Consider the following 72,089-nt stretch of genomic DNA (forward strand, 5'->3'; position numbering starts at 1 on the left):
CTTTTTTAGATTTGGAGAGAGGGTGGTAGTGTGAGAAGCAAGTGGGCAGCCCTTAGCAAGAAAGCGCTAAAGCTCCAGCCTATATATCTTTTTTATACTACTAGTACTAGAGGTGGAGTAGTGGTAGAGTAGTTTATATTTTCTTTGCGTACAGTACCAGCTAGTCATGCTTCAAAACTGATCAGCACACCATTAAAAAAATAAAGGTCGATAACTAATGCGGCACCTCGGGCCAACGCGGCCAGATCGCATTTTGCACGAGAAATTACACACCATGTTTCGTTGACATGTGGTCCCATTCCAACATATCAGTGAGACGACGGTGAGTAGTAGGAGTATTTCCAAAAGGACGTGTAGGCCGGGGCGCCTCTTCGTGAACCGTGGCAAACTCACAACCGTCCACCGACTCTTCGCCTTTCCCTCTCGATTTGGAACTGCTGTCGCACGCTCTTCCTCACCCTCCTCCATTTTCCTTCAGCCCTTCACCCTTTCTTCTGCCATTGTTTGATCGTCTTCTCCATGGAGGGAACAGGACAGAAATGACCCCGTTATTCTTGCCCCGATCTGAAAGATGATGTGGTGGAGGAACTCATTGATCGGTGCGACGTCATCACCTCGGCTAGCATGGCAGGTTCGTTCAAGCCCATTCTCAACTCAACTAATAACATCATTACAAGGAACCCAAGAGTCAAGGAGCGGTTTGATCTCCCCTATCTTCTTCGCCGTGACCCTGATGACTGGCGCCGGCACGACGGAGGCCTCACCCTGTGCAAGTTGATGCCGCTTGATAATGATACGTATGATGTTAAGATTCCATCACTTGAGGGCAAGGCTTGGGCGGGCGCAAATGGAGATTGGGTTGTTTACATTGGGTCCAACTGCGAGTGGGAACTTGTGAATGTGTACACTCGTGACCGAGTTCCACTTCCAAAAATCTCAGCAGACTGCCCCGAGGTTGAGCACACCGGTATTATACGCACGTTCAAATACGATCATGGTGACTGTCTTCTACGGAAGATAGCAATTTGTTGAGTTCCCAACTGCTCTTGGAATTACAACAACTATGAAGTTGTTGCTATCTTCGACAAGCTTGTTGCCGTCCTTGGTGGTTTGACTCGATTGATATTGCTCAAAAATCAGTTTCTGTACACGGATGGGTACTGTGATGCAATTCAATACGAGGGCCTTGTGTTTGCTGCCACCACTTGTGGAACTGTTTTTGCATGGGATCCTCATAGTTTTGGCATGTTTGTATTCCACCGTAATTATAATTGTTTCATCCACATGCATGCGGGTTAGCAAGTTTCCCTTTACTAATTAACCTTCTTCTTGTGTTTCCAAGGTCCTGTGAACATCCCACCACCTATACTTGAAAAAATTTATAACCAAGGGGGAGATGACGATGGTGATGATCACGAGCATGAGGACGAGCAGCGCCCATATACTCTGTGGCACCTGGCAACTAATTCCAATGGATCACCTCTTCTTGTGTGTATACAACCCACTGATGATGTTACTGCTAAGGAAGCAGGTGTAGTCTCCCATGGTTGCACTCTCCGGACCTATTCCAACACCCGTTGCATGGTATTCGGGATGGATACTAGTGTGCTAGCACCAACTCCTTCTCCCTGGTACAGAATTGATAGTCTTGGAGAAAACTCGCTCTTCCTTGGACAAAACTATCAGATGAGAAGCAACTGCTGTTGATCAGTCCTGCGTTACTAGTACCATTTATGAGAAGCAACTGTGTCTATACCTCGGACATTTGGGTGGTTCCCTACCCTGGTACTGATATAGTAGGCCGCTTCAGCCTGAATGATCAGCCCTGCGTTGGTCTCTAGATCGACAATAGATGGCCCGTCCCAGAGAATCACTTGTGGTTCAAAGCAAGTGTTTCCAACGCCGAGGAATGGTTGAGTTGAAGTTCATTTCATTGCTTGTTATTTGTTGTGTGGTGAAAACTTTAGTATTTATAATGTATCCTCGTTGTCGATGTGGGTTGATGACCTGTTGTATGTAATAAAATGATATGCCTGTGATAAACTTACTAAATTTATGAATGGCTTTCGAGTCGCTTCTCTGAGTGAGTGGTGCGACGAGGCAAAAAAATATTTTCCGAATACATAATTGTACATGCATTGCAACAGGTTATCGGATGAGGCCAATCAACAATAGTAGTACACTATTTGTACTAGCTTCACATGCTTCGCGCGTCGGGCGGGTGTTTTTACTGTAGCCATATGTTAATGTGTTCGATGTACGTAACCAGCACCTCGAATCCTCGATACTAGTACTATATAGTAGGAGTAAGTAGTAGGAGTAGTAGGGTGGCATGGGCCAGAACAAGCATTCACGTCCAGGAGTACGGCACACGCCACCACCACGACATCCATCTGACACCATATTATTTCTTGGAGTCCGTGCTAGAGCAATCTCTTCAACCTCGTCGTTTCTCTAACTTCGGCCATCGCGTGGCGGGCGAGGTGGGGGTTTGCCGATAGTCGGTTTCCTTAACTGCGGTCCCACTTGTAAGGCCAACTCCAACGCACGACCCCAAACGGACCTCCATTTTGCACGAACTCCAACGATAATTTTGACTAGAAAAGCAAGACCAAAGAAAACAAGAACCACAATAATACATTTTACTACTCCTGTAAGTTGAATTAGTGCCTTCTCGATGCATTCATTGTTGATCTGCGGAGGCTCAATCTTGCGTGCTTCTTTATTCTTCGAGGGTAAAGAAGTAGACGTTGCTTCCTCGCATCTAGTCTCATGTCTAGCCTCTATTCTAGTAGGAGTATCAACAAGTGCACTAATCTCATCTCTAGCCTCTGTGCTAGCTAAAAGTGATAGAACATCTACTAAATTGCGCTCTATCAATATATGGATGTACTCTTCTTCCCAATACAAAAACTTGCATCCATTCTACTCCCTCCGTTGCACAATACATTCCTTCTCTTTGTCAAAATATATATGTATCTAGACATGTTTTAGTATATAGGTACATCCATTTTTGGACAAATGGAAGTCAAGTATTTTGGAACGGAGGGAGTACACAATAAAAAATTTAAGTTAGCACAACTAGTCTAATCCGAGAGCACAACCGAAGATTTGGTCGGGTTCTTCCTCCTTTTGCCGACACGTGGGACATCCAGCATTCAGGTCGTGTCATGAAAGAAAATAGAGTGGTAGTTGAAGCCACGAGATGTGCATCTTGAGTTAAACTGTAAATGGAATCTTACTACTCTTGAGTAACTCCAAAAGCGGCCACCGAAGATCTTTATTGGATTTGTTTTTCATCACCAGCACGTAGAGGTGAAAGATGTGCAGGTTCAGTGGGTCCTCTTGAGTTTTCACTGACATGTGGGGCCGCATGTCAGCAAACAGACGATGGGCTCCGCGCGTCCGCTGGCTGGCTGAGAAGAGAGATAGAGGAGGGCTGAGCACGGACTGCAGGAAATTTGTTCTACATACCTTGATATAGGCTCGATATAGTGGGGTGGCATGGGCCATAACTAGCATTCACGTCTAGCAGTACGGCACACGCCACCCACACGAGTCCCATTCGACACCAATTTTCTTGGAGTCCATGCTACAGCCATCTCGTCTCCCTCCTGTTTTCTCAGCCATCGCACGATGCGGGGTGGGGGTTTGCCGATAGTCGGTTTGCTTAACTGCGGTCCCACTTGTAAGTGAAAATGCAACACCGCACGCATTCCCGCTTGAGCGGCGTGCCGGACCAACCGTGTGGGGGTGCGACGCGAACACGGCAGGATTTTCCTTTTGAACTCGTAACTTGTAAAATTTGGTTCTACTCCATGGCGTGATCGATAGATAGAAAATACCGATTTTGCCTAGAGTAATGAGAAGTTTGGTTCTGGCGCCGTTCATGCATGGAGTACGTACGAAAATTATGAAGTTGATGGGAAAGGTAAGATAATTACTGTAGTATCATATACTACTACATGGATTTGACAGAAAGATAAAAATACATACGGATCCATCAACGACATCCTCACGCCCTAGTGCGCCGGGTCACCAACCGACGTGTGAGGAGCAGTGGCGTTGGCGGCGAGCTCAACGTGCTTATGAACAGTGTCGTCCAAGGTTGCCATGCGGTCCAAGAAGGCCAGCGTCCTATCGTCCTCCTCTTGCATGTAGTAGTCCTTGTGGACGATTTGCGCGAAGACGTGGGTGATTATGTCGATGGTGTCTTGCTGCGCCAGGCGCTGCGCGGCGAGCGCCACCTCGAGGTGGACATTCTCTGGCGCGACGGCGGGCAGTTGCAGGGCCACCAGTGCGTCGAAGAGGTTGTCACCATAGTGGCCGTTGAGGGTGGCGGGCATCGCAGAGCCTGGGCGCGTCGGCTGGAGGCTTATGTCAAAGTCGTCCGCAAGCTTCTTGACGACGGTGAACTTGTCGAGGAAACAGACGAGGACCTCGTCGAACAAGGAGACGAAGCTGTCGTCCAAGCGGCCCCTCGCCCTGGCGGCCTCAAGCAATACTACCTGGAAATATTCCTCGGTGCCGGGCCGCAGGCCGGCGTCATGGACCATCTGGCACAGCCGATTGATGCTCGCGCTCATCGCCTCCATGGGTCTAGCTTAGCTTCTAGTCAACTGATCTTGCGATTCGAGTGATCACTCTTGCCCTTGGTTATCGTGCGTAGGTGCGTAGGATTTCGTACTACTCCTCGGCCCTCTACTGCACCTGCCTTTGGCTGTATGATAGGTGGGCCAGCCACCCCCTGGGCCCATGTGTCATTCACCGAAGGCAGTTGCCGTAAGTCAATGAAGCTGTGTCCCCCTCTGTGCCGGTGCAGTATAGTCATCTCACCGGACCTCTAGTTGGGGCCAAACGAGAGAAGTTTGATGTTTACTGGTTTATTGGTCCCCTTTGCATTTTGTGCCAAGATTTGACCTTTGATTTAACTAATAAAATGTTAATGCATGTAAACAAAAATGTTGTGTAAGTCACCTTACGAAAACCAAATATTCCCAAAATACTTAGGCACGGTGCATTAACTCCCTCCTTGTTTCTTATTTCGTGACATATCAACCAATGAGAGATGTGGGCCGTGCATGCTTTCAATGACTTGAGGCTACCAAACATGACATGCAGTGTTTAGTTCATTGCATGTAATCCTATTAGTACTCTAGTTAGCAAAAAAACATTAAGTTCTCTCGCCAATAGGAATAAAACACCATGTATTTATTTACAGACGGAGTAGTAAATTTTTTGTGACAAGCATTACTAGATATTGCTAGTCAAATACTAAAATCCAGATGGACGTGATAGTACTCCTAAATCCAGACGGTGGTGCTACTAGTACTAGTAGTAGTACTACCAATGTAGTAGTAGGAGTACTAGCACTGTACTACCCGTTGGTCAAATTATTACATGCTGCTCCTCACAGTGAAGTGACAAGACCCTGCGCGGGAGATGACACCTGAGTATAGGCGCCGTGTTTGGCATACCATAGTCAACCTCACCGTCTTCAGTCACTATCATCATGGCTGTAGAGCTAGCCTGCTTACAACTAGCCCTGTTCGACATAATTTCCTGTGCGTAGATGCCCGTGCATTGCACGGAACACCAAGATTGGGGGTGGACGGCACCGGCAGCGGCCATCGCGCCAGATTTTTCCACGGCCTTCTAGATGTGGTGGGGAGGAGATAAGGCTGATTGTGAGAGACAAGGAGTTGTTTGTAAATAGGGAACAAGTGCGGGCATCTTTTTGCAAAAATGGAGAAGCTTGGTTTGTATGCGTCAGATCTAGATCTGACGGCTATTGGTGAAAGATGGGAGGCACAACATCATCACCAACTCAGGACCTGTTTGATTCGCAGGATTTTGAAAACGCAGGAATAGGACACGGCAATATTACAAGTTTCAAACTGATATTACAAATGTTAGGAGTAATGTTGCACCTACGAAGAGGGAATTACTAGGAAGTTTACGTAAGAACTTTCATTACTTTAGGTGGATGCAGCATTATCATACAAACTAAAATCCACCGCCCTGATAAGTCACTAATGGGCAAATAAGTTTTCGAGTCTCTGGCCACTTGATGTTTCAAAAACAAATTCAGCTTTTGCGGAGACTTTGTCATTTAGGCTTAGACGCTTGCGGTGATCAGCACGCCATTCATTATTGCGCCAGAGAATGCCAAACCTCATTACCTTGAGCACACTTGCCTCCAGAACAAAGAACCTAGCCAATTTAATCTCAGATGTGCTGCCTCGGTAGTCGATCAAATCAATTTTTGTAAGATGGAGATCAAGGCATTCGATGAGATTGTTATAGTGTAGCACATTTTTCACTTTCAGGTATTTTTTATCTGCAAAAGAAGAGAACATATTAGAGCAGCTGGCTGCATAAGATTGTCGTGTCATCAAGAGGTACCAGTATCATTCGCTCATACGATAGGGTTGGCTGGCTATTGATATTTTTTCACTCTCTCTCTCTCTCTCTTTCTGTTTCCTCTCATTTAACTAGGAGCACGTGAAGAGCTTGGGCATTTGTTGCCTTCCACTATGTGGCCGATGCCATATTTCACAAAAGTATGCCACATAATACGCATCGATGTCAAATCAAAAGATTTTGGCACCGCTCTTGCGATGTGAGACAGTTGGCACCGCTATGCACACAGACCCACATGTATAAACAAATCAATCAAACCAACTACACCAGCCTCTCACTCTCCCAAACAAGTGTTTATTATTGCCTCGGTCCTCTCTCTCTCCCACACAGTGTTTTTTCATTGTGTGAGTTAATTTGGCACCGGAGCAAAGTAGGTGATCCATATTGGCGCACCAGGTGAGCAATGGAGGGGCATCGATGGCAAATGCATCACAAGTGAATTTGGCACATGTTTTGGCCTACATGGCCCACTTTTGTACTCCCTCCATCCCAAAATTCTTGTCTTAAATTTGTCTAAATACGGATGTATCTAGTTACATTTTAGTGTTAGATACATCCGTATCTAAACAAATGTAAGACAAGAATTTTGGGACGGAGGGAATACTACCTCGTATTTAGTATAAAATTTTGACCATAGATTTACCTAAGAAAATGCCAATGCATGTCACTAAAAATTACACCATTTGAAATTATGTTCAAATATGAATCGAACGATATAGTTCTTAGTGACATGCATTAACATGTTGTCAGTTAAATCTATGGTCAAATTTTGATACTACAAAATTGGAAGAGTAAACCAGGACAGAGGTAGTACTTGCTCTTAGGGTAACCATAGAGTTACTGGAGTAGTCTAAGTTACTTTCCACTATGACTAGCCTAGGCTACTATAGTAGTACAGCATAAAAACGATGCAGGTGATCACGTGAGAAAAAATACTAAAAACATTTCTTTCGGTGCAGTGCGTAGATGCAGTTTTGAACACTACACTTGTCATCGTAATTTGGGAAAATTACGAAAAAATTGAGCTACGTTGTGATTACCGTTTACTTATAGGAAAGAACTTTCACCTCAATGAGTAGCTTCTCCGTGCACAGAAAGCATGTAAGGAATCCAACAACTTGATCCAGATTGGGGTCGATAGATTTTAGTGCTAAGATCTTCACTGTGCGCATAGACTAGGTCAAGCTTGTGGGAATCATTTTTTGGAAGACGGTCGTAAATACATCAAGAAGAAATTTAAAAATGTGAATTTCAAGAAGACGGAGAAGAAGATGAGTGTTGTACTGATACGTCTCCAACGTATCAACTTTTCCAAACACTTTTGCCCTTGTTTTGGACTCTAACTTGCATGATTTTAATGGAACTAACCCGGACTGAGGTTGTTTTCAGCAGAATTATCATGGTGTTATTTATGTGCAGGAGCAAACGTTCTCGGAATAACCTGAAACTTCACTGAACAACTTTTCAGAAAATATGAAAAATACCTGCAAAAGATGAAGGCCAGGGGGCCACCACCTCTCCACGAGGGTGGGGGCATGCCTGCCCCCCTAGGGCGCGCCCCCCTACCTCGTGGGCCCCCTGTTGCCTCTTTGACTCCAATTCCAACTCCATATATTGAGTTTCGGGGAGAAAAAAATCAGAGAGAAGAAATCATCGCGTTTTACGATACGGAGCCGCCGCCAAGCCCCGAAACCTCTCGGGAGGGCTGATCTGGAGTCCGTTCGAGGCTCCGGAGAGGGGAATCCGTCGCCATCATCATCAACCATCCTCCATCACCAATTTCGTGATGCTCACCACCGTGCGTGAGTAATTCCATCGTAGGCTTGCTGGACGGTGATGGGTTGGATGGGATCTATCATGTAATCGAGTTAGTTTTGTTAGGGTTTGATCCCTAGTGTCCACTATGTTCTGAGATTGATGTTGCTATGATTTGCTACGCTTAATGCTTGTCACTAGGGCCCGAGTGCCATGATTTCAGATCTGAACCTATTATGTTTTCATCAATATATGAGTGTTCTTGATCCAATCTTGCAAGTCTATAGTCACCTATTATGTGTTATGATCCGTTAACCCCGAAGTGACAATAATCGGAATACTTACCTGTGATGACCGTAGTTTGAGGAGTTCATGTATTCACTATGTGTTAATGTTTTGTTCCGGTACTCTATTAAAAGGAGGCCTTAATATCCCTTAGTTTCCATAAGGACCCCGCTGCCACGGGAGGGTAGGACAAAAGATGTCATGCAAGTTCTTTTCCATAAGCACGTATGACTATATTCGGAATACATGCCTACATTACATTGACGAACTGGAGCTAGTTCTGTGTCACATGATGAACCGCATCCGGCATAATTCTCCATCACCAATCCATTGCCTACGAGCTTTCCACATATTGTTCTTCGCTTATTTACTTTCCTGTTGCTATTGCTATCATCACTAAAAAATACCAAAAACATTGCTTTTACTACCGTTACCTTTTGTTACCGTTATCACTACTATCATATTACTTTGCTACTAAATACTTTTCTGTAGATATTAAATTTCCAGGTGTGGTTGAATTGACAACTCAGCTGCTAATACTTGAGAGTATTCTTTGGCTCCCCTTGTGTTGAATCAATAAATTTGGGTTGAATACTTTACCCTCGAAAACTGTTGTGATCCCCTATACTTGCGGGTTATCAAGACTATTTTCTGGCGCCGTTGCCGGGGAGCATAGCTCTATTCTTTGAGTCACTTGGGATATATATCTGCTTATCATTATGAAGAACTTGAGAGATCCAAAAACCAAGATTTATCCCTCAACTACGAGGGGAGGTAAGGAACTGCCATCTAGCTCTGCACTTGATTCACCTTCTGTTTTGAGTAAGCTTGCGACACCTACACCTTCTTCTGCTATTCGTTCTGATATGTCGCATGTTATTGATGATGCCACTTCTGCTATGCATGATACTTATGATGAAACTACCTCTATGCCTGATACTACTATGCCACTTGGTGATTTTCTTGATGAACAACTTGCTAGGGCTAGAGAAATTGAAAATATTGAATCTAATGATACTGATGAAAGTGGTGATGAAGAATCACTTGTTATTCCTAAGGGTTATGTTTTTGATCAAGAAGCTTCTTTAGCTATTTTAGCTTTCAAAAATAGAAATGAACTCAAAAGGTTATTAGCTAAATGGAGTGAGCAATCTCTAAATGCTAGAATGAAACCTGACACTGCTTTTGCCACTTCACCTATCTTTGTTACTGATAAGGATTATGAATTCTCTATTGATCCTGATATAATTACTTTGGTTAAATATGATCCTTTTCATGGTTATGAATCTGAAACTATTGTGGCACATCTTACTAAATTAAATGATATAGCTACCCTGATTACTAAAGATGAGAGAACTCACTACTTTTATATCCTTAAAATATTTCCGTTCTCATTAAAGAGTGATGCTAAGATATGGTTTGATTCTCTTGATCCTGGTTGTGTGCGTAGTCCCCAGGATATGATTTATTACTTCTCTGCTAAATATTTCCCTGCTCATAAGAAACAAGCTGCTTTAAGGGATATATATAATTTTGTGCTAATTGAAGAAGAGAGTCTCCCACAAGCTTGGGGGAGGCTTCTCCAATTACTTAATGCTTTGCCTGATCATCCTCTTAAGAAAAATGAAATACTTGATATCTTTTATAATGGACTAACCGATGCCTCCAGAGATTACCTGGATAGTTGTGCTGGTTCTGTTTTTAGGGAAAGAACGCCGGATGACGCTGAAATTCTTTTGAATAATATGTTGACAAATGAAAATAATTGGACACCTCCGGAGCCAATTCCTGAGCCTATTCCTAAACCAACTCCGAAGAAGAGGGGTATTCTATTTCTCAGTCCTGAAGATATGCAAGAGGCAAAGAAATCTATGAAAGAAAAGGGTATTAAAGCTGAAGATGTTAAGAATTTACCTCCTATTGAAGAAATACATGGTCTTAATTTACCGCCTGTCGAAGAAACTCATGGTCTTGATAACCCGACACGGGTAGTAAAGGTAAATTCTCTCTATATATATGATAAAGCTGAAATCCCATTTTCTAAATTTGCTAGCCCATGCTTAGATGAGTTTGATAAATTTATGGCTAAGCAAGAAGACTTTAATGCTTATTTTGGTAGACAATTGAAATACAATTCAAATATGCTTGAACACTTGGGTGATTATATGGCTAATGTTAAAGGTGAACTTAAACTTATTAGTAAACATGCTTCTATGGTTACCACTCAAGTAGACCAAGTACTTAAAGCTCAAAATGATTTGCTTAATGAATTGAATAGTAATGATAATGTTGTTAGAGTGGCTACTAGAACTGGTAGAATGACTCAGGAACCTTTGTATCCTGAAGGCCACCCTAAGAGAATTGAGCAAGATTCTCAGAGAAATAATATAGATGTACCTAGTTCTTCTAAAAAGAAGAAAAAGAAAAATGATAGGACTTTGCATGCTTCTAGCGATCCTATTGTTGAAACACCTGAGAATCCAAATGATATTTCTATTTCTGATGCTGAAACTCAATCTGGTAATGAACCTGAAACTAGTGATAATGTTAATGATAATGTTAATAATGATGCTCAACCTAGTAATGATAATGACATAGAAATTGAACCTGCTATTGATCTTGATAACCCACAATCAAAGAATCAACGTTATGATAAAAAAGATTTTGTTGCTAGGAAACATGGTAAAGAAAGAGAACCATGGGTTCAGAAACCCATGCCCTTTCCTACCCAACCATCCAAGAAAAAGGATGACGAGGATTTTGAGCGCTTTGCTGAAATGATTAGACCTATCTTTTTGCGTATGCGATTAATTGATATACTCAAAACCAATCCTTATGCTAAGTACATGAAAGATATTATTACAAATAAAAGAAAGATACCGGAAGCTGAAATTTCCACCATGCTTGATAATTACACTTTTAAGGGTGGAATACCAAAGAAACTTGGAGATCCAGGAGTACCCACTATACCATGCTCTATTAAAAGAAACTATGTCAAAACTGCTTTATGTGATATTGGAGCCGGTGTTAGTGTTATGCCTCTCTCTTTATATCGTAGACTTGAATTGAATAAGTTGACACCTACTGAAATATCTTTGCAAATGGCAGATAAATCAACTGCTATACCTGTCGGCATTTGTGAGGATGTGCCTTACTATTTTAACGGACTTTGTTATTCTTGATATTCCCGAGGACGATAGTATGTCTATTATTCTTGGAAGACCCTTTTTGAATACTGCAGGGGCTGTTATTGATTGCATTAAAGGCAATGTCACTTTTCATGTTAATGGTAATGAGCATACGGTACACTTTCCGAGGAAACAACCTCAAGTTCATAGTATCAACTCTATTGGAATAATGCCATTGATTATAATTGGAGGTTTTGAATTTCCTCTTCCTACTGTCAAGAAGAAATATGATATTCTTATTATTGGGGATGTGCATATCCCCGTTGAGGTAACATAGTGTTATTCGAAATTTCTCTGGTTCCATGTTATTCGGAATGAGTTCGTTAACAAGACTTGATCAACCTTGTCAGTGGATTCCTTTTATGAAGATTCGGGCATGTGAATTGAGAGGAGATTCACAAGCCTAAGTATAATCTGCCTCGCACCGCGGAGATTCGGGCGTGTGAATGGCCTTCTGATGATTTCTTGAGAGCAGACGGTATTTATGAAGGTTTTCATGAATTGGCTAAGAATGCAGGCCTCACCGCTTTCCTCCACGACCAATGCGATCAGTATCTCTTACTCACAAATACCTTTGTGCAAAACTTTCATTTCCATTCTAGGAGCTCACCACCTATGGTGGAGTTCCATTTATATGATGAGCATAAGGAGATGTCACTTTATGATTTTTGTCGGGTTTGTTTAGTCCCTTTTGAGGGCAAGACAGAAGAACCACATCGCGATGATGTGGAGGGGTTCATTGATACTATCATTGTAGGGGAAACAAGGAAGGTTTCTGATGCACGAATCACTAGCATACATTTTCCTGTTTTACGTTACTTTGCATTATTTGCTAGTCGTTGTTTAATTGGTCGCGGAAACTGTGGAAACCTTAGTATCCCTGATATTATTATTTTGCTCCACGGTTTATATGGTGATAACTCTGTTAGTATGGGCGGCATTATTGATAAACGGTTAAGTCTGAACCGTACAAAGGGCCCCATCTTTGGAGGCATCTATGCTTCACGCCTAGCTGCACATTTTAACATACCTGTTAGGCATTATGAGAAGGAAGAAAAAGTGCTGCCTCGTGTTTATTTAGATTATAAAAGTATGGTGGCACATGATTTTATTGTTAAGAATAGGGAAGGAAAGCTTAAATATCAATTGTTCTTTAATAAACATCATCCTGAGACTATTACCCAGCCTGCTCCTTCTTTGTTTGATTTATTTGTAGGCACGTACCTTGTTCCGTTGAAGGCTATTCATGCCTACCGGAACCCTGCACCAGCCGTGGAGCCAGATCTGGAACCACAAGTTGATCCTTCACGACAGTCTAATTACCAGTGGGATCCGGAGATGATTGTCAGCCAGTGGCAAGCGGAGTCTTCCTCTTCTTCTTCTCAGTACGACCCCAGCTACTATTATGGATATCCGGCAGGCCAGTCGTGGCCATAGACCAACTTAGGCCAAAAGACTAAGCTTGGGGGAGTACGTATTTCCCACCAACATTACATTTATGTTCACACACTCATTACTAGATGTCGGTGCTCATACTTTTTCATTGTATCATCCATGCTAGTTTAATTCCCTTTTATGTTTTCTTCTTGTGTGTTTAATAAACCTTAAGAAAAAACCAAAAAAATAGTTGTAGCTTTTAATCAGTTCAATTTCCATGCTTGTAGTAGTAATTAAAAAGAAAACCCAAAAAGATTTCTTGTTCTTCTTTTTGCTTGTTCGGAGATTTCCCGTGTAAATAGTTTTATTTGTTTTCTTTTCTTTGGGGTCGATAGGAGAAGACCATGATTAAATTGTTGAAGTGGCTCTTATATGCATTATTGTTTATCTGACAAAAGAGCCCATATTGCCTTGTCTTCTCTTGTTTATTGAATGCCTGCAGATTCCAGCTTAGTCCAATGCACGTGCACTATTATTATTATTCACATTGTTTGGTCGTGCAAGTGAAAGGCAATTATGATGATATATGATGGACTGACTGAGATGAGAAAAGCTGGTATGAACTCGACCTCTTTTGTTTTTGTAAATATGATTAGTTCATCGTTCCTGATTCAGCCTATTATGAATAAACATGTTTGCAATGACAATTAGAGATCATAGTTTCTTGCGCCATGCTTGACTAGCTATGAGTTATAATGGTTTACCTTGCGTGCCAACATGCTATTAAAATGGTTATGATGTGGTATGATAGGGTGGTATTCTCCTCTGAATGACTTAAGTGACTTGACTTGGCGCATGTTCACGCATGTAGTTGAAAAAAAATCAACATAGCATTCGTGATATTTATGTTCATGGTGGATTATATCCTACTCATGCTTGCATTCGGTGTTGATTAATTTTAATGCATGTTCATGACTGTTGTCGCTCTCCAGCTGGTCGCTTCCCAGTCTTTTGCTACCCTTCACCTGTACTAAGCGGGAATACTGCTTGTGCATCCAATCCCTTAAACGCCAAAGTTATTCCACATGAGTCCACTATACCTACCTATATACGGTATCTACCTGCCGTTCCAAGTAAATTTGTATGTGCCAAACTTTAAACCTTCAAATAAATATCCTGTTTTGTATGCTCGAATAGGTCATGTATCAACTAGGGCTGTTTGTATCTTCCATGTTAGGCGGGTTATTCTCAAGAGGAGTGGACTCCGCTCCTCACTCGCGAGATAAATGGCTGGTCACTGGAATGCCTAGTCCCATGCTTTATGCAAACTAAATCAAAATAATTACAAACAAAACTCCCCCTGGGACTCTTGTTAGTTGGAGGCACTCGCTGTTTCGAGCAAGCCATGGATTGATGCTTGTTGGTGGAAGGGGGAGTATAAACTTTACCATTCTGTTTGGGAACCGCCTATAATGTGTGTAGCATGGAAGATATTGCCATCTCTTGGTTGTTATGTTGACAATGAAAGTATACCGCTCAAAATACTATTCACCTCTATTTCAAAACCGAGCTCTGGCACCTCTACAAATCCCTGCTTCCCTCTGCGAAGGGCCTATCTATTTACTTTTATGCTGAGTCATCACCCTCTTATTAAAAAGCACCAGTTGGATAGCACTGTTATCATTTGCATTCATTATTGTTAGTTTACATTGAGTATGAATTGACTGGATCTCTTTTACCATGAATTACAATATCTAGTCAGTCCTTGGTCTTTAAAGGTGCTCTGCATTTATGTTTTGCAGCCTCAGAAAGGGCTAGCGAGATACCACCTTGTTATATCATATTATGATTGTTTTGAGAAAGTGTTGTCATCCGAGATTTATTATTATGGCTCGCTAGTTGATTTTGCTATTGATATGAGTAAACTTGAGATCTATGCGTTATTGTGAATGTGGTTAGTTATAATCTTTGCTGAAAACTTGAATGCTGGCTTTACATATTTAGAACAACAAGAGCAAACAGAGTTTGCAAAAGTTTTTCTTTATCACTTTCAGTTTGTCAACTGAATTGCTTGAGGACAAGCAAACGTTTAAGCTTGGGGGAGTTGATACGTCTCCAACTATCTACTTTTCCAAACACTTTAGCCCTTGTTTTGGACTCTAACTTGCATGATTTGAATGGACCTAACCCGGACTGACGCTGTTTTCAGCAGAATTACCATGGTGTTATTTATGTGCAGGAGCAAACGTTCTCGGAATGACCTGAAACTTCACGGAACAACTTTTCAGAAAATATGAAAAATACCTGCAAAAGATGAAGGCCAGGGGGCCCACCACCTCTCCACAAGGGTGGGGGGCGCGCCTGCCCCCCTAGGGCGCGCCCCCTACCTCGTGGGCCCCCTGTTGCCTTCATCTTTTGCAGGTATTTTTCATATTTTCTGAAAAGTTGTTCCGTGAAGTTTCAGGTCATTCCGAGAACGTTTGCTCCTGCACATAAATAACACCATGGTAATTTTGCTGAAAACAGCGTCAGTCCGGGTTAGTTCCATTCAAATCATGCGAGTTAGAGTCCAAAACAAGGGCAAAAGTGTTTGGAAAAGTAGATATGTTGGAGACGTATCATGTACCTGAACGATTACGGATCCAATAAAGAGTTCGGAGAATTTGGCAGACGAGTACACCAACGCTGTCAATTTCAGCGCGTCAATGACCCTGATTTTTGTTGGACCTTCTAGATCTGATACAAGCAATCTCTCAAGGAAAGGTGCATTCTCAATGACCATAACGTGGAACAGCTGGAGTGATCTCTTCCCAATTGATGTCTTGTTGCGGGGCCAGCAAGACACATAAATCCATCAGAGATTCGTCGAGGCGATGTGGAGGCTAATGAACCCGTGGATCTTCTCAAGACGAAGGTACTCAAGCGCAGTACAGCTGCGGAGCAGGTGCTCCATAGCCTTCTTCGAGATGACAACGTCGAAGAGGTCGAGCTACTTGAGTTGAGGGAGAATAAGGGTGGGCGCGGCGTTAATCTAGGGAAGATAGCAGGAGCTGAAGCTGGCGCGGTGCAGCGTTGGCGTGAGGCATAGCGCGGACGGCGGCAGAGAGCGACATCGTCCAGCTTCAAAGCTGAGCTCCTCGAGCTGATCTGGGGCGGGGGATAATAACCACTCGTCGAACTTGGGTTGGACCTTGTAGTTGGTACTGAACATGCGGATGACAAGGCGTCTGGCTGGCCCAGGGTGCGATGAAAGGATCTTGGAGACTGCGGCCATGCATTTGCAATCCCCGTCGCAGAGGCAGCTATCGAAGGTGAGGTTGAGGGGGACGCAGCGCCAGAGGGGGCGCCGCCACCGGGAGAGCAGGGCGGTCCGCATGGCAGATTTTGTAGGGAGGAGGCCGATGATGACGAGCAACATGTCGTTGGGGAGGCTGCTAATGAAGTCCAGGCTCGCCGGATGCGATTTTTGCTCGAGTCGCCTCCGCTTGTTGGCTGCCTCGCCGTCCATCTCAACCGGCGGCGACGCCGGTGTACACGTGTGCTGGTGTGTGTTGTGTGATGGGTGTAAGCGAGTACGTCCTTCTGTGCATGCCGCCGCGCAGTGGTGAATTGTGCGCGAGTGCGTCCTTAGCGCGCAAGAAGTTTGTCCTCAATGCGCCCTCAATTTACTAGTGTGTGTGGTGCTACCCAAGTGGTTTCAACTTTGTTTACTTCACAGCGTGTCAGATGGGCCTCTAGTTTACTTATTTTCACCCACTGCCACATGGGCCAGCACACGAAGATACAGAACACGAGCTGACAAGGCAGCATGTGGATTGGTTGACCGGTCAACTAAACAATATACGGAGCTATACGCTGACACAGTGAGCGTATAATCCGTCGGTATAGAGAGTTTGAGTGAGAGGGGAGGCCTGTGAGAGATAGCAGAGAGAGAGAGAGAAAGAGCTACTCCCTCCGTTCGATAATGTAGTTCCAACATTTTTTAAGTCAAACTTTTGAAACTTTGACCAAGTTTATAAATAAATTACTTATATCTACAATACCAAAGATAAATGATAGTATGAAGTAAGTACATGTTGTGATGAATCTAATGATCGTTCCAGATGTAAATGTTTTTCTCCACATATACCTGGTCAAACTTTTCTGAGGTTTGACTTTTCAAAACATCCATATGCTTATGGACGTGACAGAGTCCCTAACTAGAGAGAGAGAGTGAGTGAGTGAAAAAAGTGTGTGTGCATGTGTGAAAGAGACATGGACAACACACAATAAAAGTAGAGAAAAAAACGTGCGTGTCTTATGCAAACATATCACACATGCATCTTCGACAACGGAGGCAAGGTGAGGAGATAGTGTGTGGTTGTTTGGAACCGAGAGAGCAAGACCCCTAGCACGTGGCCAAGAGGGGTCTGACAAACAAGGGAGAGAGGTCGAGAGAGATGTACGGAGAAAATGCAGACATGGGGAGGAGGGAGTGTATGTTTGTCATAGAGAGATCCCCTGGAGATCGTGATGGGACTACATTGGTGGGAGATCGAGTGACAAGGTGTGTGCGCGATAGAAGATGCCCCGAGAGATATCGAGATAGATGTATGGACGGGAGGAGACAATAGGTGTGTTCCTGATGGCTAGTAAGAGATAATCATACTTAGGAGGGGGAGTGCTTGCGCCTATGTTGGAGTGAGGGATTATGGTACTTAGGGGGTGCGTGTCACATGGAGAGAGAACAAGGGTGGAGAGTGTTGGATGGGTCTATAAGTATAGCGCGAGCGAGACATGTGTATGTGTGAAACAGGGAGATATAAGGCCAGTTTGGCTTGCGTCCTGAGCATCTTTTGCTTGGCCTAGGGTTGTGGCTGGATTTCATGCACACTTGTTTGGTTGCTACCCTGTGAAAAAGAAAGCCCGCCTGGCCTGGGTTCCCTTGCACTTTAATTAGCCTGGCTGAACTCCAGACACTGCAAGTAGTCTGGCCCAGGCGACCGATTTCGAACGCCTGGCCGTTCCTGGTCGTGTGGCCACGAGGCTAACAGCAACATGGATGGATATTAGCATTAAATAATTGATGCATGGATTGATTGATGGGACGTTGATGTTTGCCTGGCCCAGGCATGAACCAAATGCTTCAGCACCACACAAGCCTGGCCAGGCAGAAATATTTTACATCCCATGTCCACACCAGGCAGTACTGGCCATCAAGGCATCAGGGTCTGGTCACGAACCAAACTAACCAATAAACTTTGAGAGAGATTGAGGAGCCCCGATAAGGCTGAGTGGTGCGTCAGATAGCTGAGAGGGGGGAAGAGATATTCCATCCGCTCGATAATGCAGTGCATGTAAATTTTTTAGAAGTCAAACTTTGGAAACTTTGATTAGGTTTACGCAAATGTTATTTATATCTACAATACCAAAGATACATCATACAAAACTACATCTCATGGTGAATCTAATGGTATATGTTTGCCGTACTAGATGTAATTCTTTTTCTCCACGTACATGGTCAAACTTTGTGATGTTTGACTTTTCAATAAATCTATATGCTATGGACCGAGGAGAGTGCCTCAGTCGAGATAGATCAAGTGCGTATGAAGGAGAATGAGTAAGTGTGCAAAAAGAGTACGTGTGTGAAAGAGAAAGTAACAACAAACGATAAATTAGAGAGAGTGTGTGTTTTTTCGTTTCTTATGCAAACATATCACGCATGCATCTCCGAGATGGAAAAGCGAGGCGAGGAGATACACGAAGATAGCTAGTGTGTGATTGTTTGCAATGGAGAGAGACACCCCTGTAGCACATGTCCAATAGAGGTCTGGCCAACAAGGAACAAAGGTCGAGAGGGACACATGGATGGCATGGACGCATGGGGAGGGAGAGAGGGTGTGTTTGTGATAGAGAGATCCCATCGAGATCATGAGGGGACTATATGGGTGGGAGATCGAGGGAGTGCGTGCGCGATAGAAAGATGCCCCGAGAGAAATCGAGATAGACCATGCACATGTTTGTGATGGAGACTAAGATTAGTTATAAGCCGGCGCTTGAAGCGCTCTTGGTCTACGGGATCCTCTGGCACGACGAATTCGTCATCGTCGAGGCTTGCCTCGTCTTCGGAGGGAGGTATGTAATTATCATCCTCTTCCTCACTATCTGCCGCCCTCTCATGAGGGCTGGCTTCTCCATCCTCCTGTGTTGAATCTTGCTGGAGGGGGTTGTCTTCGGCACTGTCCGAGGTGTTATTATCTCCTATGCTGGAATCACCATTTTTGCTTTTGTGGGATTTAGAGCGGCGCCGCTGACGCCGGCGCTTAGGTTGCTTCTTGGAGGGGTCATCCTCCGTTGTTCCGTCGCCATTGCCTTCTTTGGGTGTGTCCACCATATATATGTCGTACGACGAGGTGGCTTTCTAGTGCCCTATAGGCGCTGGTTCCTGTTCGTCTCCTGCATCGTCGTCCATGCCATCGATGTCTTCGGAGTCGAAGTCGAGCATGTCGGTTAAGTCATTGACAGTGGCTACTAAGTGGGTGGTGGGTGGGCAGCGAATTTCTTCGTCATCCGCATCCCAATCCTGCCGGACATAGTTCGGCCAGGATCCTCCTGACAAGGAGAGAGACCTTAATGAGTTCAGTATGTCGCCAAAGGGCGAGTGCTGAAAAATGTCCACGGAGGTAAACTCCACGATCGGCGCCCAATCGGATTCGCTAGGAATGGGCGCAGGTGGTTCGGAGTCCGTGGGCGGAGAAGGATCCGGCAGTCTGACAACATGGCTCTCGTGTAGGGTAAGGTCGATGTTCGGCTCAATCGCCGCTGAGGGTAAGGCCTCCGTGGCGGGGTCTATCCACCCGTCCATGGACGGCACAACTGGCTCTGAATTGAGGGTCGGAGCGGCTGCCGGTGCGATCTCCCGGACGATGTCTGATGGTAGAGCTAAATCGTACTCATCGTGACCGCGTGACGCACAAGGCAGAGGCTCGAATCCGTCGAAGATCAAGTCTCCGCGGATATCGGCCGTGTAGTTTAAGCTTCCAAACCTGACCTGGTGGCCAAGGGCGTAGCTTTCGATCTGCTCCAGATAGCCAAGCGAGTTGGCCCGCAGTGCGAAGCCGCCGAATACAAAAATCTGTACGGGAAGAAAAGTCTCACCCTGGACTGCATCGCTATCGATGATCGTAGGAGCCATCAATCCTAACGGCGATGACACAGAGGAACTCTCAATGAAAGCACCAATGTCGGTGTCAAAACCGGCAGATCCCAGGTAGGGGGTCCCAAACTGTGCGTCTAAGGCAGATGGTAACAGGAGGCAGGGGACATGATGTTTTACCCAGGTTCGGGCCCTCTTGATGGAGGTAAAACCCTACGTCCTGCTTGATTTATTCTTGATGATATGAGTATCACAAGAGTTGATCTACCATGAGATCGGAGAGGCTAAACCCTAAAATCTAGCCTATGGTATGATTGTATGTTATTGTGTCCTACGGACTAAAACCCTCCGGTTTATATAGACACCGGAGGGGGCTAGGGTTACACAAGGTCGGTTACAAAGGAGGAGATATCCATATCCGTACTGCCTAGATTGCCTTCCACGCCAAGTAGAGTCCCATCCGGACACGAGATGAAGTCTTCAATCTTGTATCTTCATAGTCCAACAGTCCGGCCAAAGGGTATAATCCGGCTGTCCGGAGACCCCTAATCCCGGACTCCCTCACCCGGCGTACCCAATGGGTTGTGGACTCACCTTCCTCTTGTTTACAATTAGTCAAGTCCATGATGGACATAGGTTGTTTGCATGTGTCCTTGAGGTTTTGAATGAACCGGGCTTTTAATGCTGCCCATGAGCCGATGGAATTGGGGGGCAATCCTTTTAGCCAAGTGCGAGCCGTTCCATCTAACATCATAGTGAAATACTTAGCCATTGTCACGTCGCTGACCTCCAACAGCTCCATTGCCATCTCATAACTCTCAATCTAGGCCCCAGGCTGCAAGTCGGCTGTGTAATTAGGCACCTTACGAGGCCCCTTGAAATCCTTCGGCAAACGCTCATTACGTATGGCCGGCACCAGGCAAGGGACACCTCCGGTTCTCGTGGCCACTCCTCCCTCAACCGAGGTTGCCAGATAAGCCGGAAAAGTCTGATGAGCCACCTGCTCCGCTGCCAGTTGAACCGCTCGCTCAGCCTCTTGTCGGATCCTCTCCTGATCTGCTAAGTTAAGGGCTCCAGCCTGTACCGGCTCGTGCCTGTGCGGCCGGTTGCGGCGTTGAGCATTGCTTGACATATCAGCTGAGTCCATATGCCTACTATAGCTTGGGCTCCGGCTCGGGCAAGGGGTTGAATGGATTCTGTCTCAACTGTAAGAGTACGCATCCTGCTGCGCGAGAGCTGTTTCAAGAAGTTCTCTCACCCTTCGCGTCTCGATCACGGTCGGAGAGTCGCCTTCCATCGGGAGAGCCGCCAAACGAGCCGACGTAGCAATGAGGTTTTCCAAAGGATTGGGGAAGTGACCCGGTGGTGTTGGCCCATAATGAGGTGGAGCGGTATGTACACGCGGTGGTTCCATGGCGCATGGCTGACCGGTACCTCGGGTGTCGGGTTACTTGGGTCGTCTCCGGGCGTATGGAAAAGGTTCCTAGGATCGAGCGTCAGAGGTAGCCGTGACTGAGTTTTTTGATGCCTTCTTCTCATGACCTCGTTTGACGCGTTCAGGTCCACCGAGAGCCAGAAAGTCTCCGCTTGAAGCTGCTGAGCACGAGCGTCCAAAGCCGCCCGCTCCACGGCCATCCTGACCTCTTCTGCTACTAAATTTTCCTTAGCTTGTACCATCTCTCCACGTACGCGTGCCACCTCCGCGTCGTGCTAAACCTTATCCGCCGGCTCCACCACGGCAGTCAACAGAGCTGTCAACTTATCTGTGAGGTCCATTAGAATCTGAGCCGGGGGGCGCGCGGGGTCTCCTAACCCGGCTGCTGCCGACCCAGTGGTTGTTGCTGCTGCAGCTATGGAGTTCTGCACGGGTTGCGTGCCTGCCATGAAGACTCCAGCCCGATTTGGCGGCTCAAAGGGGTCCGGAATACTGCTGCCGTCGGAACATCCCCCGAGCATGCCATCCTGCAGCTGATACAAAGAGTCCGTCTCGCCCGTTGATGATGTAGCGTAAGAACAGATGGTCGTCTCACCGCCATCCACCGATCCTTCCGAGTATTCACCGTCGTGGATGCAACCTACGAAGGCATGCTTCACGACATATTGAACACGGGTGGACCTCGCGCGTTGAGCCGTTTCGACGAGATATGCTAATACTACCAGGACTGAGTTCATGATAAATTGAAGTTCAATTAATCATATTACTTAAGAACTCCCACTTAGATAGACATCCCTCTAATCATCTAAGTGATCACGTGATCCATATCAACTAAACCATGTCCGATCATCACGTGATATGAAGTAGTTTTAATGGTGAACATCACTATGTTGATCATATCTACAATATGATTCACGCTCGACCTTTTGTTCTCAGCGTTCCGAGGCCATATCTGCATATGCTAGGCTCATCAAATTTAACCTGAGTATTCCGCGTGTGCAACTGTTTTGCACCCGTTGTATTTGGACGTAGAGCCTATCACACTCGATCATCATGTGGTGACTCAGCACGAAGAACTTTCACAACGGTGCATACTCAGGGAGAACACTTTTGTCTTGAAATTTAGTGAGAGATCATCTTATAATGCTACCGTCAATCAAAGCAAGATAAGATGCATAAAAGATAACCATCACATGCAATCAAATATAAGTGATATGATATGGCCATCATCATCTTGTGCTTGTGATCTCCATCTCCAAAGCACCGTCATGATCACCATCGTCACCGGCGCGACACCTTGATCTCCATCGTAGCATCGTTGTCGTCTCGCCAACTTATGCTTCTACGACTATCGCTACCGCTTAGTGATAAAGTAAAGCATTACAGGGCGATTGCATTGCATACAATAAAGCAACAACCATATGGCTCCTGCCAGTTGCCGATAACTCGGTTAAAAAACATGATCATCTCATACAAGAAAATATAGCATCATGCTTTGACCATATCACATCACAACATGCCCTGCAAAAACAAGTTAGAGGTCCTCTACTTTGTTGTTGCAAGTTTTACGTGGCTGCTACGGGCTGAGCAAGAACCGTTCTTACCTACGCATCAAAACCACAACGGTAGTTTGTCAAGTTAGTGTTATTTTAACCTTCTCAAGGACCGGGCGTAGCCACACTCGGTTCAACTAAAGTTGGAGAAACTGACACCCGCTAGCCACCTGTGTGCAAAGCACGTCGGTAGAACCAGTCTCGCGTAAGCGTACGCGTAATGTCGGTCTGGGCCGCTTCATCCAACAATACCGTGAAACCAAAGTATGACATGCTGGTAAGCAGTATGAATTGTATCGCCCACAACTCACTTGTGTTCTACTCGTGCATATAACATCTACGCATAAAACCTGGCTCGGATGCCACTGTTGGGGAACATAGTAATTTCAAAAAAATCCTACGCACATGCAAGATCATGGTGATGCATAGCAACGAGAGGGGAGAGTGTGTCCACATACCCTCGTAGACCGAAAGCGGAAGCGTTAGCACAACGCGGTTGATGTAGTCGTATGTCTTCACGATCCGACCGATCAAGTACCGAACGTATGGCACCTCTGAGTTCAGCACACGTTCAGCTCGATGACGTCCCTCGAACTCTGATCCAGCCAAGCTTTGAGGGAGAGTTCCGTCAGCACGATGGCGTGGTGACGATGATGATGTTCTACTGACGCAGGGCTTCGCCTAAGCTCCGCTATGATATTATCGAGGTGGACTATGGTGGAGGGGGGCACCGCACACGGCTAAGAGATCTATGATCAATTGTTGTGTCTATGGGATGCCCCCCTGCCCTCGTATATAAAGGAGCAAAGGGGGGAGAGGCGGCCGGCCAGGAGGAGGCGCGCCAGGAGGAGCCCTACTCCCACCGGGAGTAGGACTCCCTCCCTTCCTAGTTGGAGTAGGAGAAGGGGGAAGGAGGAGGGAGAGAGGAAGGAAAGGGGGGCGTCGCCCCCCTCCTTATCCAATTCGGACTAGAGCGGGAGGGGACGCGTGACCTGCCCTGGCCGCCCCTCCTCTTCTCCACTAAGGCCCATGTAGGCCCATTAAACCCCCGAGGGGGTTCCGTAACCCCCGGTTCTCCGGTAAAATCCCGATTTCACCTGGAACACTTCCGATATCCAAATATAGGCTTCCGATATATCAATCTTTATGTCTCGACCATTTTGAGACTCCTCGTCATGTCCGTGATCACATCATTTCGAGACTATCTTTGGTACATCAAAACACATAAACTCATAATATAACTGTCATCAAACTTTAAGCATGCAGACTCTAAGGGTTCGAGAACTATGTAGACATGACCGAGACATGTCTCCGGTCAATAACCAATAGCGGAACCTGGATGCTCATATTGGCTCCCACATATTCTACGAAGATCTTTATCGTTCAAACCGCATAACAACATATGTTGTTCCCTTTGTCATCGGTATGTTACTTGCCCGAGATTCGATCGTCGGTATCTCAATACCTAGTTCAATCTCATTACCGGAATGTCTCTTTACTCGTTCTGTAATACATCATTCCGCAACTAACTCATTAGTTGCAATGCTTGCAAGGCTTATAGTGATGTGCATTGCCGAGTGGGCCCAGAGATACCTCTCCGACAATCGGAGTGACAAATCCTAATCTCGAAATACGCCAACCCAACAAGAGCCTTCGGAGACACCTGTAGAGCACCTTTATAATCACCAAGTTACGTTGTGACGTTTGGTAGCACACAAAGTGTTCCTCCGGTAAACGGGAGTTGCATAATATCATAGTCATGAAGAAAGCAATAGCAGAATACTAAACGATCGAGTGCTAAGCTAATGGAATGGGTCAAGTCAATCACATCATTCTCCTAATGATGTGATCCCGTTAATCAAATGACAACTCATGTCTATGGCTAGGAAATAGAACCATCTTTGATCAACAAGCTAGTCAAGTAGAGGCATACTAGTGACACTTTGTTTGTCTATGTATTCACACATGTATTACGTTTCTGGTTAATACAATTCTAGCATGAATAATAAAAATTTATCATGAGAATAAGGAAATAAATAATAACTTTATTATTGCCTCTAGGGAATATTTCCTTCAACTAACTCATTAGTCACATTGCTTGGAAGGCTTATAGTGATGAGTATTACCGAGAGGGCCTAGAGATACCTCTCCGAAACACGGAGTGACAAATCCTAATCTCGATTCATGCCAACCCAACAAACACCTTTGGAGACACCTGTAGAGCATCTTTATAATCACCCATTTATGTTGTGACATTTGATTGCACACAAAGTGTTCCTCCGGATATTCGGGAGTTGCACAATCTCATAGTCCAAGGAACATGTATAAGTCATGAAGAGAGTAGTAGCAATAAAACTGTAACGATCATAATGTTAAGCTAACAATTGGGTCTTGTCCATCACATTATTCTCCTAATGATGTGATCCCGTTCATCAAATGACAACACATGTCTATGACTAGGAAACATAACCATCTTTGATAAACGAGCTAGTCAAGTAGAGGCATACTAGGAACACTCTGTTTGTCTATTTATTCACACATGTACTATGTTTTCAGTTAATACAATTCTAGCATGAATAATAAACATTTATCATGATTTAAGGAAATAAATAATAACTTTATTATTGCCTCTAGGGCATATTTCCTTCATTAACCTCTTGACAATAGGGTCGGCTGAAATTTCCAATTCACATACCTCCTAGATAAATAAAATATATGTCACGTTGGTCGTCATAATTGTCATAAACAATAAATGAACCAATAGTTATAAAAGATAATATATATACCACATCCGAATCATAGTCAGGACGAGGGCCGACGGGGGCGGATACCAAAACCATCGCACTATATAATAACAAGCAATAATAAAAGTAAGAAAATTAGACAAGTATCTATCTAATCATACAAGTAAGATTTTTTTTTTATTTTAGAAAGAAGATAAGAACGAGAGGCTCACCATGGTGGTGCCGGCGACGAGATCGGCGCGGGCGATCGACGGCAGTGAAGATGGGGACGGGACGTGATGGACCGCTAAACCTAGACAAATCTTGAGAAAAATGGAGCTTGGAGGTCAAGTTTGAAGAGGAGAAAGCTTAAGTAGTGTGGCTCGGGCATTTCATCGAAGACCTCATGTGCATAGGAGGTGATCTAGAGCACCACGAAGCCCTCCCCTCACCGGCCAGAAAAAAAAAGCAGTGGAGTGCTCTGCTTGCCGGCGAGGGGGTATATATAGGCACCCCATTGGTCCCGGTTCGTGGCTGGAACCAGAACTAAAGGCCACCCTTTGGTCCCGGTTCCAGCCGCGAACCGAGACCAATGGATGTGGGCCAGGAGCGACGACCATTGGTCCCGATTCGTGTCTGGAACTGGGACAACAGGGTCCAGACAAACCGGGACCAATGCCCCACGAGGCCCGGCCGGCCCCCTGGCCTCACGAACCTGGACGTATGCCCCCATAGTTCCCAGTTCGTGACTGAACCGGGACTAATGGTCTGGCCAGGCCGGAAGCAAAGCCTTGTTTTCTACTAGTGGCAATATGACAAGCAGCCTAACCCGAACCCACTTAAAAATGTATACCTATAATTATTGACTCCATGAGAAAATACCGATAATGGTTTGTGAAACTAGTATCATTAGACTTCACATAAAAATATTCCATAATGTAAAATCTTAAATTTTACTAACATTTACATATCGAAAGTGGTAACCTAATAAATCATCTTTTTTTGACACGAACTCAGGAGCTTTATTACGTAATAGAGATTCGGTTACAGTCGGCCCTAAGGCTACTAACAAGGAAAGATGGACTGACGTCCAACCAACAATCTGAAACCTGTAAAGATAGAGCATGTTTGGCGCACAGGTCTGTAGGATCATTATTCTCCCTTGAAGCATCCTCGAATTATGACGCGAATACCAGAGGTTTACAACCTCTAAACAGTCAACCTCCATCACCACATGCGAATAGCCCCTCAGACGAGCAAATATAACTCCTTCTCGCATAGCCAAGACCTCGACGATGAATGGGTCTGTAACACCAGAAAGCGGTTTACTCCATGCCCCAATAAAGGAGAGATGTGATCGGACAACACCTCCCGCACCACCCTTTTGTTCCAGAAGATCTACCGCTCCATCGGTGTTGATCTCAATCCAGCCAGGGTCAGGTGGTTGCCAACACTGACCATTGCAAATTTTGTTGTTACTCTTAGGGAGCTCAAGGAGTAACAGATCATCTCTTTCCCACTTAATGGCCTAAACAGGATTATATCCCTCTTGATCATGAGTCCAGCGGTTTCGAGAGGTCCAGATGGCATGCATGATTGTAATTATCTTGCACCTATCAGTGTCAGTGAACATAGAGTCCACCACAATATCCCTAGACCACGTGTTAGGGTGTAATCTTGGAAGCTTAAGTTCCATAACCGTATAGTACATAGGAAGTCATGCATATATCTTACAGTACAACCGTAAATACGGTTATAGGATTTGAGATTACATCTTTAATTTTTATAATACTTGAACATTAAAAAAATATTGCTTCATGCATATATCTGATGGTATCATGGGGCAACTTGAGAAAAAGGGTATAAAAGGTTATTGAAGTATATTTGATTGTGTGTTAAGAGTAAATGTAATTATTTACTAAAATGCAGAATGTGCAAGAGCCCAAGTTAACCCACAAGCAGTCAAATAAGAAATAGATAAATGACTCGGATCGTAATTTTATATGTATTTGTACAAATTTTTGATAGAGTCTCTAGTCACATCAAGGCGACACGACGATTATAGTCACACCCAGCCACATAACAACATGCATAGAGCCCACAAATATTACTTATTACAAAAGTATGATGAAAAGAACAATCAAAAGAAAAGAAAAGGGACAAACAACATAAAGGTGATGGAGGAGCAATTTGAAGACTACACCACCATTCATGGTTAGTAAACACCCTTCGTTACATGTTCCGCCTAGATACATGCTACCATAAACAACTCCATGTGCACCTATCGATGAATCAATGACCAAATACTGGACCAATACATATATAAGTATATAACTTCTAGGAGGGAGAAGTTTTCCTTTTATGAAAGGTCACATTATTTTTCATAGCAACTATAACCAACACAACGATGCCACCGTGCTTGGACTGGAGTTCTAAGATTCATATCAATTCCCAACCAGTTAGCAAACATATTGGTAACACTCCATAGCAAACACAAATTAGAAGCAACATGGATAACCGATCATGCAACCTAAGCAAATTGATATTGAAAAAAGAGATGCTTGATTGTTCCATGTTTACAACATAAAAAAAAACATTTACTATCATGACAATTATGCTTAGAAAGATCATACATTGTTAGGAATCGCCTCTTTTATGGGATACCAAAGTTTTTTTTTGAAAAGGGGGGGGGCTCCCCGGCCTCTGCATCAGAACGATGCATACGGCCATCTTATTAAACAAATAAATAGGTTCCAACAAGGTCTTAAAGTCTCCAAATGAAAATAAAAAAAGGCTCACACAGAGCCAAAATGACTAGAAGGACGCCACAACCGGCTGGCAAAAGAGAGATAGATAAACTAATTGCCTATCCTATTACATGACCATCATCCAAACCGGTTGAAGATATCCCGAGCTACCATCTCCCAGCCGATAGATCCAGTAACCAAATTCTCCCTGTCCTCCGTCGGAGTGAGTAGCGACCATGAACGGATCAACGCCGTGGCTCTGAAAAATAACCTGCAAAAAATGAATGCGTGTTGTCCTGTTAAAAACCAAATCATTTCTACAATTCCATAGAGCCCACAACAGGGCGTAGACTCCTACTGAATATGTCTCGCTAACTCAGGCTCTATCCCGTTAACCCACATTCCAAATAACGTGTTGACAGAACTCGGTGGAGTAATATTGAAAGAAATATGGACTGTCCGCCATAAAACTTTGGCTAGCGGGCAATCAAGAAAAGGGTGTTTTATCGTCTCATCCCGATCACAGAAACTACACCTAGTAGCTCCTGTCCAATTACGCTTTGTCAAATTGTCTTTGCTTAAAATAACTTGTTTATGGACAAACCACATAAACACTTTGATTTTCAGAGGGACTTTGACAGCTCAAACATGTTTGGACCTAGGAATCGAGCTTGAATTGATAACATCAACATATATTGATTTAACTATAAATACTCCAGACCTAGTAAGCTTCCAGCATAATTCATCGGGTTGTTGAGAAAGCTGAACCTCCATCAGTCTACTTACTAGATGGAGCCATTCTTCCCAACGATTGCCCACTAGCGCCCTTTTGAACTGAATATTAAGGGGGATAGATTGAAGTACCGTTGCAACAAACACCTCATGTCGTTGAACAATACGATACAAAGACGGGTATTGAATGGCTAAGGGTGTCTCTCCGAGCCAAGTATCCTCCCAGAAACGCGTACTAGCACCGTTACCAACAATAAACTTTGTCCTATTAAACAGGGATAGTTTTACTTTCATAAGCCCTTTCCAAAAAGGTGAGTCAGTCGGCCTTACTGTCACCTGAGACAAAGTTTTGTTTGAAGATACTTGCTACGGAGGATTTGCGCCCAAGTGGCGTCGGTCCCACTTGATAACTTCCACAGCCACTTCCTGAGAAGACATCTGTTCTTAACATCAAGATTCTCAATACCAAGACCCCCTTGGTCTTTCGGTCTACAGATGATATCCCATTTGGCTAAACGGTATTTTATTTTTAGTTCATCACCCTGCCAAAAGAAACGTGATCGATAAAAGTCTAGTCTTTTCCTAACTCCAACTGGGACTTCGAAGAACGACAAAAGAAACATAGGCATACTCATGAGAACCAAATTTATCAGAATTAATCGGCCTCCGTATGACATGAGCTTGCCCTTCCAGCAACTCAGTTTCTTTTCAAATCGGTCCTCGATGCACTTCCATTCTCTGTTTGTCAGCTTACGATGGTGGATTGGTATTCCTAAGTATGTGAAAGGTAAAGCCCCAAAATCGCACCCAAACAATTGCCTATATGCCTCTTGTTCGTCATTGGCTCTACCAAAGCAGAACAACTCGCTTTTGTGAAAGTTAATCTTTAACCTGGTCAATTGTTCAAATAAGCATAACACTAGCTTCATATTTCTTGCTTTGGCCAAGTCATGCTCCATAAATATGATTGTATCATCGGCGTACTGAAGGATAGACACACCTTCGTCAACGAGATGAGGTACCAAGCCACCCACTTGACCAGCCTCCTTAGCCCTTCCTATCATAATTGCTAACATATCAACTACAATGTTGAACAGAATAGGGGACATCGGATCCCCTTGTCTCAGGCCCTTATGTGTCTGGAAATAATGACCTATCTCGTCATTCACTTTAATTCCAACACTCCCTTTTTGCGTATATGATTCAACCTGGCGTCGCCGGGCTTCATCAAAACCTTTCATACGCAATGCCTGTTGTAGGAATGGCCATTTTACTTTATCATACGCTTTCTCGAAATCCACCTTAAAAACAACTCCATCCAATTTTTTTGAGTGAATCTCATGGAGCGTTTCATGAAGGACCACCACCCCTTCTAGGATGTTTCTGTCCGGCATGAAAGCAGTTTGGGAATGCTGCACCACAGAATGCGCAACCTGTGTGAGCCGATTAGTCCCAACCTTGGTGAAAATTTTGAAACTAGCATTGAGCCGGCAGATCGGCCTGAACTGCTCAATTCTCACAGCATCCGTTTTCTTAGGAAGCAATGTTATTGTTCCAAAATTTAAGTGAAATAACTGAAGTTGTCCAGAGAAAAGATCATGGAACATTGGTAGCAAATCCCCCTTAATAATATGCCAACACTTTTTGTAAAACTCCGCCGGGAATCCATCAGGCCCGGGAGCCTTATTGTTTTTCATCTGCGCTATGGCATCAAACACCTCCTTCTCCTCAATCCTGGACTCATTGAGGGACACACAACTATCCTCCGGAGGTCCAAATAACTGCTTATAATACTCGGTTATGTAAAGTTTCAGGTTGTCCTGTCCTATAATAGTTCCTTCATCTTGTTCAAGTTGAAATATTCTCTTCTTTATGTGCTTTCCATTAGCAATCAAGTGGAAGAATTGAGTGTTTGCGTCCCCCTGGACCACTCTGCGGACCTTAGCCCGCAACGCGCACTTCAATTCTTCTTCGCGGAGAAGTTCTTTCAACCTCATCTCCGCATCTAGTTTATCCTGGAGCTCTGTGGCTTGCAAGATCGTGGATTCGGCTTTTATATCTAGGGACTGAATCAGAGAAAGGAGCCTTTCCTTTTCAACCTTATAAATCCCACTAAGGTGTTTAGCCCATCCCCGTAGGAAACTCCTCAAATGCCTAATCTTATTCTGCCAATGCTTGATAGAAGTCGTACCTCCTGCATCCTTAGCCCATTCCCTGGCAATCAGCTCCAAGAAACCTTCTCGTTCAAACCACGCCAGCTCGAAAGAGAAGGTGTTTTTGTTTCCCACGTGGTTTGGCTCACCTGAGTCCACGAATAAAGGTGTGTGATCCGAGATTCCGCGCGAGAGAGCCTGAACCATTACGAGGGGGAACTTTTGTTCCCACTCGACACTCGCGAGGACTCGATCAAGCTTCTCATACGTCGGGTTAGGCAAAGCATTAGCCCAGGTAAATTTTCTACCGGAAAGCTCTATCTCTCTCAGATCCAAACTTTCAATAATGGTATTGAACATAAACGACCATCTGACGTCAAAATTATCATTATTCTTTTCCTCTCTCCTCCTAATGATGTTGAAGTCACCCCAACTAAAATTGGGAGCTGCTCGGATCCGCAGATTCGAACATGGTCCGCCAAAACTCCGATTTAAGCTTGGGTTGCGCGGCTCCATAAACCGCCACCAGAGCCCAGTTAAACCCATCAGCTTTGGACCTGACCTGAAACTTAACCGCGAAGTCACCCATCACTACACTTCGGACTTCTAGTGAATCACAATTCATTCCAAGCAAGATCCCACCCGATCTTCCTCGCGGAGGAAGGCAATGCAAATAAAAATCGACACCGCCCGATAAAGTGTTGAGAAACTGGAGCGCAAAATTATCCCTACCAGTTTCCGAGAGAGCAATAAAATCTAATCTATGCTCAAGAGACGCCTCAGCAAGAAACCTTCTTTCAGCCAAGTCCTTCAGACCTCTGCTATTCCAAAAGATTTCTTTCATAGTTCATCATGAAATTTTTTGGTAGTCCGAATCCTAGCACTCCTACGAATCGCTGAAACGGGATAAATCTTCCGCTTCCACTTACGTTTGGGTTTACTTTGGTCCTCCATCCGGTCCTCATAACCGGGCTCAGTGGGTCTAGCAACTGCATCCTCTAGAATTACATCCTCTTCCTCAGACTCAGGAGTGGATGGTGCAAGATCCGCACAAAGATTATTGAGCACTCTGACCCCCAACACATCAATCTCTGCATCATTCATGGGTTTTACCGCTGCTATGTTTCGAATTGTTTCTAAAGCACGTTCCGCTTCCAAATCTAGGAGATCATTAACCGACTTGGAAATTTCCCTATTATTACTCCCTAGCAAAACTCCTAATTGGTTGGCATGATTAATAATCTCCTCTTTAAAAAATGCAATATATAATTATACACATTGACAGACATACCAGTAGTGACCTCAATGTCACGAAGCTTGGCCGCCCTCATAGCGCACCTCTGCTGCATGTCATCAACCTCCGAGTGCTCCTGGATACGAGAACTCATCTGTCGCCCCGCAGAAACTGGGTCAAGGATCCCACCAAAGGCAATGACCTCCTCCCGAGTAATACCTCGCGCTGAAGGGTCAGCCAAAGTTATCGGAGGAGGCGGCGGTGGGCTCCCAAGCCCCACGGACGAGTGCGTCAACCCGAAGCCCTGGGTCGCCGGTAAGCCAAGAGAGGGAAGTGCGGGGGCCGCCTGCCCGAACACTCCCCCCGGCCCAACCCTCAGGCCAGAGGGCGCAGCCGTCCTGACTGCCGAAGGAGAAGGGGGGTCGAGGCCACGTGCCCCAGACCCCCACCCTGCGCCACTGGAGATGTGGCCGCTCTAGCCGCCGCCGGGGAGGAGGGAACCGAGGCCACCTGCCCCGGACCGCCTCCCCCATGGCCGGGTGTCGTTAAATGCTTAATTTGTAGTGGTATCTTTACTTCCCATATTATTTTATTATTAATTGGTTCTAGCAAGATGAATGGAGTAAATTTTTATAGGGTTTGCCACATGTTCAGTCAAAAAACAAATTACAATGTGTACTCACGTGGTCACTTCAAGAGATAAACATGGGGGCATTTCTTTCAGAGATTAAGACAAAAGGATTCAGGCATGTTTCCTCTGCTCTGGGATTCAGGCATGGGGAGCTCCCCTAGAACAGCTAGCTATAAGTTTGAGAAATGGTGGCTATTACACCAAGATTGCAAAGACCTAGTTGCTAAAAACTGGGCTGCTCCAGTTAAAATGACTAAACCTATAGATGTGTGGCAGGAAAAAGTAAGAAGGTTTAGGAGATTCTCTAGAGGCTGGAGTAGAAATTTAGAGGCTAATATTAGGAAAAAGAAGAATGAGCTTACTGTAGAATTTGATATGCTAGATATCAAATCTGAAACCACACATCTGTCTGATGTGGAAAATAATAGAATGCAGAACATCCTTAAGGAACTTCATGTCATCTGGCTGAAGGAAGAAACAAAAGCTAGGCAGAGATCTAGAGATAAAGAAATCCTGGAGGGAGATAGGAACACCAAGTATTTTAATGCTGTAGCTAATCAAAGGAGAAGGAAGACCATGATACATGCTTTAGAAGGGCCAGATGGCACCACATCTGACATCAATGAGATGTTGAAAATAGCTTCTGATTTCTATAAGGATCTATTTAAAAAAGAAGATAGATATGGCTTCTCTCTAAGCCAAGATTTCTTCTCCCCAGAGGAGAAAATCTCAAACGAGAAAAATGAAGCTCTTCAAGCTCCATTTACTGAGGAGGAGGTGAGGGAGGCCATATTTGGTTCCTACTCTGATGGAGCTCCTGGGCCAGATGGCCTCTCTTTCCTATTCCTCCAGGAATTTTGGGAGGTCATCAAATAAGATGTGATGGCAATGTTTAAAGATTTTCATGCTGGTAATTTAGACATCTACAGGCTCAATTTTGCCATGATTACTCTTATCCCAAAAGAGGAAGATGCTACCAGTATGAAAAAGTTTAGGCCAATTAGCTTGTTAAACTGCATCTTTAAGGTTTTCACCAAGGTGCTAACTAATAGGCTTGCTGTCATTATGAATTTCCTAACCTCTAATAATCAGACAGCCTTCATTAAAGGGAGGTTCATTCTAGAAAGTGTGGTGACTGCCCATGAGGTCTTGCACTCTACTTACCACTCTGACAACCTAGGTCTAGTGCTTAAACTAGACTATGAGAAGGCATTTGATAAAGTTAATTTAGATTTTTTGATGGAAATCCTGCATAAAAGGAATTTTGGTCCTGTTTGGATTAATTGGATCCATCAAATCACACATATGGGGTCAGTGGGTGTCAAGGTAAATGGGGTGGAGAGCAACTTCTTTGTAACAAACAAAGGATTAAGGCAAGGGGATCCTGCTTCTCCTCTACTTTTCAACCTTGTTGTAGATGTATTGACTAGAATGCTTGCTAAAGCATCCTCACATAGCTTGATTAGAGGGCTGGCCTCTGATCTCATTCCAGGAGGGGTCATCTGCTTGCAATATGCAGATGACACTATCCTGTTCATGAATGAAGATAAGACAAAAGCAGCTAATCTTAAAAAAATCCTAACTTGTTTTGAAAATGTCTCAGGTATGAGAATTAATTATTCTAAAAGTAAGCTGATCCCCCTGGGTGTAGATGAGGGGGTGGTAGCAACTTTTGCAGATATCTTTGGGTGTACTATAGGTGATTTTCCCATAAAATACCTAGGGATCCCATTGCACTATGATAAGCTGAGAAGGGAGGACATCCAGCCACTTATAGACAAGATCTTGAAAAGAATGGCTGGGTGGAGGGGGAAATTACTTTCTTACTCAGCTAGGCTTACACTGATCAAAGATTTCTTAGCAAGTATTCCAGTCTACCTATTATCCTTCTTTAGATTCCCAAAATGGGCCTTGGACTTAATCAATAGTCAAATGGCACACTGTTTGTGGAGTGATTTTGAGGGGAATAGGAAGCTTCACTTAGCAAACTAGCACCTAGTCTGCATGAAAAAAGAACATGGAGGACTAGGGGTGCCTAATATCAAGGATGTAAATCTTTGTTTGCTTGGGAGCTGGGTTAAGAGATATTCTCAAGATGATGGGAAAATCTGGAAGACCATTGTAGATAATAAGTATGTTAGAAATGCCCCCAATATCTTTGCTAGTAGACCACAAGCAGCCTCAACCTTTTGGCAAGGTGTAATGTGGGCTGCAAAAGCATTGAAATTTGGGTATAGATGGAAAGTTGGGAGAGGAACAAAAATAAGATTTTGGGAAGACATTTGGTTTGGGACCTCACCCCTCTTTGTGCAGTTCTGGCACTTGTACTCTATTTGTCACCAACAATGTGTGACAGTGTCAGAGGTTTGGGATGGAGAGAATATCAAGTTAACTTTTAGAAGAACCTTTACCACTGCTATGATGGAGGATTGGTACTGTCTTGAACAAATCATTAAGAAAACTCCCCTCTTTGAGGAAGATGATGCTATGATTTGGCAGTATGAATTGAAAGGGATTTACACCTCTAGATCTCTATATGCTATTATCAATTTTAGGGGTGTGACACCTATTTATATCCCCTCTATATGCTCCTTGGTAATACCACCCAGAGTGCAGGTCTTCCTATGGCTACTAGCACACAACAAACTGATGACCAAAAATAACTTGCTCAAAAGGGGAATTGAAAACCCCCCGGAATGTGTTTTCTGTCTAGAGCAAGAAACGGTTGATCATTTGTTTTTTGATTGTGTGGTTGCCAAGAAAATCTGGAGTGATATTTCAAAATTCTTCTCTATCGATTTAGGTGCAAACTATCTATCCATTGCCAGATTTTGGCCAGCTAACAAAATACATACAACGATGAATGCTTTTGTGGCTTGTGTCTTGTGGAGCATATGGAAAATTAGAAATAACCATGTGTTTAACAACGCTGTCTGATCTGACTTGAAACAGATATGGTGGCTAGTCTGGAGAACACTCAAAAGATGGATGATCCTGTACAAAGGGGAGACGCTGGAGAAGCTTCAGCAAATCTCACTCTGGGTATCCAGCATTCTTGCAGCCCCTTTTCAGTTGACAGTGGGGTGATTGATGGTGAAGTGGACACTGAAGGTGTCTCACAAACCTCTAAGCTCGCTAATCTGTCGCTGAAAACGGGCGAAGATCCTCGGAAACAGAACACTACACGGGCGCTGGATTTACCATCGAAGAAAAAAGTCCAAGCTACTTCAAGCCCAGTCACTCCTCTAGAGATGCCTGGATCGCCGACCAAGCCGCTCAAGAAGATGAAGAGTGATGTCGTGGAGCAGATCAAGATGGCAAGGTTGATGCTGATCGCTCGTGACAAGGCGATCTGGCCAGGTTGCGTTGCCCCCCCCCCCAATGGGACTGAATCAGAGATGATGCCTGGGAGCTATTGAGGTTTCTTTAGAAGCTCGTCATTAATGTAATATAAAAAGTTTTAATTAGAAAGGATGGAGGCCGATGCAGTTGAATTTCCCTTTAATATATGTTGAACTGATATGCGAAACATGCTCCAGTTGGGAGTGTGATGTAAGACTGTGTGGTTTCATTCCTTAATGGAACCGAGGGCTCAAATCCCCTTATGCTCTAAAAAGACAAAAGGCTCGAGAAAAATAAAAATAATTACAACTCAACCTTAGGAGATCCCTGTCCTAAACCTAGCCATTGTGAATCTGTGATGCTAGGTATATAACATCACAAGTTGGGTATTTATGTGACATTTTTCCCACTGCCACGAGGAGTTTTGTCACATTATCCCAATTTTCTTGTAGTGACTGTCATCGTTTCTTGTTGTCGTCGTGGTGCCGCCGAACAAATACATGAACAACCACCACACCAAGATCTGGAAGGGCTCCATTGTATACCACACTTCTTTGTGAGCCGATTAAATAGCACACATCACGCGGTGAAACGAGTCTTTGTGGCACGTCGACCAGGGATCATCCCCGATTCTACCTCATCCCTGCCGTCTCATCCAACATGGTCGGAGAAGAAGAGTGTCGCCGCAAGACACCATCCACACAAACACACTTCAAAACATCCACAAACTTTTCATAAGTTGATGTCATTGCCGAAGAGGACACCAAACACCAACTGGGAGTTATGGTGTGCTAACTATGACCGGGAGCTAAAACATATCTAAAACGTATGATGTAGTTATAATGTGCTAACTATGACCATTGTCATGTTTATTGTGCATAGGAATGTAAAAAGGAGATTTGATTCGATCGTATTTTTTCGTATGAAAGTGAATTCACAGTTTTTTTCTCCATTTTTCCTATAGACTATTCATCTAACAAATGGATGAAGAATGTCACATCATGTACAACCAGACCCCTCAAACCGCCCTTATATGTCCGGGCAGACAACCCGAACGGGATCTGAACATGAGAGAGAAGAAAGAACGTCATCCCCACCCCAAATTGTCCTCGTATGTTCGGGTTGTCCATGAACCCTCAAACTCAGCCCATATATGAGAATACTATGAATTATGGGGATGTCTTGGGGGTAGTTCGCCTTGTCGGACATGGATCACTTTGTCTCTTTCTTAATTCATTATTTTCTGTTTCTCTCCCATCTCACCAATATATGCATTTGACCAGACAAATTGCCTGCGTGCATGGATAAATCCAAAACATTCAGCTGCACATCAAGGGCGATCGCTCGCACATGCCAACGTCGGATTAGGTAAAAGACAAAATGGAGTAGCAGTTTGCCCTTCGCTCCCCCACGCCATCGTTGGCTTCGTCCAGAAGAAAAGAAAGAGGGAGAGAAACAGGAAATTGCTCCAGCCCTTTTCCCTCGACTCACGCGGCCTCTCCCAAAATATCTGTCTCACTGCCGCCACCACCGCCTCGCCCCATCGCCCGTTGTTTGCTTCGTCCTCCGACGCCGGCCAAGCAGACTCCACATCCAAGCGCCCACGCCTCCTCTCGACCCAGGCACAGCAGGGAGGATGAGGATGTGGAGGAGGGTGCTGCCGATGGCGCCAGAAGCAGCTCGACAAGAACCACCGTCACGCGGAGGCAAGTCGCCATCGACACGGCCTCTTCGTCTGCGCCGTCAAGGGCCAACAGCTCCAGATCTGGGAACATCTTCCCGGAGGCGGAGCCGGCGACTCCTGATGCATCTGGTGATGGGCGGGTTAGCAATCTAGTCGACCTTCTTGATGTTGGCTTCCTCACTATGCTGCAACCACCTCCTCCGCAGGTCAGTGGTGTTATGTCCTCTCCAACAGTGGCGAGATCTGGCAGGAGCACGAGGGAGGTGCATACCATCTGTTCGACGGTATGCCTATACTGATTGATTGCTCCTCTTTTCCTCTGTAGGTGGACGAGTGCTACGAGCCGGCAGTTCCTGAAATTTTTCTTGCAACCGGTTGAGGTTTTTCTCTGACCATTTCTCTGGGATTCCGTTTTTACACCGTTCATTTGTTTGTGAAAAGAGAGGTGGGAAAGGAAGTGTTGTACTAGCGGTTGCGATGGGGATTAATTCAAAAGATTAGAGGAGATAAGTCAGCAAAGATTTAGGTGATGTTCCTGCTGCTAATGTGTATGCGACTGAAAAGTCAGAGGGCAGAAGAGAAAATTTTGCTGCTAATGCATATACAAAGAGAGAGGGTTGGTGTTGCTATTTTGTTCCCTATTAGAATTGGTCGCTCTATGGGATTCTTATCACATTTTCTTGATCTAGGGTGATTTTGTGTCCTTTTAACTAATGCATGTCGTGTGTGGGTTCTGTGGGGATTCCACCATTAGCAGAAAGATCAAGACAATGTGATAACTTTGAGGCCATATTTTGTGTCTAAATCTGCAGAGTTATATGATGTGTAACATGGCAGTGTCGCTGAACGGAAGGAGGTAATTTGCTTGCTCTTTCTAAATTTGTTGGTTTCTTCATGCTATATTGATTAATATTGTAATATTTTAATATTGTTTTGTCGGCTCCCTTGCTGTTGTGATCTTCCTGTTGAAAAGGCAGTATGAACACTCGATTAGAGGATCCTGCTAGGCCTCTCTACCTCATAGAATTTGATATGGGTTGCCTTGTTCCTCTCATTTTTATTCTTCTCAGAATTTAGGGTTGGGCGTTGAACATACATGCACAGGTTGGTTTCAGTTTTCTGTGTAAACTGAAACAGGGGATAAGTCAATATATATATATATATATATCTATATATATATATATATATAATGACTTATTCTTCTCAGGGGGTTGCCTTGTTCCTCTCATTCTTATTCTTCTCAGAATTTAGGGTTGGACGTTGAACCCTAAATTCTGAGAAGAATAATAATGAGAGGAACAAGGCAACCCATATCAAATTCTATGAGGTAGAGAGGCCTAGCAGGATCCTCTAATCGAGTGTTCGTACTTCCTTTTCAACAGGGGATAAGTCAATATATATATATACATATATATGTGTGTGTGTATATATATGTATATATCGTGTTCTAGATTAGAAATTAAGAGAAGAGAGAGAGAGAAACGATTGGTTAGTAAAATATGTAGCTGCAAGTTTACATAGTGGAATTGCTAACCAAAGTTTTTCTCTAATGTACATTTCGGAAATTCCTAATACTTAAAACTTGTTTTTCAGCCCGTTTCTGTCATTAGAAAATACAAATAGCATTTTTTTTTCAATCAGTTAATAGTATGAACAGTCAGTTAACAATACAAATATGGTAGCATTTTTCAGCCTGTTACTTACTGAATGCGAGTCATTGGCATTTTTTTAGTTGGTTAACAAACAGTTTTTCAGTTAGTTAACAAATAGAAACACTTCAGAAGCTTTTTTGAGATAAGCTACAGAGATAAGCAACAGTTTTTCAATCCGTTAACAAACAGCAGCACAACAGTTTTCCAGTCACCTGATCTCTGTCCAAATTTCTTATTGCTGTTGTAGGTCACCATTGTATTCGACCTGGGAACCTACATACAGATTTTCATCTATGATATTTCAGCATCTTCTATGCTTCCAATCTGTTAATTTAATTTTACTTATAAACGGCACAACCTTCACTTCTCTTTTTCCGTGTGTAGAATTGATGATTGATGTAGTTTCACTGAATCAAAATACTGATGCCTTTTCCCTTCTCCTTGACAACTTTGCGAGAGCTAGGAAAGTAATGGTGGACTCTCATGAAGAAGAGAGACAAATAATGTTTGTGGTGAATTCCTTCACCTACCCTGCTTATGGGAAATTCTGCAATGATGTCCAGCGGCACACCACTCTCAAGTCTGAGATGAATTCCTTCACCAGAGGTTCTCCTTTGTGAGTTACGTCAGCGCTCAGAAGGCATACATCGAAGCCCTTGACGGCTGGTTGTCCAAGTTCATCCTAACAGACACCATTTGTTACTCCCGGGGGATCTCCTTGATTGCGCCCGACAGGGCCGGCACACCGCCCCTGGTGGTGATCACGAGTGGCACACCATGCTGTCGACGACTGGATCGATCCTCCTCACTAGTGACTCCGGCATAGGTATTCCTCTCCTCTGCTCTGCTCTGCTCTCTCTCTCTCTCTCATGCCACTGGTTCCATCTCACATCAATCAAAAATTAAAATGCATGAAAGTTGTCCTTTTTATTTCAATGTACGTGTGGCACTTTGAGCATCCATATGCTTGTAACAATGCCACTTTGAGCACACCAAGCTATAATTTTACACTACATAATTGTGTGTTTAGTTTCTGTTGGGGAGAGGTGGTTCAACACCGAGTAGAACAGAATTATAGTCTCTTTACTTTCAATGTACATGTGGCACTTTGAGAGCTTATATGCTTGTAACATTGCTGTCGTTTTGAAACCAATCTCTCAGAATTTTTACAGTGCCGGTTACTTTTCATTGCACTGAGTTATGTGTTTCATTTCTGTTGGATTGGTGCAGGACTTGGCGATGGGGAGAGGTCGTTCAGCGCTGCGCAGAGCTGGTGCCAAGAACTAACTGTTGATGTCGAATCAGATTTATTAAATAATTATCAGTTTGACTTATTAGCTTGGATTCAAACTGTACTGCATTTTTGTTTGAGTAATGTTTTCTCATGTTCATGATAGTTCTTATATACTGTGCTTCTCATAATTTGGGTGGGACTTTTTGTAGAGGTAATGTTTGTTATTATTGAGTGGTTTTCAACTAATTTGTGAAAGCAATTGGTTTCGTTTTCGGTAATCAGATGTAGAATTTGCATAGTACGAGGTATCAAAGCGATGCATATATTCTGAAATGTATCTATCTAGCTGGTCTTAGTTTCAGTTCGATAAATATATGTTCATTGATCCTGAGTATAATGGCTTAGTTTTTTTGTCCTGCTGGAAGCAATTCTTTATTGTGTGGAGTCTGTCAGTATAATTACTTGATGAATTTGGTTATTTTCCAACAGATAGCTGAAGAAGATTAGGTGATTTCGCAATTCAATTGCTGAAAATGTTGCATGCAATGGAGAGCCATGTAAGTGTGCTTGCAGTGTCTACTATTGATTCTATGCATCGTTCAGTTCAAAAGAGTAGGACAGGTATCATACCTACAGAACTGGAATGTACCATGAAATAATCTTGAATAATCAACCATATGGTTCAACTGAACACATGTTTATTAATTCAGTAACTATAGTTATGTTTTCCGATTCGATAAGTTATCCCATAAGATAAATTTAAGTAGATTAATTACTGATCAAATACATTCTTTAGGTATTTCAAAGAATACTCAAGTCCTATGCAGCAAAATTATATGCCGGGTTGCCAAAAGATGGTACTGGCATTGTTGCAGTTGTTGACATTATAAATTAAAACATTGTCTTTGTTTGGTAATCTAAAGTTTCTAATTCGGAATAAGGAGCAAGGCACTCGGTTGTAGTTTAGATCATAGGCTTGCTATGACTCTCTTTCGCGATTCAAAATTTTAGTCCAGGAATCTTGGCTTCCTGTTGGGTCTCTGCAGTAAAGTCTCATTCATCATCATCAACAAATGATTTCATTTTGTGTATGCTTGAGTTTAGAAATTTTTGTCTCACTGTCCATCGTCGACGTACCGTCCATGAAAGCTGTTCATATAAGTCTAGTGATAATATCTCTGATTTATTTTAATAATGTACATTTCCAGCAATGCATTTCTATTGGTCCTGTAACTACTACTTTCCTCAGCTTGAACTCGTGCATGTAGCCTCAAAGATTGCCACTGATCAGCTTTCATGTCTATAACATGATTATCTAGCTACATGTGCTCCATCTCCCCTGTTTTGTTCTATTACAAATGTCACTTTCTTCACTAATCACGGTCATTAGCATAAAAAGGACAGTGGAAAGGACGCCACCTACCTGGCACCGCAGAGCTTCCGCTCAGGCGACGCACCAGGGGTGCGCCACCGTGTCCATGTCAGCAGCCTGCACTGTGCGGGCGAGTCAGATTTTTACCGTGGAGAAAAAAACACAGCAAGTGCGGGCGACTTCCTCCTAGTGTTACTATAAAACTTATTGGGCAGTCATATTTAATTGTTGAATGTGTTTAATCTGGTTGAGAATAATCCACTACCTAAGGGGATCAAGATCTTTAAAATATTATTGTTTGTTCAAAGGTTGTTTGTTTTGTTATTAGTTAGAAATTCTATTGCAAGTTCCTTGCTTATATGTGCATGTTCGTCAGCAATTAGAGAAAAAAGGGGGTGAAAGGGTCGCTTATCAATCTGGCACCGCACAAACTTCCTCTCAGGAGGTGCCACCAGGTGGCGCCCCAACCCCTAGTGAGGGTTCAAAACAAACAAGCTCGGGCGTTGTATGGACGTGTCCATGGGTATATAAGGGACAAGATTTTCTTGTAGATGTTCTCACCACATGAAAAATTCCTAATTGCGAAGTGAGCCTAGCTCAGATATTTAGGTTCTTTGCGGTGGAACTAGCCCACCTGGGTTTAAGTCCTAGACTTGCGGCGGTGCTCATATTTTCAGCGGGAGGAGACATCCCGTCAACTACGAAGTTGCCTCTGGTGACTTCGTCAATCTCAAGACAATTTGGTAGCTCATTTTCTCGAAGATACTCATATAGATATGATGTGTGTGCGTGCGTTCGTAGGGGGTGAATGTATGTGCACATATATGAGCGTGTATGTGTTCATTTTTTTCTAATCATATATTTTTCTGTGTTTTTCCTATGACTTGAAGAGCTCATTCAGATAATAAAAATATACAATTTGGATCATCAGTTCATCACAACAAACCATACCCATCGGCCCAGTCAATCACATCTCACGGATCGCCCCACCTCCATGATCCGCGTGCTCACCCCGTAAACCCGATCACAGCCGTCCATCTCCCATCGATCCAACACTCCATACTCCATGTCCCCGTTCCCCTCGCCGCGCGCCTTCTCGCCCCAAAATTTCCCTCTCCCCCGCCCACCGTCTCCCCCATTTAACCCCGCCGCCTCCTCTGCTCATCTCATCGCTCCACCAAACCCAAAACCAACAACGCCGACGAAGCATCCAGTCCCAGACCCCGCCGCTCCGATGGCCCGCACGAAGCAGACGGCGCGCAAGTCCACCGGCGGCAAGGCTCCGCGGAAGGAGCTGGCGACCAAGGCGGCGCGGAAGTCGGCCCCGGCCACCGGCGGCGTGAAGAAGCCCCACCGCTTCCGCCCGGGGACCGTCGCGCTGCGCGAGATCCGCAAGTACCAGAAGAGCACGGAGCTGCTCATCCGCAAGCTCCCCTTCCAGCGCCTCGTCCGGGAGATCGCGCTGGACTTCAAGACGGACCTCCGCTTCCAGAGCTCCGCCGTGTCGGCGCTGCAGGAGGCCACCGAGGCGTACCTCGTCGGTCTGTTCGAGGACACCAACCTCTGCGCCATCCATGCTGAAATCTGAGATGGGCTCTAGGCCCATATTGCAATTTCTGAAAAATCTCTAAGGGCCCATGTGGGTTATATGGCACTAGGTGTAGTGGAAAGTTTAGTCCCACCCCGGAAGTGGAAGGAGAGTTGGAGTGGTTTATAAGGGTTTCTCTTCTACATGCTATTGGAGCTTGAGAAGAGAAGAGGCCCTCGCGCACTCCTCCTCCGCCGCCCGCCTTGCCACGCCACGCCTCGTCACGACGCGTCGCGGGTTGCGGGATTGAGCCGAGCCGAGCTCACACCTACACGCTTATTTTTGCCAGTCACTAACGGAGAGTTTTCTGACAGTTGGGCCACGATCTGAGACGTCGAATTGTGGGCTGTCACGGACTCGGACGTGGGTCGAGCCCCCGTCTCTCCATGCGGCTGCGCCTATAAGTATGCGGCGTCTCCTAACCCTAGCCGCCATGAACAGATCACATCTGCTCACGCGCACGCCCATCGTCGTTCCTTTGCTGCTGCTGCCGCCGGTGACTTCATCCCGTCCGCCGCGTACACGGTCGACGGGAGAGCAGGTCTCCGAAACCACGCCCTTCTGGTTCCTGTACGGGGTGAGGGGCGAATAGGTTTTTGGGCAGCGATTACGCGACTGCTCGCTTCCGATCGTCTACTTCCTCTACGTCCGCGTCGCCTTCATCATCACCATGTCCACCGACGCCGACCGTGCCGCCGCCGAGAAAGCTAAAGCCGACAAGAAGGCCGCCGAGGACGCCGCTGCTGCCACCAAAGCCGCGGCCTCTGCGTGGCCTACTGGAGGGTATAACTCGTTTATCCCGCTCCTGATTATTTTCATATTAGCAGTACTAGCAGTATGTGTAGATTTGTCTACTGTTTGCTTAGTACGTGCATGTTTAGATTAGAGTCAGTGCGTCATCAACTTAGTCAATGCCATGCTAGTGATTTACTCATGGATTAATTTAATCGAGAAATTGCCTATTTACTCAACAATCCAAAAACCTATTATGTGTAGGAATTTCTCGGCAAGTGGCTTTGCCGCTGCACTGAAACCGGATAAGTTTACCGGTACATACTTCAAGCGTTGGCAGACTAAGACCACGTTATGGCTCACGGCTATGAACGTGTTCTGGGTCACCGGTGTCTCCACGGGAACGATTGCTCCTGAACAGGAGAAGGTGTTCAAGGAGGATACCGTTGTGTTTCTCGGAGCAGTTCTTAGCGTGATCGGAGATAAACTGGTCGACGCATATTTACGTGTGCATGTCGCCAAGGACTTGTGGGAGGCGCTCGAATCTAAATTCGGGGCCGCCGATGCAGGGAACGAGATGTATATTATAGAGCAGTTCCACGATTACAAGATGGTTGAAAACCGTCCTGTATTGGAGCAGGCTCATGAGATAATATGCATTGTTAAGGAACTTGAGCTTCTCAGGTGTGAGTTATTGGGCAAGTTTGTCACAGGCTGCATAATCGCTAAGCTCCCTAATTCCTGGAGGAACTTTGCCACCACTCTGAAACATCAGAGGCATGAATTCTCTGTGGAGGATGTCATTGGCCATCTGAGTGTTGAGCAGAATTCGAGGGCAAAAGACTCGCACGGAAAAGGGGCCGAAGGGACTTCTGTTGCCAACATGGTGAACCAGAAGAACTTCAACTCCCACAAGCCCAAGGGAAAGAACGGTGTCCAACACAATTCCGACTTTAAGAAGAAGGGTAAGAAGACCTTCAAGAAGAACAAGAAGGACAAGGGCTGCTTTACTTGTGGTTCAGTTGAACATTGGGCCAACAAGTGCCCAAACAAGTACAAGAAGTCAGGACAGGACTCCAAGTCTGTCAACATGATTGTGGGCAACAATGAGAATGGTGCATCTGGGTACGGTAATTTATTTACTATTTTTTCAGTGTTTCAACCCAACGATTGGTGGGTGGACACAGGTGCAGGTGTTCATGTGTGTGCTGACATTTCATTGTTCACTTCTTACCAGGTCACAGGTCACGGATCCGTATTGATGGGGAATGGCGCGAGTGCTTCTGTTCATGGTGTTGGCACGGTCAATCTGAAATTTACTTCGGGAAGGATCGTGCAGCTGAAGAACGTGCAGCATGTCCCCGCCATCAAGAAGAACCTCGTTAGTGGCTCCCTTCTATGTAGAGAAGGGTTTAAGTTGGTTTTCGAGTCTAATAAATTAGTTGTTACAAAATATGGACTCTTTGTTGGAAAAGGTTATGAGAGCGGAGGGATGTTCCGCCTTTCCCTCGTAGATTTTTGTAATAAAGTCATGAACCATATTCATTCGAATGTTAATGAATCTGAAGTTTGGCATTCACGTCTTTGTCACATTAGTTTTGGTGTTATGACGCGGCTAGACAAGTTGGATTTAATCCCGAGTTTCACTTTAGCCAAAGGTTCTAAGTGCCTTTCATGTGTGCAAGCTAAGCAACCTCGCAAGCCTCATAAGGCCACGGAGGAGAGACACCTGGCACCATTAGAACTCATACATTCTGATCTTTGCGAGATGAATGGTGTGTTGACTAAAGGTGGAAAGAGATACTTCATGACATTGATAGATGATTCCACTAGATATTGCTATGTGTATTTGTTAAATACTAAAGATGAGGCTCTACACTACTTTAAAATCTATAAGGCAGAAGTTGAAAATCAACTTGAAAAGAAAATTAAACGAGTCCGGTCAGATCGTGGTGGAGAGTACTTCTCGAGTGAGTTTGATTCCTTCTGTGCTGAACATGGCATTATTCATGAGAGGACGCCTCCCTATTCACCCCAGTCAAACAGGGTTGCCGAGCGGAAAAACCGTACTCTAACTGATTTGGTTAACGCCATGTTAGATACATCGGGTTTATCCAAGGCATGGTGGGGGGAGGTTATATTGACGGCATGTCATGTCCTGAATAAAGTTCCGACAAAGGATAATGAGATCACTCCCTATGAGAAATGGGCAAAGAGAAGGACGACACTCTCGTACTTGCGCACTTGGGGCTGTTTGGCGAAAGTCAACGTGCCGATCCCCAAAAAGCGTAAGCTTGGACCCAAGACCGTGGACTGCGCTAATTTGGGCTACGCTAAGAACAGCGTTGGCTATAGATTTCTAGTAGTGAAATCTGAGGTACCTGACTAGAAGATCGGTACAATTATGGAGTCTAAGGATGCTACATTCTTTGAGGATATTTTTCCTATGAGAGATATGCAAAGAACTTCTAGACAGGAATCTGAGGAGACTCCTGAACCTGCCATCCCTATGGGATATTATGAACAAACACATGATGAAAATCCTGAGGAGGATGACGAGGAAACCCTTGGTAGGGGCAAGAGACAAAGGACTACAAATACCTTTGGTGATGATTTCTTCGTGTACCTCGTGGATGATACTCCCACTTCTATTTCAGAAGCGTATGCCTCTCCAGAAGCTGACTACTGGAAGGATGCGGTCCGTAGCGAGATGGATTCCATCATGGCTAACGGGACATGGGAGATCACTGACCGTCCCTATGGTTGCAAACCACTGGGATGTAAGTGGGTGTTTAAAAGGAAGCTTAGGCCCGATGGTACGATTGAAAAGTACAAGGCTAGGCTTGTGGCCAAGGGCTATGACCAGCAAGAAGAGGAAGGTTTCTTTGATACTTATTCACCTGTGGATAGACTGACCACCATTCGAGTATTACTTTCGTTGGCGGCCTCACATGGTCTTCTCGTCCATCAGATGGATGTTAAGACGGCTTTTCTAAATGGAGAGCTAAAGGAGGAAATCTACATGCAACAGCCTGATGGCTTTGTGATAGATGGTCAGGAAAGAAAGGTGTGTAGGTTGATAAAATCTTTATATGGCCTGAAACAAGCACCTAAGCAATGGCATGATAAGTTTAATACAACTCTGACATCTGTTGGTTTCGTTGTTAATGAGGCTGACAAATGTGTATACTATCGCCATGGTGGGGGCGAAGGAGTTATACTGTGCTTGTATGTTGATGACATACTGATATTCGGAAAACCTCAAAGTCATTGAGGAGGTCAAATCGTTTCTATCTCAGAACTTTGAGATGAAAGACCTTGGTGTGGCTGATGTTATCTTGAACATCAAGCTACTGAGAGATAATGAGGGTGGGATCACACTTCTGCAATCCCATTACGTTGAGAAGGTGTTGAGTCGTTTTGGATATTCGGACTGCACACCATCTCAAACACCATATGATCCTAGCGTATTGATTCGAAAGTCCAAAGGCATGGCTAAAGATCAATTGAGATACTCTCAAATCATTGGTTCACTGATGTACCTAGCGAGCACAACGAGGCCTGACATCGCGTTTGCTGTGAGCAAACTGAGCCGGTTTGTTTCCAAACCGGGTGATGTACATTGGCATGCTGTTGAGAGAGTTATGCGCTATCTGAAAGGTACTATGAACTATGGACTTCACTATACCGGATACCCGTCAGTACTTGAAGGGTATAGTGATGCGAATTGGATCTCTGATGCTGATGAGATGAATGCCACAACTGGGTATATGTTTACTCTTGGAGGTGGTGCTGTTTCCTGGAAGTCTTGCAAGCAAACGATCTTAACGAGATCGACAATGGAAGTAGAATTAACGGCATTAGACACATCTGGTGTTGAAGCGAGATGGCTTCGAGATCTTTTGATGGACTTGCCATTGGTTGATAAACCGGTTCCGGCTATCCTTATGAACTGTGACAATCAGACTGTCATCACCAAGGTGAAGAGTTCAAAGGACAACATGAAGTCCACCAAACACATAAGAATGAGATTAAAAGCTGTCAGAAAATTAAGAAACTCCGGAGTGATAGCGTTGGACTATGTCCATACGGCTAAGAATCTGGCAGATCCCTTTACAAAAGGCCTATCACGTGTTGTGATAGATAATGCATCGAGGGAGATGGGTATGAGATCCACATGAGTTGCCATGGTGGTAACCCAACCTATGTGATCGGAGATCCCGTGAACTAGGACCTGGGAAAACAAGCCAGTGGTGAACTGAGGAGAGTAACTATACTAACCCACTCCGTTGGAGATGCAATACTCTCGATACTGTATGGTAGGATGACTACGGTCTCAATGTGTTCCAAAGCTTATAAAAGCAAGATGCTATCCTACAGAGCGATCTTTGGAGGAACACACCTATATGAGCCCGACTGCTGGTCACAGTCTATGAGATTGGGGTGATCTCTAGTAAGCTCATGAATAGGCTAGGAGTGTGACTTATATGCTCCATCCGAGGGGTCAGCCTTCGGCAGCCTAGTACTAGTAAGACATGTAGTGAAACTTCTTTACGCCAAACTGACAATTCAAGGCATAGTCCATTGTTCAGTTGTGAAGGAGTGTAGCCACTTGTTCTAGGTGAAGTTCAACCTTAACAGGTCTTCACTGAAATACTGGTATATCGAAACAGCAATTGAAACAGAGGACACAATGGGCCCTCGAGATCTGGTGGGGGATTGCTGAAATCTGAGATGGGCTCTAGGCCCATATTACAATTTCTGAAAAATCTCTAAGGGCCCATGTGGGTTATATGGCACTAGGTGTAGTGGGAAGTTTAGTCCCACCCCGAAAATGGAAGGAGAGTTGGAGTGGTTTATAAGGGTTTCTCTTCTACATGCTATTGGAGCTTGAGAAGAGAAGAGGCCCTCGCGCACTACTCCTCCGCCGCCCGCCTCGCCACGCCACGCCTCGCCTCGTCACGACGCGCCGCGGGTTGCGGGATTGAGCCAAGCCGAGCTCACACCTACGCGCTTATTTTTGCCAGTCACTAACGGAGAGTTTTCTGGCAGCTGGGCCACGATCTGAGACGTCGGATCGTGGGCTGTCACGGACTCGGACGTGGGTCGAGCCCACGTCTCTCCACGCGGCTGCGCCTATAAGTATGCGGTGTCTCCTAACCCTAGCCGCCACGAACAGATCACATCTGCTCACGCGCACGCCCATCGTCGTTCCTTTGCTGCTGCTGCCGCCGGTGACTTCATCCCGTCCGCCGCGTACACGGTCGACGGGAGAGCAGGTCTCCGAAACCACGCCCTTCTGGTTCCTGTACGGGGTGAGGGGCGAATAGGTTTTTGGGCAGCGATTACGCGACTGCTCGCTTCCGATCGTCTACTTCCTCTACGTCCGCGTCGCCTTCATCATCACCATGTCCACCGACGCCGACCGTGCCGCCGCCGAGAAAGCTGAAGCCGACAAGAAGGCCGCCGAGGACGCCGCTGCTGCCACCAAAGCCGCGGCCTCTGCGTGGCCTACTGGAGGGTATAACTCGTTTATCCCGCTCCTGATTATTTTCATATTAGCAGTACTAGCAGTATGTGTAGATTTGTCTACTGTTTGCTTAGTACGTGCATGTTTAGATCAGAGTCAGTACGTCATCAACTTAGTCAATGCCATGCTAGTGATTTACTCATGGATTAATTTAATCGAGAAATTGCCTATTTACTCAACAATCCACGCCAAGCGCGTCACCATCATGCCCAAGGACATCCAGCTCGCCCGCCGCATCCGCGGGGAGCACGCTTAGGTTTTCGGTCGCCGCCGGTGATGCTGGATGGTTGCTGTTCCTGTCTGCTGATCAGGATGTGTGCCCGGTGCTTGTGTTCGTTGGTGTTGATATGATGTGTCCTCTTGTCCCATGTATCCTGATGCTGCAATGAGATGGCAATGGAAAGTTCAGTTATCATCTAATGCTCTGTTTGTCCTCCAATGCCTCTGCTTTCTGCTTGACTGCTTTGTGAATTTTCAATGGCGCACCTGAAAATGTAGCACGGTTCTGCAGTGATTGGGTTGAACAATGGATGATGCAGTGTCCGTCGATTTTGTGGTTTTGCCAGTTATTTTTGTTTGCTAGCTATGTGGTTCGGTGTGTCTGCACCTTTTTCCCCATGTCTGTACAGTGATTTGATGAACGCATTTCGGCTTTTGGGTCTATGTGAAGTGATTTTGAATTATGTTTGGGTTAGCTAGCTAGCTGAAGTTGAAGAAGTGACAGATTTTGAATTCTGTTCTCTGTACATTTGGTCGTTACTGCATTCAGTTTTAGGATAATCATCACACTACTGACTCAATATCTACCTAACCTTTGGTGCTTTTTTTTGCGGGGGACCTAAACTTTGGTGCTTGCAGTGCAATTGATATGCCAATTGTGTTGTGTTATCTTCCATAGCCCCATTTGTGCTTGCAGTGCAAATGAAGACACCATATACTGTCAGGTTTCTTTCAAGCTCAGGTGGTGTGGTATCTGATCGCGTGAAGTATCTGAAATTCATAATTCATCGATGAAGACATCTGTATGCGGCTGCAGAGAGTGCTATTCTATCAGGTAATTATAGGACACCTTGCAAACAGCAAGTACTACTAGAGAATTTGCAAGACCAACTGACAATTTCCATCTTCTACCTGAGAGAAGCAAATAACAGGAGCTTCCAGGCAGGAAGAGAAGGAGATGAAAGGGGGATTCCTGCTCTGTTGAAACCATCGCTGGGCAAATGCGGCACCGAGCAGGGGAATATTTCCTCGGATTTCACAAAGGTGAAGGCCACTTCTCTCTGATACATATGAGCTTTTTTGCCTTTTATACTGACTGCTGTGCGACAAGCACTACTTTGCACTAGCAGTTCTATAGAGATGATATACGGTAGGCTTCAAAACAATTGGAGATATTAGGTGGACAATCAGCTCTCTTTCAGTTGAGGCATCTATGGCAGAGTTTTCTGCCTCCAATCCAAATTAATTGACCCAGCTTTAGTACAACTTTACTAGAGTAGCACTTCATGGAGGTATGCCGTATGCTAGTTTAATAGTTTTCACTTGGTTGGACTAGGACCTCCATTTGTAATGTTGGTCTCCGTATACGAAAAGGTAGCCTAGCCAGCTAGCCCGCGGATGGGATTGTAGTTTCAGAGATCTTGTTTTTTACATTACAGATGCTTTCATCATCCAAACACACTTTTTTTTGCATCAAGCTGCAAGAGTATAATATTTTCCTTACGATAAGGAGTGTAAGTGTGATTGCTTAGTTGTGCTTCATCCATCCGTTCCATTGTTTGGTTTGTGTGATGGGCAGCATGAATGTGCAGTGCCAGTGATCGTGACAAGTTATGAGGTTATTTGACATTGCCGGCCTGTCGAAAACTTGATATTATATGATGTTTATAAATTTTACGTGAGAAATTCATGTACTAATTGACGCCACAACCTCCTTTTAAAAAGGAAGAACTCTACTGATCTTCTGGGTAGTGCCCAAGTTAATACACGCAGCTCACTTTAACCTCTTAGCTCACAATATCGTCATTTTGGACCACAATGCCTTTTCTTCTGCTACAACCTACAGAAAGTCCATCAACTACTCAAATATATTATAGAGAGAATTAAGGCATGAGTTTTTTTTTGACCGGAAACGGCAGGTGTTCTGCCTTTGCGTTAAGAAAGGGGAATACTGTACAAGGTGACCGTGGCTAGAACAGCCTAGGAGGAAGGGAAGTCAGTTACAGTTTGCACCAGGGCGGAACAAGCCGAAAGAGAGAAAAACACAACTACTATCCCGCTTTTTTCTCTGATGATATCTTCTCTGATGATAGTATTGACAGTTGTCACCGGGGCAGTTTTTGGTTGGAAAACTCTCCCGATTCGCTCATTCCAAATGTTCCAAGCGTTATAGGCCGTGACTGTAGATCCTTTGGTTCCGTCTGATGTGGTCGTTCAAAGGGAAGACTTAGACCACCATTGAAGAATTGTGATGGCACCGGGAGCAGCATCCACAACTCCAGGATAGGAGGCCCTGAAGGAATACCAGATCTATTTGCTATACGCGCAAGAGAGGATTAAGTGGCTCGCACACTCCTCCTGGTCAAAAAGGCAACATTTGTCAATATACTCGGCCAGTTCCTAGCCAGCAAGCTGTCAGCAATCCATATCCTGTTTTGTAGCAGAATCCAGATGAAGAATTGGATTTTGGGATCAACCTTGATCTTCTAAACACTGTCGAAGTGCGGCAAGGGAAGTCAGGCAGCCACATAATAGCATCAGGAGTATCAGTGAGCTGAAGTCTCCGAGTGGCCCTTCAAAGCTGAATGTACCGGTCCAGATCAGCCTCAGTGCTAATCTTGTGTATGTAAAAGGAATAGGGCAACCATCTGCCATCATGCAGCGCATCAGCAACTGACAAATTCTTCCTCGAAACTAGCAGAAAAAGGGATAGGGCAATATCCTTAGGAGCGCTCCCTGCAGCCATCTATCATGCCAAAACATCGATCTCCCGTCACCCATCGGCACATTAGTGCAAGCAGCGAAGAGTTGTCTGTCCACCGAATCAATAGGTACTTTTGTTCCATGGTCTGCCAGTGGTGTCTTACTCGAGCCAGGGCCACCGTAGATGCAAAGCATGGATGTAAGCTGTGATATCCTTGATTCCTAGCCCACCCCTGGACTTTGGCGCACAAATCCGTTTCCAGTTGACCAACATTTTCCACCATACGCCTCATCCTCAATATTCCAAAGGAATTTTCTTCTAAGTTTGTCAATCTTCTTGATCGCCCATTTATCTAGCTCAAAGGCAGTCATGAAGTAAGAGTGGAAGTGTCATCCATCAGTTTGTTTTACCTGTTATCTTTGGGCTATGGAGTATAATTTCAGCTTGGTCCTCTTGAAGGCTCTCATTGGTCTAAAACTAGTAACAATCCACCGATGTCATCCATTAGCAATTGCACGGGTTCATTTATGAGAAAACATTATGACTACCAGCAGGATCAACCAAGTAGCACATGCATCTTCGTTGGTGGTGCTTCCAAGTGCATGGCAAGGCTGAGGCAATAGGCAAGCCAGTTTATCACGATTGAGCGGCCTAGTGTGGATACATGAGGCGACAGAAATATGCTGATTGTTCTTAATTGGGAGGGCTTTGGGGGCGAGGCAACCAAAAAGGCTACAAGTGTTTATCGTGAGCAACATTCAAGGCTAACAAGGGGATGGACCGCCTGGTATCACCAAGCACATAACATGCCTACACCACGAGGCAATGCCGCAACTATTGTTTGGCCACAGCAGCACATCTGGAGGTCATTAAGCTTCTGCAAGCACAAGTAGCGTGGGATCACCGACTCAAATCATCGTACTAGACCCGAGCAATTGGTCACCACAAAGAAGCTAGCGTAAGGTCGCCAAGTCATTCAAAAAGAACAGACCAAACATCACCTAGAAAGACACACAGAGATCACTCGGAGATTTCGGCACGTGACACATACACCCAGCAGAGATGGCAGAGCAGGAAATGTTTTTTAATCACACTGCACCAAGGAAAAGATGTATTTTTAACTGGCAAATAAGTTGGTTGTGGCAATAATATCCAGCTTGTTCGCCCAAGAAATGTATTTGTTGCGACAAGTAGGATCGTTTTTACATGCTCCAGCAAAGTCATTGCAGCCAAGATTCCCCTCCATGATTTTCGTTGGAGGAGCTGTGTTCCTTAACAATGTCTAGTTCGCATACGAATTAGCTTGATCGTTCACCAGTTTCAATTGGCGGCACCAAACAAATTTTTCGGTTGTGGCCTAGTCCCTAGTCCTCGGACCGAATGGCATGCTGACAAATCGACGGGGATTTTGATCCCGGTGATCATTAGTGATCACATCGGTGATTATCTTATCATGCTCAAAGCATTCCTGGTGCACCTCATTCCTAGCTATACATGTGTTGAATTGACCGAGCAGCACAAGGTAGTTATTTTTTAGAGAAAAGGCATCATGCCCGACTTCAAATTAATGAAGCCATGATAGTTCGTGTGCCTCATTCCTACTCGATGTCTTGTTGTGTAAGAGGAAGGTTGTGTCACAATATATAGCGTAGAGCGAAAGTGTATAGGTGAGATGTAATATTGAATGCAACTTACGGATAAAAGCTATACATCACATGAGATTTGAGATTATTACTGTTAGACAAGGTAGTACTCCCGTATAGACTCCCCTAAAAAAAGTACTCCCGTATAGACTTGAAGAATCTAAAGTGTGAACGTACAGGCTAGCAGCCTATATTAGCAATTTGCTCCTCACATCCATACTGTTGAATGCATGCACGAAAACATTTCTTATTTTTCTTAAAAGAAATAGTACGCTGTAGAAAAAAGTGTACGCATGGCAATATTGATGTTTGTTGAGGAAAAGTATTCAAACAACCAGTAGAAAACTTAGGTTTAGATTTACTTTATTTTTCTTTACGGACCGTTAAGTTATTTAAAATCCGTAGACATGCCATCAGTTTGGATAATATGAGCATATGGTCGTACGAGCCGTATCGAATTTCCGATATAAATCTTCTATTACAAAACTTTCAGAGAGAACAAAAATAAATGAAGTGATAGCACTACAGAACTTCTTATGCTCCATTTTGGTTATGGTGACCTCACTGGAGTAGCCTTTTTTTTGCGATGGTCATTGGAGTAGTCTTAACTGGTCTTTGCATCATTGGTAATGATATCATGATACTGGTACTAACACAGTGGTATTCTATATTAGTATTTTTAGTTCACTACGTCATAAAGTTGCTTGCTGATTTTTTTTTTGAAAATGTTCCGCATATGGATACAAGGACTATGCTCATATCACAGAGTTTGGTGATGAGAAGAATCACTAAATCAATGGTTAATGAGCCTTATTTTACATTGGCGTCAAGTTCACATTGCAGATGGACAGTACGTGCCCCCCATATACTTTCCTTGTTTTACGTCGTCTCTCAAACAAATCAACCGCATTTATTTTCAGAACATCCACAGTTGTGATGCTTTGGGGAAAATTTGCGGATGCTTTTGATGCAGACAGATTACAACGATGGTCCAATGATAACCCTGTTATGATTCCATTTGTTAGCATGTTCATAGATGAGTTTAATGGTAAATATTCACTGTCAGCACATATCCATTCTGCATCCACCAAATAAAAAGTTTTGCTCACCATGTCTCTTATTTCCCTCTATCCGCCATTAAGCAAGTATTCAACCATATTAGTAAGACAGTTGTTTATATACAGATAGAGAATACACTACATGGAATAGATGCCTATATGAACAATAAAAAGAATGCTACGTTAGCAGAATTCACATTGTTTGGACAAGGCAACATCATAACCGGAAAGGAGACTGATTATCTGTTTGAAGAAACAAGAGGACGGAATGAAGACACACCGCACGAAATATCAGACCTTCTGGTTAAGAAGTACATCTTCACCGTGACACCAAGTAGCAAAATTTTCAACAACGATTATTGTCACTTTCAAGGTCCAGGTTACAGAACATGTGGCTAATCCAGATCCAGCTGGGCAGTCCTCCTCTGCCTTGGTTCTGAGTGATGCAGCACAGGCTGATCAGCTTGCAGCACCACCACCAGCAGATTTTGGTTTGCGAAAGAACGGAAAGCTTCAACCAAGAGAACACAAGGCAAGATTATTGTCACTGTAAGACATTTTTTGGTACTACATTAGTGCCAATAAAAGACTTACATTATCGGACGGTTGGGAGTATTTTATAGTGCAGTTAACAGAGAATGCAAACCTGAACTTGCTCCCTGTACCGAGAAAATCCCACAAGGAGAAAAAAAGCACTGAAGGTTCACCAACTAGCAATAAAGTCAAAAAAGGTCATTATAACTTCCTTTTGAAAGATTATAGGATTAAAAAACCACACATACTAATCTTGGGCCACTTCTTTCTGTGATACAGTTGCACTGCAAAGCAGCTATTTCCTCGGGAGGATCGTGAGAATAATCTTGACAGTAAAGCAAGACGCACCTGAGACTGGATCTTCTGAATATACAAACACATCATTTCTTCATGAAAAGCAAGACCAAGCTGAGTCCCAGTCTGCCTGCTAGAAACAGGTCATTATTAGTTTCATGGAGTTTCTAGCTTTGCGTCCTTTTGAGGTTTGAGCTATGGTTTCATTAACTGTGATAATAACAACTCAGAGCATCTCCACTGAGGCCCCAAGACGCCCCCCAATCCACTTTTTGGGCGCCGGCAATAAAAAAAGCTCCCAGCCACACCCCAAAACGTTGTTCTGCGCCGGATTTCGCCAAAATCAGCGCCGGCGCTCCCAGGACAAACCCAGCCCACCGGGGGTCACTTGGGGGATGAAAGGATCGATATGGTTGACTAGAGGGGGGGTGAATAGGCAACTAACAATTTTTAGCTTTTCTTTAGCAATTTAAACTTTGCATCAAAGTAGGTTGTCTACATATGCAACTAGGTGAGCAACCTATATGATGCAATACGGATAGGAACACAAGCAAGCAAGATATATGAAACAAATAAGTTTCCACAAGTAAAGGCACGAGATAATCAAGAGTGGAGACGGTGGAGACGAGGATGTGTTGCCGAAGTTCCTTCCCTTTGAGAGGAAGTACGTCTCCGTTGGAGCGGTGTGGAGGCACAATGCTCCCAAGAAGCCACTAGGGTCACCGTAATCTCCTCACGCCCTCACACAATGCGAGATGCCGTGATTCCACTATTGGTGCCTTGGAGGCGGCGACCGAACCTTTACAAACGAGGTTGGGGCAATCTCCACAACTCAATTGGAGGCTCCCAACGACACCACGAAGCTTCACCACAATGGACTATGGCTTCGCGGTGACCTCAACCGTCTAGGATGCTCAAACACCCAAAAGTAATAAGATCCACAAGGGATTAGTGGGGGGAATCAAATCTCTCTTGGTGGAAGTGTAGATCGGGGCCTTCTCAACCACTCCCGAGCAAATCAACAAGTTTGGTTGGCTAGGGAGTGAGATCGGGCGAAAATGGAGCTTGGAGCAAGTAATGGAGCTTAGTAATAGAAGAGGTGAGTCAACGGGACAGAAGGGGACCCCTTATATAGTGTGTGGAAAAGATCCAACCGTTACCCACCAACCAGCCCGCGGCCAGCGGTACTACCGCAAGGCCGCGCGGTACTACTGCTTGCAACCAAGCGGTACTACCGCACGGCTGTGCGGTACTACCGTACCGACCCACGGTACTGCCGCAACCCCAGCACAGAACCGATAAACAGACGCACAGAAGCTGGGGGCGGAACTTCCGCACGCGCGGTACTACCGCGCCCCCCATGCGGTACTACCGCGAGGCAAAAGTCCCAGCCAGGGGAGAAGGGAAACTTCCGTGCCTACTTCCGCAAAGAAACGGAAGTAGCAAAAACCCGACACAGTAGTACTGCCGAGGGGCGGTACTACTGCCTGACCGCATAGCGCGGTACTACCGCACGGCGAAAGCGGTACTACCGCGGTAGGTGCGGATGTAAAAAATTACATCCGCTCCTACTACCGCAAGGGGGCGGCACTAGCCAGGTGGGCAGCGGTAGTGCGGCTCCAGGGGAGCGGTACTACCGCGCCACCGCGTGGTACTACCGCGGATGCCTACGGTACTACCGTTGACCCAGGAGCAGTACTACCGCAACCAACAACGGCAGCCAGACAAGGGAGGCAAGAAAACAAAGGAAGCTCCAAGGAAGAAGGAGGGGATAAGAAGGAGACGTGTACGTGATGATTCCACCCAAACCTTTCCAACGCGGACCCCCTCTTAATAGTACGGCTTTCCTACGACTCAAATCCACCAAAAAGAAACGTAGAAAAGACGTCGTCTTCGTCAGTCTTCGAGGGGCACCCAATCGTCTTGTGCCTAGCAAAGAAGTGTCTGGAATACTCATGGCACACGATTAGTCCGCAAATGCGTTGTCATCAATCACCAAAACACTTAGGGAAAAATATGTCCTTACAATCTCCCCCTTTTTGGTGGACTGATGACAAAACGGGATTTGCACAAAGAAAATACTATTAAGTAAATGCAAACCCCTCCTCTCTATAATATAGACAGGCTCCCCCTAGATGTGTGCCACTTAGATGAGTGCTATGGACTGCATGGCACACGAATACTAGGAACAGAGCTCCCCCTATATTATAAAGACAAGGCATATCTATCACTAGACAAGATAGTACAAACATAAGTTAACTAAGATAGATAGAGTGCATATGTCTTACACCATATGTAGGATAGGTCTTGAAGGCACAAATCAAACAAAAGCAAACGAGGCAAACGAGGTCCAAACGACAAAGCAAACAAACATACCAAGCACGACACAACGCAAATCCCTACACTCTCTTCCCCTTTGGCATCGAGACGCCAAAAAGGCAGAGAGGACACCTACACACACGGGGTGGCTCAGGCAGAGAAGTCGTCCCACTGCTCCTCGTGCTCCTCGTCAGACTCAGCGACGGGGATAGTCTCCTCGAGGTCATCCTCTGAACTGATCCACTTGTATCCCTGCTTTGACATCCAGGCAGCCTCAGGTGTGATGACGTCCTCAGACCCGCCAGACACATCCTCTCCAGAGCCTCATAACCTTCTTGTCACGGCGGCGACTCTCCTTGTCTGCCACGTGAGCCCTGTACTGTCTCTTCGCCTGCATGCAGAAGAGAGTCTTCATCTTGTCCTTTAGCTTCTTGGCCCATGACGGCTCAGAGGAAGAAGTGGTGGACCTAGCAGCACGGTCCTCAGCAACATTCTCAGCAGCAGCAGCCTCCCCCTCACCAGCAGCCCTCCTAGCAGAAGAGGCCTCAGCACGGGTAGTGGTGTTGGCCCAGTTGGGCTTGACGCGGAGGCTGATGGACTCATGGCGAATCCAGTCTGGAGCAAGGAACTCATCACCTGGGTACATCTTCTCCCAAGTGGTGGAGAGCAGCAGAAACAGGTACGGTCCATAGATAGGTACCTTGCGAGTGAACACCGCAAACCGAAGCTCACACCACATGATGTGTGAGACATCAAGTGGCTGAGTTTGAGAAGAACGTGCCTCTGCACACAAGAGTAACATGCCCACTAGATATGCATGTACCTTGTCCTTGTCGCCAATGCGTGGGAACAGAGTGTTGCGGAAGATGCAATGCATGATATCCAGAAAGGAGTTTAACACCCAAGATGACTTGCCATTGGGGAGTACCTTCTCAACAAGGAAGGGCTGAAGCAGGTTCTTGTTGGCAGACTCAGAGTTGGCATGGGGGCGAACGCCAACGGGGGTGTGAAGCCCGTCATCAGGAATGTGCAGCAGATCCATGAACTCTTTCCATGTAGCAGACAGCTGACGACCATTGGTCATCCAGGTCATCCTCCGCTCCTTCCCGGGATGAAAGTATACTGAGGCAAAAAACTGACAGATGAGCTCAGGGTCATAGTTAAGGTGAAAAGAGATCACCGACTCAATAGCAAACTTCTCCACCAAGTCCAGAGCCTCTCCAAAATAGTCACGAAACTTATCCTTCCGCATGTGATGCATGTCTATCCACTTGACCTCCACGAATGTATTCTGCTTGCTCTTGATTACATCCAGATAGATAAGAACCTGTTGCTTGTTCCAGAACATCTCAGTGCCTCTGAGCATAGCCCGAGGAGTCACATAGGGATTGACCTTCCGGCGTTCGACATACTCAGTGACAGAAATCTCGTCCATGCCCTTAGCAGGTTCCTTTTGCTTGCTGGCAGTGGTCTTGACATTGCGCTTGGGGGCATTGGAGCCCTCTGGGGCTTCATCTTGGGGGTTGCGCAGACGCTTGGAGCCGGTGTCACGACTGGGATTGGAACGGCGAGAGCCACCACCTGAGACACAGAACGCAAAAACACCCACAACAGCCAAGAGAGATTAATGCAAAGACCACAACAACGCAAGTGAAACAAGCAGAAAGCACACATGATAAATGCCTAGAGAGAGATTTGATCCCTACGGTAGTACTGCCAAATGCTGCGGAGTTAAGATAGTAGTACGGCTCTTAGACGCGGTAGTACCATGCGAGATCACGGTAGTACCGGGTGTAGGAGCGGTGGTACGACCTTAGCGCCGCGGCTGGCGCGGTAGTACCGCGACTGCAGAGCGGTAGTACCGCACAGTACGGTAGTACCGCACCTGACGGGCGGTAGTACCGCAAGAGCGGTAGTACCGCACATTAGGCACGGTAGTACCGCACCGCGTCAGATCTGAACAAGTTCAAATCTGAAAAAGCCCGCGAAACCACGGCGGTACTACGGTTGGACAAAGCTACCACAAGACGGCATATCAAGTATGTTTCCTACGCATCACGACTCTCCTACATCCTACTCTTGCACAGATTTGGCCTAAAATCTCAAGAACGACAAGTTTCTCCCCAAAAACCTAGAAGCAAGAGAACAGCTAAGAAAAAGAGGGATTTGGGGAAAAACCTTGGTCCATGGCAAGAGGAAGTGGTGGGGAACGATCCCACCGGTCGGAATCCGAGGAGAGTGGCCGGAGACGGAGATCCGGCGAGGGCCTCCGGCGTCGTTCTTGAGAGAGAGAGACATGGAGAGAGAGACAAACGAATAGGTATGGGGAGTTGGAACTCCCCTGCCCGAGTCATAACCCCCACGCGCCCTCGACGGCGCGGTAGTACCGTGCCCAGACACGGTAGTACCGCCCGACGCGGTACTTCCGAAGTATCGCACTAGAGCGGTAGTACCGTGCTGTGGCACGGTAGTACCGTGCCTCCCAAAGCGGTAGTACCGCGGCCAGATGCGGTAGTACCATGAGCTCAAGAAGATGCACGTTTCGAGCACACGAAAAACTGGATGTTTGCACAAAACACTCCGAGCAAACACGACACCACAAGACCATGCAACACACAAAACCAGAAAGGCACACGATAAACGAACCAATCACGAGACACCACCTCTCCAAAAGAGAGGGCGGTGGCCGTAGCCACCTATGTTTGAGTCAATTGGTATGGCACCGCAAAGAATTATCCTTGGGACCATGACCAAAACTCGTCTTTGAAGCACAAGTACCATCAAACATGGCTAATGTGAAAGACTTGATTGATTTATGCATAATGGGGGGAGGGAGAGTTCATTGAGAGAACATCACTCCCCCTATGTCCATGCCTACATCTAAATAGGACAACACGTTGAGTATGGTGGGGTGTGCAAGGGTTCAAGCAACATTGCTTGAATCAATAATATTTAGCTCATGCATTAACTTGCGAAATCTTGCTTCATCCAAGGGCTTCGTGAAGATATCTGCAAGGTTATCATGAGTGTTGACGTAGTTGAGCTCGATCTCTCCTCGCCTAATGTGATCCCGAATGAAGTGATACCGGATCTCAATATGCTTCGTCTTGAAGTGTTGCACCGGGTTGAGAGAGATCTTGATGGCACTTTCATTGTCACACCAAAGAGGCACTTTGTCACAAGTGACACCGTAATCCTTTAAAGTTTGCCTCATCCATAAGAGTTGTGCACAACAACTACCGGCCGCCACATACTCCACTTCGATGGACGAAAGAGACACACAACTTTGCTTTTTGGAAGACCAACTTACCAAAGAGCAACCAAGGAATTGGCACCCTCCAGAAGTGGACTTCCTATCCACTTTGTCTCCCGCCCAATCGGAATCCGAGTACCCTACAAGCTTGAAGTTTGATCCTCTTGGGTACCATAAGCCAAAGTTTGGGGTATGAGCCAAATATCGAAAAATTCGTTTGACCGCCACATAGTGACTTTCCTTAGGTGCGGCTTGAAACCGTGCACAAATTCCCACACTCAACATGATGTCCGGTCTAGATGCACAAAGGTAAAGCAAGGAACCAATCATGGAACGATATACCTTTTGATCCACCACTTTACCATTGGGATCTAAGTCAAGTTGGCACTTGGTGGGCATTGGAGTGGAAGCCGGCTTGACGTCACTTAGCTTAAATCTCTTGAGCATGTCTTGAGTGTATTTGGATTGATTGATGAAGGTTCCTTCTCTTCTTTGCTTCACTTCGAACCCTAGAAAGAACTTCAACTCTCCCATGGAGGACATCTCGAACTTTGAGGTCATGAGAGCGGCAAATTCCTCATTGAAAGCTTTGTTAGGAGAACCAAAGATAATATCATCAACATATAATTGGCACACAAACAACTCCCCTTTGACCTTCTTAGTAAAAAGAGTGGGGTCGATTAGCCCAACTTCAAAACCACGGTCTTGTAACAACTCGGTAAGGTGGTCATACCACGCACGTGGGGCTTGTTTAAGGCCATAGAGTGCCTTATCGAGTTGATACACATGATCGGGAAAGTAGGGATCCTCGAACCCGGGGGGTTGCTTGACGTAAACCAATTCATTAATAGGACCATTAAGAAAGGCACTCTTCACATCCATTTGTTGTAACTTAAAGTTGTGATGAGAAGCATATGCAATCAACATGCGAATGGATTCAAGACGAGCAACGGGAGCAAAGGTTTCACCGTAGTCGATACCCTCGACTTGGGAGTAGCCTTGTGCTACCAAACGAGCCTTGTTATGAATGATGATCCCATGGGCATCTTGCTTGTTCTTAAATATCCACTTGGTTCCTATGACATTGTGATTCCCGGTCGGTCTTGGCACCAATCTCCACACTTTGTTGCGCTCGAAGTTGTTGAGTTCTTCATGCATGGCATTGAGCCAATCCAGATCTTCTAGCGCTTCATAGACCTTGTGGGGTTCCACACAAGAGACAAATGCGTGATGCTGACAATAATTTGCTAATTGTCTACGAGTGCTTACCCCCTTTCTTAAGCTTCCAAGCACATTCGTCATGAGATGATCCTTGGTGGAGAGCTTGGAAGCAACCTTGGCGGCACGACGCTTTAATTCCTCCTCGGTGGTGAGTTGAGGAGCGGTTACTTGATCATCTTGAGCGCCGTCATGAACTTGCTCGGGGGAGAGAACTTGACCTTGGGCATCACTTGGTGTGTCCACACCGTCTTGAGTATGATCTTGCCCTTGGTCTTGTTCATGAGGTTGAGGGCCTTCACTTTGTTCTTCGGAAGCGTGTGGGCCTTGGGTTGGTGATGGCTCCACTTGAGTGGAGTATTGTCCTTCTCCTTTGGCCACAAGGGGTTCCTCAATGGGTAGGATAAAACCAACACCCATTCTTCTTATGGCTTGAGGAGGAATTTCATCACCTATATTACAAGTGCCACTTTGCTCCACTTGGGAGCCGTTATTCTCATCAAACTCCACGTTACACGTCTCCTCAATAAGTCCCGTGGATTTATTGAGGACACGGTAAGCATGAGAGTTTGTAGCATAACCAACAAATATGCCCTCATAAGCTCTAGCCTCAAATTTAGACAACTGAACACCTTTCTTGAGAATGAAACACTTACACCCGAATACCCGGAAGTACTTGAGGTTGGGCTTGTTACCGGTGAGTATCTCATATGGAGTCTTGTTCAAGCCCTTGTGGAGGTAGAGCCGATTGGATGCATGACATGCGATGTTGATGGCTTCGGCCCAAAAGTTGTACGGAGACTTGAACTCCGCCATCATGGTCCTTGCCGCATCCATCAACGTCCGGTTCTTCCTCTCCGCAACACCATTTTGTTGAGGGGTGTAGGGTGCGGAATATTGATGTTTGATTCCCTCATCACTAAGAAACTCATCCAAGGTGTAGTTCTTGAACTCGGTGCCGTTGTCACTTCTTATTGTCAAGATCTTTGCATTGTGTTGACGTTGAGCTTCATTTACAAAGTCAACGACGGTTTGTTGGGTCTCGCTCTTCCTCTTGAAGAAATACACCCACGTGTACCTTGAGTAGTCATCCACAATCACCAAGCAATACTTCCTACCTCCAAGACTATCGAAGGATGGAGGCCCAAAGAGATCCATGTGAAGGAGCTCCAAAGGCCTCTTTGAATAAATGATAGTCGTGGGAGGGTGAGCCTTCTCATGTAGCTTTCCTTCGATACAGGCACTGCAAGCACGATCTTTAGTAAAACTAACATTCATTAGTCCACGGACATGGTCCCCCTTGAGGAGACTTTGCAAAGATATCATATTGACATGGGCTAAACGGCGATGCCAAAGCCATCCCACATCAACTTTAGCCATTAGGCATGTCGCGGTCTTAGTGGGTCGCTCTGAAAAGTTAATCACATAGAGACCGTTCTCGGCATGCCCAACAAAAACTACTTTAAGAGTCTTGCTCCACAAGAGGGCCATGGTATCGATATCAAAGAAAGTGGCAAAGCCCATGATAGCAAGTTGACGAACGGAAAGTAAATTGTATGCAAGGGACTCAACAAGCATGACCTTCTCGATCGTGAGATCATGAGAGATGACCACTTTGCCAAGTCCCAATACCTTAGAAGATGAGGCGTCACCCCACTCGACATTGGTGGGCATAGATGGAACTTTGTGCACGTCCACCACCAAGTCCTTCCTTCCGGTCATATGATTTGTAGCTCCGCTATCGAGCAACCATGATCCACCACTGGAAGCAAACACCTACAAGAGATCAATGCTTGGTTTTAGGTACCCATTTTGTAATGGGTCCTTTGATGTTAGTAACAAGGGTCTTAGGAACCCAAACAGACCATTCAATGTACTCATGAAGAGAACCAACAAATTTGGCATAAACATGCCCATCACTAGCACGACATAACACATAAGAAGGGTTAAAATCGCCGGCTTTGTTGAGAGGGGTGACATTGCCCTTCTTGACATTGTTCTTCTTCTTCTCCTCGGGGGCACTCTCTCCCTCCCTCACAAAAGTTTGCATGAGGGGAGGAGGTCGTTTGGTCTTGTCATTCTTCTTCTTGTTCTTGGAGTCGGGCACGTACCCAACCCCTTCCTTGGCCACACCTCCCTTTTGGTTGATCAAGAGATCGTTGAGGTTCTTCTTGCCTTGTATGCAAGTCGCAAGACCTCTCTCAAGTTGCTCCTTCAACTTTGCATTTTTCTCAACAAGATGTATATGCTCACAACACGGGTTAGTAGCATTTGCATTATCAATTAGAACCATATGAGGAAAAGTTGCTTTCTCCTTAGTTAGCTTCACTTGGAGTTGATCATGAGACTCCTTGATACTAGCGTGAATACCCTTCAAGGCCTTGTGGGCCTTGTCAAGTATATCAAACTCCTCTTTGAGTCTAGCAAGATCAACCCCGAGTTTGGCCTTCTCGGAATTTAGCACACGAGAAACAATGAGGACATGATCATAATCTTTCTTTAACTTAGCATGATCAACGTTGTGTGACTCCTCAAGAGCCAAACGAAAACCACGCTCTTCCTGAAGAGAATTGGAAAGATCCGAAATCTCATCGGCATAGTCACGACTATGCCCTTCCATCTTAGAGATGGTGTCTTCGTGAGCCTCGATCATGTCATTGGCTTCACCAAGTTGTTCCAAGAGAGCAACAAAGTGCTTCTTGGATTTTCCTTTGAGTTTGCCCATAAAGGCCTCAAACTCGTTAGCCTCCACATTAGCTCCCTCAAATTCATTAATGCTATCCGTCGGGAAAGGATGATTAATGATGGTAGTTTTGATGTTGGAGGTTACCTTGTTGGTGGCTTTATCCATGAGGCACTTGGCGGTGATGCTCTCGTTGGGTGAGTCGAAGAGAGACACCCGTGACGTTGTTGCAATGGCAACAGAGGCCATGGCAACTGACTCACCATCTTCATCATCCTCATTGTACTCTTCTTGCACAACCAAAACCTTGGGAGGAGTCTTCTTGGTGAAGTTGTTCGTGTTGGGGAACGACTTGGCCTTGTCCTTTCAGATGAGCTTGCCACCATTGTCTTCCCTCTTCTCATACGGGCATTCCGCAACGAAATGACTCACGTTGCCGCAATTGTAGCTAGTCCTTACACGTTGCTTGCCCCTTGTGGCACTCGAGTTTCTTTTGCTAAAGTTTGGCCTCGAGTTTTTCTTACTCCAAAATTGCCTTGAAGCAAGTGCCATGTGTTCATGATATGCATACTTCGTATCTTCGGGGTTGCTCTCCTCTTCTTCCTCTTCTTCTTCTTCCATGGTGAGCTTGGCCTTCAATGCAATGTTAGGCTTCTTTGCCCGTTGAGAATGGAGCACCGCATTGTCGGCGGTCTTGTCCAAAATGTTCATGGCCACAAACTCATCCAACACTTCACTTGAGGTCAAAGTGTGGAAGTCCGGTCTTTGACGAATGACGGAGGACATGGCCTTGTGATAGGGCATCATTGCCTTGAGGAATTTTCGCTTGATCCAATTGTCATCCGTGTCCTTGCTCCCGTGATCTCGTAGTGAGACCGTGAGTTTGGTCACTCTCCGATAAAGCTCACGAGGTTCTTCATCTTATTTCAGTGCAAACTCATCGACCTCATCTTGTACCACTTCATAATTGAAGCGTTGAATGCTTGCGCTTCCCCGGTAGAGAGAGACAACACAATGTCATGCATCTTTGGCCAAGGTGAAGGGACGAAGATGAGGTAGGTCTTCGGGTGGAATTGCATCTTGAATGATGAAGAGAGCATTCTCATTGAATTGATTATCCGCGGCTTCTCGAGGAGTGAAGTTGCTTGGATCATGCGGATAAAAACATTCTTCAATGATTCTCCAAAGGTTAGTGTTCACATGATTTAAATGACGATTAAAGCGGTAAACCCAAGAATCAAAGTCCTTATTTTTCACAATCATAGGAGGAGGACCGGCATGATTCAAATGAGTGGAAGGAATCGGTCCACCATAAACAAGTGGTGGTTCCACATGGGAAAGATGCCGGTGCCTTTCTTACCACTAGAAGAAGGAGCCTTTTCACTACTAGCTCCCCCCTTGTCGGGGATAGCATCCGTCACCTTGTTGGCGGGATCACCCACTTTTAACGGTGCGGTGGATAGTTTAAGCCCCTCAAGAAATTTAGTAAACATGCTCTCAACTTCGGTCGTCATGGAGGTTTTCAATGTCTCCAAGGCCAATTGAACTCCTCACGAGAGACCGAGGTTCCCCCATCGCCCGTAGACGAGATAGGATTCACACTGGAGTGTTCCTCCACACCGTCTACGGTATCAACCATACTCTTTGGACGGTAAAGTCCTTAATAAAGAGACGAGGCTCTGATACCAATTGAAAGGATCGATATGGTTGACTAGAGGGGGGTGAATAGGCAACTAACAATTTTTAGCTTTTCTTTAGCAATTTAAACTTTGCATCAAAGTAGGTTGTCTACATATGCAACTAGGTGAGCAACCTATATGATGCAATACGGATAGGAACACAAGCAAGCAAGATATATGAAACAAATAAGTTTCCACAAGTAAAGGCACGAGATAACCAAGAGTGGAGACGGTGGAGACGAGGATGTGTTACCGAAGTTCCTTCCCTTTGAGAGGAAGTACGTCTCCGTTGGAGCGGTGTGGAGGCACAATGCTCCCCAAGAAGCCACTAGGGCCACTATAATCTCCTCAAGCCCTCACACAATGCGAGATGTCGTGATTCCACTATTGGTGCCCTTGGAGGCGGCGACCGAACCTTTACAAACGAGGTTGGGGCAATCTCCACAACTCAATTGGAGGCTCCCAACGACACCACGAAGCTTCACCACAATGGACTATGGCTTCGCGGTGACCTCAACCGTCTAGGATGCTCAAACACCCAAGAGTAACAAGATCCGCAAAGGATTAGTGGGGGAAATCAAATCTCTCTTGGTGGAAGTGTAGATCGGGGCCTTCTCAACCACTCCCGAGCAAATCAACAAGTTTGGTTGGCTAGGGAGTGAGATCGGGCGAAAATGGAGCTTGGAGCAAGTAATGGAGCTTCGTAATGGAAGAGGTGAGTCAACGGGGAAGAAGGGGATCCCTTATATAGTGTGTGGAAAAGATCCAACCGTTACCCACCAACCAGCCCACGGCCAGCGGTACTACCGCGCCTGGCCAGCGGTACTACCGCAAGGCCGCGCGGTACTACTTCTTGCAACCAAGGGGTACTACCGCACGGCTGTGCGGTACTACCGTACCGACCCACGGTACTGCCGCAACCCCAGCACAGAACCGATAAACAGACGCACAGAAGCTGGGGGCGGAACTTCCGCACGCGCGGTACTACCGCGCCCCCCATACGGTACTACCGCGAGGCAAAAGTCCCAGCCAGGGAAGAAGGGAAACTTCCGTGCCTACTTCCGCAAAGAAACGGAAGTAGCAAAAACCCAACACACTAGTACTGCCGAGGGGCGGTACTACTGCCTGACCGCATAGCGCGGTACTACCGCACGGCGAAAGCGGTACTACCGCGGTAGGTGCGGATGTAAAAAATTACATCCGCTCCTACTACCGCAAGGGGGCGGCACTAGCCAGGTGGGCAGCGGTAGTGCGGCTCCAGGGGAGCGGTACTACCGTGGGCACTTGCGGTACTGCCGCGCCACCGCGCGGTACTACCGCGGATGCCTACGGTACTACCGTTGACCCAGGAGCAGTACTACCGCAACCAACAACGGCAGCGAGACAAGGGAGGCAAGAAAATGAAGGAAGCTCCAAGGAAGAAGGAGGGGATAAGAAGGAGACGTGTACGTGATGATTCCACCCAAACCTTTCCAACGCGGACCCCCTCTTAATAGTACGGCTTTCCTACGACTCAAATCCGTCAAAAAGAAACGTAGAAAAGACGCCGTCTTCGTCAGTCTTCGAGGGGCACCTAATCGTCTTGTGCCTAGCAAAGAAGTGTCTGGAATACTCATGGCACACGATTAGTCCGAAATGCGTTGTCATCAATCATCAAAACACTTAGGGAAAAATATGTCCTTAGAGGGGAGGAGAGCGTAGGTTTTGCATATGTTTGGCCCACAGTCAGCCTCCCCGGCCACTCCACGCCCGCATCGCCGCCGCCTTCGTCCTCCCGCTCTCCGTGCTCTTCCCCGCATGCTGTTCCCGTTCATGCCTCTGCCGCAGCTGCCCTGTTGTCGCTCCGCCGCCTCCTCTTCTCCTTCACCGCCGCCTGCCGCTGCTGCTTCGGCGTCGGGGCCTCCTCTCGCCTCTGCTCGGCAGCCTCTGCTTCGACCCCGATTGGTGTCAGTCGACGACGCCGAGGCGTGGCCGGCGTTGGTGGTCGGCGGCCTGACGGTGTCGACGAGGTTGGAGAAGGAGAGATCGCGGCCGGAGCGTGCGGGACTTGAGCGGCGGTAGACCCGGCAGTTGGATGACGGCGTCGCGTTCAGGGTCGTTGGCGCAGGAAGTGACGACGGCGTCGTGGCCGTGGAAGTAGTGGTAGTACACCGCGAACACGGCGGCCGGCTGGATCCAAAAGAGGGGCGAGGTGATGCCGCTGGCGCGCGCGACCTCGAGCACCCAGCCCACGCTCGGCGAGGCGGACGACGACGCCGGCGAGCGTCTCGCACCAGACCGTGCAGGCGCGCGCGGTGAAGGAGCGCATGTCGTGCACCCGTGGATTGAACCCCTCGTCGTAGCCATCGGAGAAAGGGGCGTGCAGCACGCCCGCGGCATCGATAGCCTCCTCGCCGGACGACGCGAGCGAGGGGAACATGCGGCGGTGGCCAGAGATGGCGGTGGAGATGGGGACCGCAGCGCCAGCTTTCGCGACGCGGGCGGTGAGGCGGCGGACTCGCGATTGCTGTGTGGGTGAGCATGGCGGAGGGGGACGGCTGGGAAAAATCCCGCCCTCATGTCAAAAATATCGCCAGGCCAACCCCACGAGGCTGAAAAAATGCCGGAGATGCTGTCAGTGTATGCACATGTGTGCTATGTTCCTCTAAGCTAGCACTCCGCACTTTCTGTATGTTTCTGAACTGTTGTTCTTTTGTCAGTAATAATAGTATCACTACGCCCAACAAACATAAATTTTGTACTCCATTTCGACCAGAAGAAAAGAAGAAATTGGATCCAATAAACACTTCCGGTTAATTCTTCTATCCAAAGAAAATGGCATCCGTTTCAACAAAGATGAATTTTTTGCTTCATTTCAACCAAATAGACAGCAGAAGCACTAGCACGGGCGCGGTGCCAATTTCATGACGGTTCGTCGCAGGCCATGCTTCACTTTCAGCCGCGTGTTGTCTGCGTGTGCAACAGCAAAAAGTGCAAGCCTCAGGCCTCAGCATGCACACCATGCGCGTGTTCTTGACTGCAAACTGGATTTCCCAGAGCTTGGCTCCCGTGGCGACCCCGATTGCTGTCTCCGCTCAACGGTACTGCAACTTGTGGACTTTCTGTCGCGCAAAAGTCACCTTGGTGGGCTCGGTGCTGTAACTTCTGGTCTACCATCTCCTGCTATGGCCCATCTGCTAAATACCACTGACACGCTGCTAAGGCCATCTTCACTGTACGACTCTAAACGGATGTCCGATTTGGCCGGATTTTGTCCTTTTGGGACGCTGATGGGTTCGCCCATGTTCGCGTTTATCCGATGGGTTATGGTTGCGCCCAACGCGCGGCCGCACCCCAAAACCTATCCAAGATGGGCGTGAATAAAAAAAATTAAAAAACTTAAATGAAATGACTAAAAAAACATAAAACATATATAGGGGTTACGGCCACAAAATGGCCCAGTTTCTCAGTCCATTTAAACGGCTCAGTTTCATAATTAACATAAAACCAAAATAAAAAACGCCTCCCGCGCGCTCCTGCCGCGCCCGTCGATGCCGTGGCCGTCGCCGTCTTCACTGGCCGCCGGTGTCGTCGTCGTCGCTAACGAGATCGACGTAGTCCGGCGGCGTCCACAGGTGGGCCGGCGGTCCGTGGTGCACGGGGGCGGCGGGCTGGAAGGTGGCCGGTGCCTGCACCACCTCCTCCCGAGGCGAGGCCTCCCGCTCCGGCGACCGCGGCGGCGTGGGGCACCAGTTCACGACCCCCAAGGCGGCCGCCATCTGCTCAGCGGAGCACGACCAGCTCCACCCCTGGCCCACCAGGTCAGGGTGGAACGCGGCCACCGGCGGCTCCTCCACGACCTCCTCCTTCGGCGCCATCTCCTGCTCGGGGATGGTGATGTCGCCGGCCGCAGAGAGGGCCATCGTCTCCTCGAGGTCCACCCATTGGCGCTCGTCGTGCGTGTGCTTGGAGTCCTCCAGCACACGCGCCATGAGCCGGGC

General features: G+C 45.8%; 2 protein-coding genes and 1 long non-coding RNA gene across 3 annotated transcripts in view; 2 read left to right on the plus strand and 1 right to left on the minus strand.

The window, feature by feature from the left end:
- The first annotated feature begins 37,977 nt into the window (after nucleotides 1-37,977).
- Nucleotides 37,978-40,788, plus strand: LOC147958498 (uncharacterized). Its single transcript, XR_015610398.1, has 4 exons — nucleotides 37,978-38,603; nucleotides 38,723-38,777; nucleotides 39,210-39,253; nucleotides 40,513-40,788. It is a non-coding gene; the product is annotated as an uncharacterized LOC147958498 (long non-coding RNA).
- A 493-nt stretch (nucleotides 40,789-41,281) lies between these two features.
- Nucleotides 41,282-46,220, plus strand: LOC125513489 (histone H3.2-like). The gene has a single exon (XM_087534777.1). The coding sequence runs from the start codon at nucleotides 43,722-43,724 to the stop codon at nucleotides 44,241-44,243; it is 522 nt and encodes a 173-aa protein (XP_087390903.1). The 5' UTR covers nucleotides 41,282-43,721; the 3' UTR covers nucleotides 44,244-46,220.
- Nucleotides 46,221-71,660: 25,440 nt separating this feature from the next.
- The window catches only part of LOC147958499 (uncharacterized), a 1,035-nt gene continuing 606 nt past the window's right edge, over nucleotides 71,661-72,089 (minus strand). The window contains exon 1 of the mRNA XM_087532166.1: nucleotides 71,661-72,089. This exon is cut by the window's right edge and continues 606 nt beyond it. Within this exon, the coding sequence (XP_087388292.1) occupies nucleotides 71,661-72,089 (429 nt within the window).

Source organism: Triticum urartu, chromosome 7A (genome assembly GCF_056163025.1).
Source record: "Triticum urartu cultivar PI428250 chromosome 7A, HENAU_Tu73, whole genome shotgun sequence".
Classification (NCBI taxonomy): domain Eukaryota; kingdom Viridiplantae; phylum Streptophyta; class Magnoliopsida; order Poales; family Poaceae; genus Triticum; species Triticum urartu.

Bases quoted from the DNA above. Each gene is read 5' to 3' on its own strand.
- LOC125513489 (XM_087534777.1), top strand. From the start codon at position 43,722: ATGTCCCCGTTCCCCTCGCCGCGCGCCTTCTCGCCCCAAAATTTCCCT.